The sequence below is a fragment of the Chenopodium album genome, chromosome 9 (genome assembly GCF_948465745.1).
Source record: "Chenopodium album chromosome 9, dcCheAlbu1.1, whole genome shotgun sequence".
NCBI classification, from domain to species: domain Eukaryota; kingdom Viridiplantae; phylum Streptophyta; class Magnoliopsida; order Caryophyllales; family Amaranthaceae; genus Chenopodium; species Chenopodium album.
In genome coordinates this window covers 25,301,139-25,373,227 of record NC_137842.1, presented here as the reverse complement: position 1 = coordinate 25,373,227, position 72,089 = coordinate 25,301,139, and the positions used below count along the sequence as shown (strand labels likewise).

Below are 72,089 nucleotides of genomic sequence, written 5' to 3'. Positions count from 1 at the left end.
AGACACCCATTTGTGTCTCTCCAAAACCAAACCTAGTGATATGTACTTTTCACGTCAAATCATAATCGAATGAAGTGAAAGTATGGAAAGTCTAGTATTGCGGTTAGTTTTTAATTCTTTTCTTTCTCTCTGTTTTTAAAAACCTATTTTATGGAAATAGCCAATCCAGTTTACTTTAGTCCATGCAAGGGGTCCAATAATAGTGTAGTTAGGTTGTGTTCGAAAGAGCTTTCCAACGATAAATTATAAGCCCAATTCCGATGAATAATGAGGAAGTTATGGCCAAATTATTAAATTGGGCCCGGTTTGATTTTTATATGCGGCCCAACGATCTAGAGGATGGCCTATTATGATTTATCATTCCTAATGCAATTAAGATTGATTAAAGTCTTCTAGAATCTTTTAGAAGGTTCTTTTTCATCCTAATGTGATTATCATTGATAATTGAGTTTTAATAGTTTTTAAAGAAGTGTTTTTAAGGAAATTACAGTTACCCCTCGTACGCTTAAATTTTAACAAAATATGAACACGCTTAGAAAAACTGATTGCAGCGCTGCACTACAGGCTGTCGCCTGGGGACAGTCCTGACGTCACGACAACACGTCTGTCACCTGGCGACAAAGGCGTGTTTGGCGACATCGTCGTGTTTTATTCTTTTCGAAACTCTGATTCTTTTTATATCATATCCGACTGATTTTCTTTATAAATAGCCTCCTAAAACCTCCGTTTTTAATCACCAACTGTCATCAAGAAATTCTTGATACTTTCTCTCTCTCTTTTCTAACTAGCCTTTTCTCAAATACAAAATTCCGCATTCACAAGATCTAGACACACCTAGCATAATTTGATGTTGCCTTCACCCTAGATGTGAAAGGTTTGAATTATAAGGGTTTGGTCCCAAATCTTTCTTTCAATTATTTAATTTGATTGCTTTGATTTTATATTATCCTTGAAGTTACTAACGTGTGAATTTTGTTATTAGAAAGAGGCATCCAAGTAAGTTCTTTAATTGATTTATTGATATTATGATATAGAAATCATGTCTAGGTTGTTATTTTGATTCCTAGTATCATGTTAGGAGGCTTTTCTTAATTTGATGTTTAGGGAGACAACAATAAGTTCCTAGTATAATGTTTAGGGTGATTTGCTAGTATCAATTATGATGATGCCTTTTATTGTCTTTCCTAATATTCATGTTAGTATCATGTTAGGGCTAAAGCTTTAAACTTTGATGTTTAGTGGCATGCTAGGATTTGTTAATAATCTTGTTAGTATCATGTCTAGAATCTTGCTATTATTATGCTTTATTTTTAACATGAATAATTAAATTATTATTATTTTTGAAATTATGATGATGATAATTATTTATTATGATGATGATGCTTATTATGTTGCTTGGTATTATATTTATTGTTATTGCGTGATCACACCTTTTATGCATGTTTAATCGGAATTTGTACTTGTAATCATGCTTAATAAGATAATTAATAATGTTGTTTAGGGTAATTTGATTATAATTCAAATGATCGCCAATAATAGGTTTGTTTGTGCATTAATATTCAACCAACATAGATTAAACAGGTTAAGGGTTAACCTAATGGTTGCATGTTAGTCAGAAATCGCACATGAATGCGAGAAGAATAAAGTAGAGGCCTATTATCAGGGCAGTTTCAATCTCTTTTAGATTGGATTTGTACCTTCATTCCCGAACTTCCAGTCATGGTTCCAAATCTATTGGAGTTAACGATATCCTGGATCGTTAAGGGGTGTAACCTTCACCCTAGGAAAGGTTTAGAAGTTCCTAAAACTTGTTGGCGACTCTTTTGCTCTAGCTTCCTTCCCCTTTGACGCCACCATACTTAAGTGTATGATCACAGTGGGGTTCAAGTTCAGGGTAATGCTTGAAATATTCCCTAAATTATTTGGCGACTTCACTGGGGAGGATTTCTATTTTAATTCCTAAAATTTATTTCGACAATGATTTAGAATGAGTGGATGAGACTCGAAAAGTTCTAATAATTTAATGTGCATAATTTTGAATAACATTATTGTCATATGCATAAAAAAGATCTCATTGGAAAGACCATCCGTAAAAAGTTAAAAACATAGGATTTTTTACACGTAGGAAATTTGAGGAATATCTTTCACAACTAGGATAGAAATAATGTTGCGAAATACTGGAAAATTTTATCGAACACAGAAAGCTGTTGAGGCATGTAGGAACTGGCGTCTAGCAAATAGAGCCTGTCGCCGATGATATAACTCTGTCGCCGAGCGACACTTCTTTCGCCAGGCGACAAGGCTATATTGCGGCGACGGTCTCTGTTGGCTGGCGTGGCGTTCTTCCAATACTGAGCCAGAAATATGAGTTCTAATTTCGACCAGTTGTAGCACTGTTGGCTCGATTCTACTTCCTGATTGAGTATTTCTCTATTTTCTGAACCCATATGTGTTCTACATATGGAAATAACCCTCTTGGAATTCATGCTCCATCTACTTGATTGAACGCTATGAGCAACAAAGGGTACATCCGAGAATGTTGAATTCACCAAACCATGGAAGCGAGTTTAACTCGCGGGGTCCCATCCACTCTCGCCTACCCTTCCAAACGTAACGCTTCCGCATCTCGAACTTTAGAGAACTAGAGCCATGGTTAGGTTGCAAACTCATTGCATCATGTTGTGACTACTTGACTACTTGGCATCTCTTACTTGTGTATACTTACATGTGATTAAACTAACTATTTGGTTTGACAAATAAGTCTTAATAAAATAACCAATGTCTAAAGGGATTTGCGTAATTATATGATTAAATAATTTTAGCTAAAAATATACCTTTGAGTCAATCCGTATTTTTATTCCCATTTACTACATAAGCGTCAACTTGTTTTGGTTATATCCGGAATTCTAGGAAGAGTTACGAGTCGTACAAACTATTGATCTGTAGCACTGAGGTTTAACTTTAATTTGGCGTTGGTTGCATCCCAATAAAAGTCACAGATGAAAAGTTATGATTAAAATACTACAGCTTGTCCAGTTTAATGCACATATATGAAGTCTTAACTTAGTCTTTGCTTGAGTCTAGTCACATAGTCTAGCCACATGGTCATGACACAAGTCTTAACATGTCACCCACACTCACTAGTCTTAGCACACACTTTGTGTATGTCACCAAGACCATGTCTTAGGTTTTTGCATGAGTCGGTTTTTTCCGTCATTTGAGTTGGGGGTAGATTCTATTCCTAATTTTTTTCATATCTCTCCGTCTACATCATCTTTCCATTCACTACATGCTTTCTCCATATTACAACCTTCATTCTTCCTACCTTCTTCCATCCATGTATGTTGAATCAAGTTTGAGTCATGTGATTAACAAAAAAAAATGAGGGTAATGATGAAAGAAATGCACAAGGAAAGCTTCTCACCAAGATTTCAAGCTTTATTATTCTTTTTATCAAACCCTTTCCCCAATAAGTCTAACATAGGCACCCTTCATCCTCCTTGAGTTTATTTCTTAGAGTTTGATTTTTACCCTTCACTTTTTAAATAAAATGAGCATTTATTTCATTTCATATGATCATGGCATTGCACAAAAAAAAAAAAAAAAAAAAAATCCATGTTGAACTAAGCACAAGGTATACCAATGATTTGAGGCACCCCTTGTATCAACATCATATTACCTTTCACCCTTCAAATATACAATCTTTTCTTGATAAACCACTTTGAGCCTCGTCTAACGATAGACTTTTCTTTCTTAAACCTACATCCACCTAACATTGGGATGTGATGGGATGGTGTGCAACTTATTCAATTTTCAATTTCATAAAAAGCTTGAGTGACTTCAAAAGATTAAAATAGGAAAAATTAATCAAATATAAAAATTAAATAAAAATGTACAAAACGGAAAGTGTTCCAATGTCTCTGATATGAAAATATCTTTGATAAGAACACGTCTCGGATTGTATTTCTTATCGAGTGCTCGGTACCGTGCCTGAGAAACATGAATGTCAAGTGAGTAATAGACCCTATCATCGGGATTACCCACACTTATACAAATAAAATAAATGCTAAAGCAAAAGAGAGATCTATAAAAAAAAAGAGTTAAAAGCCTTTAGCATAAAAATATAAAGATTCAAAAGCAAGTTTGCACACCTTAGGGGATTATCTAGGGTCTTGAGCCTATTATCCCCTTCTTCTTCAACCTTTAGCCTAACCATGTTACAACCCTTAAATAGACCTTTTTGAGGTATACACACACTTGTGCAAGGTTCGGCTAGAGCTACGTTCGACCTGATTCCTAACGGATACGTAGGCAACCTCACATCGAGGTGCGGCCGTAATAAAAATGCATTCATATTTACGTTCATAATTGATCATATCTAGGAATTTCCAATGCTTATCCCTTTTCATTTAGAGCTAAACTTGGAGGCTTGATCCTTACATCATTAGCTTACCTAGCCTAAGAGTCACCATCTTTTGGCTCTTCTCAAAATAATATTTTTCCAAACACTTAGCCCATGCGGCCTAACTTTAGTGTCACTATCACACACATCACAAATACATGACCACATATACTCCCCTTAGGAACCCTTTGTCATGAAATCTTAACACGACGTTGAAGCATGCCTTGTCATATCAAAATAACTCATCACTTGTAATCGTTATCGCATCACTAAGTATGAAGTGCTTAGCCTCCGTGCCTAAGTTACCAACATACTTTCATTATTGAGTCAACGAGGATAGCCTAGGATGAATTAACATTTGCACCTTGAGAGACGACATCAAACGCATATACTTGGATTAAGCTCATTTAAAATGTAATTAAAAAAACACTTCACTTCTTTCTTTTTTTGCGTCTTTCTTTTTCGGTTGAAAGTCGGTACCCTCCACAAAAATGACGGAAAATTTTGCTTTTTTGCATTTTCGAGTAGCACGATCACATTACATTGCACACTCGAGTCATGTACATATTGAGCCATGTCGTGTTATCACATTGAGTCAACACTATGCACACACGAGTCACACGTGAGTAAGTTTATACCTTGAGTCATGTTAAGAAAATGAGTCAAGCAACACTAAGCCTTAGGACAACCCAAAAGAAAGAGATTAGCAAAGTCCTATAGTCAAAAATATAAATGCAGGTGCATCCCAGCAGGCAAGGACATTCCCGAATTTTTTTGAAAAAACCGCGAATATGACACATGTAATTCTTCCAAGATAAGAGGAGTTTGAGCAAAATTACATGAATCAGTAAATTAGAGATGAAGAGCTTTAATTAACAAAAGATTTGAGCGTATTTAGTTAAAAGGAAATAACCAAGTTCAAATTTTGGAGCAAAACCGAGAAACGAACAGCACCAGCAAAGGAAATACAGGGAAGACCCGACCCCAGTGCCAAACAACAAGGATGTTGCCTGGTGACAAAATCTGTCCCCTGGCGACAGAAGCAAAGTGCAGCGACACATTTTCCAGCTAGTGCGGCGACACAATGTGTGTCCCCCATATTAGATTATGTTGACCTAGTGCAGAAATTTCTCGGTCCTTGGTACACCAGTTAGCCCCTCTAAGAAATTTGACGTGATTTAGTAATTGGCTCGATTACAATCACATAAAGTGATCGACCTGATAAAAGATCGTCTCACATAACTTAAAGCGCCTAAATATTGGCTCTTTGAAAAGGCACCGACATAATGGTTCACAACAAGTAAAAAGAATCGATGTAATGGTTCACAAACAGCAAAAATGCGTCGACGTATTGGCACAACAACAATTTCAGCAAGTATCTACAATAACAAAATTCAAGCAGCATTAAGGATCAACAATCGTTGGTCTTCGATAGTTTCCTTTGGACTATTACCGCAACAACTGAGGATGACTTCAAGTGATGTTATTTTCGACAATATTCACTAAGATTGTGGAGGTTGTCACCAAGATTTGCGAAGATAGCACGAGATGGGCGGTCTTCGACAACATTCACAAAGATTTTAGAGGTTGACACCAAGATTTGAGAAGATAGCACGAGATGGGCAGTCTTCGACAACATTCTCTAAGATTGTGGAGGTTTTCACTAACATTTGAGAAGAAAACACGAGATGGGAAGTCTTCGACAACATTCGCTAAGATTATGGACGTTGTCACCAAATATTTGAGAAGATAGCACGAGATGGGCGGTCTTCGATGACATCCTCTTAGATTTTGGAGATTGTCACCAAGATTTGAGAAGGGCAGTTCGTGATGAGGTGGTCTTCGACAACTTTTTCTATGAATGGGAAAGTTGTCACTATGATTCAAGGAAAAGGCTCGAGATGTAGCAGCATTGATCGACGGCGTTCCCTAGCTTGTGGAGGGTTGTCACAAACAATTGGAGGTGATTTCAAAAGAAGTTATCTTCGATAGAATTCCCTAGCTTGTGGAAGGTTGTCACAACAGCAAATGCAACAAATTGGTTACTATTAGAGACGTGCGCTCGACGATGCAAGATACGCATTTCTTAACTTTTTTTTATTTGTTTTAAACTAAAGTTAGTTTGCAGGTATCGGCGTTACAATAATGATTTAGGATCGCAGAACGTTATGAATCATTCTCCGTCCCTATCGATACTTTGACTTTTGTTTTCGAAACTTGCGTTTCTCCAAACTCAATCAAAGTGGGGGCTTCTGTAGACACCCATTTGTGTCTCTCCAAAACCAAACCCAGTGATGAGTACTTTTCACGTCGAATCATAATCGAATGATGTGAAAGTGTGGAAAGTCTAGTGTTGCGGTTAGATTTTGAATTCTTTTCTTTCTCTCTGTTTTTGAAAACCTATTTTATGGAAATAGCCAATCTAGTTTATCTAATTCCATTACAAGGGTCCAATAAAACTGTAGTTGGGCTGGGTTTGAAAATAATGAGGAAGTTATGGCCAAATTACTAAACTGGGCAAGGTTTGATTTTTATATGCGGCCCAATGATCTAGAGGAGGGTCTATTATGATTTATCATTCCTAATGCAATTAGGATTGATTATAGTCTTCTAGAATCTTCTAGTAGGTTCTTTTGAATCCCAATGTGATTAGCATTGATAATTGAGTATTAAGCGTTTTAAAGAAGTGTTATTAAGGAAATTACAGTTTTACCCCTCGTAAGCTTAAATTTTATCAAAATATGAAAACCAGTGGAAAAACTAATTGCAGCGCTGCACTACAGGCTATCGTCTGGCAACAGGCCAGGCGTCGCGGCGACACGTATATCGCCTAGCGACAACCCTGTCGTCTGGCGACAAGGGCGTGTTTGGCGACAATGTCGTGTTTTATTCTTTTCGAAACTCTGGTTCTTTTTTTATCATATTCGGTTGATTTTCTTTATAATTTGCCTCCTAAAACCTCTGTTTTTACTCACCAACTCTCATCAAGAAATTCTTGATACTCTCTCTCTCTCTCTCTCTCTTTTCTAAACTAGCCTTCTCTCAAATACAAAATTCCTCATTCACAAGATCTAGACACACCTAGCATAATTCGAAGTTGCCTTCGCCCTAGACTTGAAAGGATTGATTTCTAAGGGTTTGGTCCCAAATCTTTCTTTCAATTATTTAATTTTATTGCTTTGAATTTATATTTTCCTTGAAGTTACTAACATGTGTATTTTGTTATTAGAAAGAGGTACGAGGCATCCAAGTAAGTACTTTAATTGCTTTACTGATATTATCATGTCTAGGTTGTTATTTTGATTCCTTGTATCATGTTAGGATGCTTTTATTAATTTGATGTTTAGGGTGACAATAATAAGTTCCTAGTATCATGTTTAGGGTGATTTGCTCATATCAATTATGATGATGCCTTTTATTGTCTTTCCTAATATTCAAGTTAGTATCATGTTAGTGTTAAAGCTTTAATCTTTTATGTTTAGTGACATGCTAGGATTTGTTATTAATCTTGTTAGTATCATGCCTAGGTTCTTGCTATTATTATGCTTTATTTTTAACATGATTAATTTTATTATTATTATTTTGGCTATTATAATGATGATAATGATTTATTATTGTTATTATTATGATTATTATGTTGCTTGGTATTATATTTATTGTTATTGCTTCATCACACCTTTTAAGCATGTTTAAAAGGAATTTGTACTTGTAATTATGCTTAATAATATAATTAATAATCTTGTTTAGGTTAATTTGATTATAATTCAAGTAATCGCCAATAATAGGATTGTTTGTGCATTAATATTTAACCTAACGATTGCATGTTAGTCAGAAAGCGCACATGAATACGAGAAGAATAAAGTAGAGGCCTATTATTAAGGCAGGTTCAATCTCTTTTAGATATGATTTTTACCTTCATCTCCGAACTTCCAGTCATGGTTCCAGACCTATTGGAGTTAACGATCTCCTGGATCGTCAAGGGGTGTAACCTTCACCTTGTGAACGGTTTACAAGTTCCTAAACTTGTTTGCGACTCTTTTGCTCTATCTTCCTTTCCTTTTGGATGCCATAATTCTTAATTGTATGATCACTGTGGGGTTCAAGTTTGGGGTAATGCTTGAAATATTCCCTACAATACCCAATAAATATTTCAAATTATTTCATAGATCAGTGGGAGTTTGAGCACTTAGATAGACATTAAAATTTTGAATTAAATGCTAGCTTAAGCTGTAGCAAAGTACCTACATCCATCTTTTAGAATTTCAATCATTTTTAACCAATTCAATTTATTACCATTGACTAAAACCAATTTAATCCAAACACATTCGAATAAGAAGAAGAATCAAGGGGGCGTTAACTTTGCGTTGACTTTTCTCTCTTCTCTCTCTTCCATGGTTCTGTGATTTTGATGGTTTTCCTCCTTTAGATCTTTAACAATGGCAAAGAAGAAGAAACAAGCTACCCCTCTCCCCCAAGCTGCTGTAAAACAGACTCATATAGCTTAGATTGATAAGATTCTAGAAAGTTTAAAGAATTATGGGTCTACTTTCAACCTATATTCGATTGATGAAGTTGATTAACTTGTTACTCCATCTTCTGGATTAGTTCATCCATCTGCTGGAATGTTGCCCCGAAGTGATGTAAACACCATTGCTGCAGCTAAGGACCTAAATTTTGACTCGATTTCCAAGGATTTTAATAGAACATTACCTAGGGTTTCTCTAGTTACTGTTCCATTGGATTTTGTTCTTGATACTTCTTCTCTTCCCAATCTGAATGTTTCCATGCCAAATGCTGATCTACCTGAACATTCTGAGTGATTGGTCGCTCCTGATTCACAGAATGATAACTCATTCCGTGGATAACTTACTGCAAAGGGATCTTCTCTGTCCTATGTTGCTCCTGTTATTAAGAAGGGTAAGCCTGTTGCTAAATTGGTTTCAGCTGATTTGCTAGAGGGTAATAAGAAGTGGTGTAATGTTGTAATATTCTATGTTGTGGGGTAATACACTACTATTGATGTTGCGCATTGGTTTATAGCTCAGAACTGGAGTGATTTTGGAAAACCAGAAATCTTCTGGCATGATGATGGTTATTTTGTTATCAACTTACATTATGCAGCTAATATGAATGCTTTGTTGTGCTTTGGACCCCATATGTTTTATGGAAAACCTGCTATTGTTAAACCTTGGAGTGAAAAGTTTGATTTTCACTCTGAAGTGCTCAGAACAATCCCTTTATGGGTCAAGCTCCCAAACTTGCCCTTGAACTGTTAGGGAACTAATACCCTAAGAAACATTGGCAGTCTATTGGGTGTGCCTATTTGTGCCGATGAGTGTACTTCTAGGCAACTTAGGGTGTCTTTTGATAGGATTCAGGTTGAGGTGGATGTAACTAAGGCCCATCCTGATTCTGTTCTGGTGGAGGGTCCAACTGGTGAAACTGTTGAGCATAAGGTTCAGTTTGAATGGAAGCCCCCATTTTTCAAGAAATGTGACAAGGCTGGACATGACTGTTCTGCTCCTAAGGTTCCTCAAAAGAAGGTTGGCCTTGCTCCAGGTTAGAAAGAAACTGCTCAGAAACAAGTTTGGGTTCCTAAAACTCAAAATACTGTTCCTCAGGCAAAGGTCAATGCAGATATTGTACAACTTACTAATCCTCCTATGACTACTCCTACTCAAGATCATTTAGTTAATTCTAATGATGGATGGAGATTGGTGGGGAAAAGACCAAAGCTTAGACTGTCAGACAGACTCAACATGTTGTTACTAGGGTGAATGCTTACAATGCTGTAATGGCTGATAAGGAGGCTGCTAATCCTATCGGGGATGATGGTAATCCCCCTCTAGTACCATGATTATTTCAACTTGGAACATTAGGGGTCTGAATGATCCCAATAAAGTGACTGATGTTAAGTAGTTACTCAGAGATCTCTATTGATGTTGTAGCTATTTTAGAAACTAAAGTTAAACTACATAAATTTGATTATGTAAAAAAGATGTTTGGCAGGGCTTGGGAGTTGATTTGCAATTATTCTTTCTCTCCCAAGGGTAGAATCCGGGTTAGCTGGAAACCTGATGCTGTTTCTTTGGATGTTATAGCTGTTAATTAGCAGTTTGTTCATACTGTTATCTCTACTAAGGATTTGCAACATCAAATTGTCCGTACCTTTGATTATGGGCTGCAATCTATTCAACATAGAGCTCTTATATGGACTACTATCAAAGGTTTAGGTAATATTCAATTAACTTGGCTTTGTATTGGTGATTTCAATTCTGTCTTGTCTTCTCAGGATAGGCTTAATGGGAATCCAGTTACTGACTATGAGGTTAAGGATTTCCAGGATTTTGTTCATGACTTGGATCTTGTTGAAATTAAGAGTAAAGTTTTCTTTTACTCTTGGAATAATAAGGGTCATGGAATGGATATGATTGATACCAGAATTGATAGAGGTTTGGTAAATGAATGTTGGATGATGGCTTATAGTCAAACTAAGGCTGTCTTTCTCTCTCCTTCTTTGTCTGATCACTGCCCTGTTTTGGTGGATTTTGTTCACTCTGTTGCTGGGAAGAGCAAACCCTTTAGATTTCTAAATTTCCTTGCTTCTCATAAGGATTTTCAGGAAGTTGTGTCTTCTCACTGGAATGTCAATGTTACTGGTAACTCTATGTTGCAAATCTTGAAGAAACTGAAATCTGTCAAGTCTTAAAGATCTGAATACTAATCATTTTACCTAGATTAGTGACAGATTGGAAGCTGCTAAGTCTCATCTTACTGAGGTTCAATCTCAATTGGCTGAGGACTTTACTAATGTTTTCTTCAGAATCAGGAGGCTGATGGGAAAGAAAAAGTGAAGTATTGGATGGATACTTATGAGAGTATCTTAAAGCAAAAGTCAAGAGTTGAGTGGATCAAGATTGGGGATTCTAACACTCATTTTTTCTTTTCTGTTCTTAAACAAAGGCAGAATAGGAATAGAATTAATTCTATTTATAATAGTGATGATGTTCTGCTGAAGGATCCAGATTTATTTCAAGCTGAAATTATTAACTTCTATCAGAATTTTTTAGTTTCTGCTGCTAGTACTTTGCCAGCTGTTGATGTTGCTATTGTTAGGGCTGGGAAGCAGCTTTCCTCTGATGACATTGATATTCTTTCTGCTCCTGTTTCTCATGCTGAAATTTACCAAGCTTTGGCTAGTATTGGAGATGACAAAGCTCGTGGCATAGATTGATTCAATGTTGTGTTCTTTAAACAAGCTTGGAACCATGTGAAAGTTGATGTTTATAGGGCTATTTTTGATTACTTTGAAACTGGTGTTCTTGAGAAATCCTGGAGTTGTACTACTCTTACTCTGGTTCCAAAGGTTCAGAATCCTTCATATGTTAAGGAATATAGACCTATTGCTTGTTGCACCCTTGATTATAAGTTGATCTCTAAGGTCATAACTGCTAGATTGGCAAGGGTGGTGGGTTCTATTATTAATGATGCTCGGGGCAAGGTTCATCCCTGGGAAGCACATTGGGGATAACATTCTACTTGCTACAGAGTTGATCAAAGGCTATTCTCACAAATTTGTTACACCTAGGGGCATGTTAAATATTGATCTTAAGAAAGCCTATGATTCACTTGAATGGGGTTTCCTTGAGACTATGCTTGGTGAATTGGGATTTCCTAACAAGGTTATAACATGGATTATGAGTTGTATAACTTCTGTTTCTTACTAAGTTATGATCAATGGATATCCTTCTGCTCCTTTTCAAGCAAAGAAAGGTTTAAGACAAGGTGATCCTATGTCCCCTTTCCTTTTTGCTTTATGTATGGAGTATTTGTCTAGGTGTTTGCAGAATATGACTAAGGATCCAGATTTTAACTTTCATCCTAGGTGTGAGAGACTTGGGATTACTCATTTAATGTTTGTAGATGATTTACTGGTGTTCTCTAGGGCTGATTTGGGTTCTGTAAAGCTTCTTTTTAAGGCTTTTCAGAAATATTCTGTTGCTTTTGGCTTATATACAAACTTGGATAAAAGTGATGCCTTCTTTGGGGGTATTTTGGATCATGTTAGGTGTGAGCTTCAGCAGGTTTTGGGAATGGCTAATGGTACTCTCCCTTTTAATTACTTTGGTGTTCCCTTGTCCTCTAAGAAACTCACTATTTCTGAATGTAGGCCCTTAATTGAAAGGATTACAGGCAGAATTGATACTTGGGCTACTAAGAACTTGTCCTATGCTGGCAGGTTACAGTTAATTAAAAGTATTCTCTTTTGTGTTCAAGCTTACTGGGCTCAGATTTTCATTTTACGAAAGAAAATTATTATAGATAGAATCTAGGTTCAGGTGCTTCTTATGGACTGGGAAAGGTAACCCTACAAAGAAAGCTCTTGTTTCCTGGAAGTTTATGTGCCTTCCCAAGTCTTGTGGTGGTTGGAATTTGATTTCCTTGGAAGACTAGAACAAAGCAGCTATAACTAAAGTGCTTTGGGACCTTGCTAGCAAATTTGATACCCTTTGGGTCAAATGGGTTCACATTTACTATTTTGCAGGCAAGACTTTTTTACTGCTCCTATTCCATACAAGGCTTCCTTGATTTTGAAAAAGATCCTTGCTTGTAGAGAAATTTTAAGTGATATTGGTGGATGGGATAATGCTACTGTCAATGGCAAGATGCAGATCAAGAAACTATACAATATCATTAAACCTCAGGGCCCTAAAGTTCCCTTGAAGAGAATCACTTGCAACAATCAAGCTTCACCAAAGAGTATTTTTGTCAATTGGCTTGCTATTCTGGATAGATTGGTCACTAAGGACAGACAGTTAGTCTAAGTTTCCCTTGTGATCCTTGCCATTTTTTCTATGCTGGTGCTAATGAGAATGTGTACCATTTGTTCTTTGATTGCAGTTATTCAAATGTGATCTGGTCTTCATTGTTACAAATTTTGGGTTTCACTAGGCTAGTGTTAAGCTTTGCTGATGAAGTGATCTAGATTGCAAAATGCTGCAGGAAAACTGATGCTAGGAGCAGACTCATTGTGATGTGCTTTTGTGAAACAGTCTATAATGTGTGGCTTCAAAGAAATGCTTTTTTGTTTACAAGAAACTAAAAATTAGCTTCTGAGTTGATTAGGGAGATAATTTTTTGGGTTGCTTACAGATGAAATAGCATTGATAGATATTTACTGTATTCTGCTTAGGTTGTTGTTCTGGACCTGGTTCTTAGTACCCTTCCTAGAAGGTGTCTAAGTTCTTGAGTCCAGTACTTGGTTCCTTTTCTTCCTAGAACCCTACCTAGAAGGTGGCTAGGCTAGGACTGGAATTTGTTTTGGTGTTTGGTTGGCCAGTTTGGTCTTTGGTGTTTGGGGTGTTACTGCTTAGCTTTGATGTAAGTTGTAACCTTATTCTTTGGTAATAAAATTTCTATTTACCAAAAAAAAAAAAAAAACCAATTTAATCCCTTGCAAACTCTCTAGAATTATACCCTTTATCAAGCTCCAATACAATACAAAAAAATAAATAAAACTTTAATATCTAATTTCTAAAATACTTAACTTCAAGTCTTGAAAAAAAAAAAAAAAAAAAAAAGACTTCAACAATCAAAATTCGAATACCTGAATAAGATTTTAGATTAAGAATAGCTTAATTTAACAATCAAATATCTTAATTTGTAAAATTTTAAAAAACAATTGGAGCAAGAGAAAAAAAACAAATAACCCTAGATTGAACAACAAATCGACAATACAACAAAGAACTAACAAAACAGTAAAAGATTACCTGAAATATATAAAGACTCCGATCAACTCCGTGAGTAACGACGCCGTCGAGAGTGCAAGATTGAAAGATGACAGACAACGGACATGTGAATTGTTAATTTGTAACTCAACTAGGGTGCTCGAGGGGTAGCCGCATTTGTTGGTCATGGGTGGGGATCTGGGATGGCCGGCGAGGGGTGGCCGGTGGGGCGCTGAGTGACAAAAGGAGTTTTTAATAGTGGCATTATTGAGAACAGGGATTTGGGAAAAGACCAAAGAGAGAACAAGAATAGTAATATAAAAATGTTTTTGTTTTTGTTTTTGTATTTTATTTTTTATTTAATTTTTTTACATATGCCACTAAAATCAAAGTATTACGGAATATAGGTTTACAACCAAATCTTAACTAAGATCAAAGGTTCAAAGTGTTACAATTATAAGTGCTACCTAATGTTATAGTGTTACAACCAAGTGCTATCTAATATTAGAGTGTTACAACCAGTGCCACATAATACGAAAGTGTTACTACAGTGTGTTATTCAAAACCAAATTGTTACATAGCTGTTACTTATATATTAGAGAATTTTATAAATCTAAAAGTGTTGCCTTTTGGTGTTACTGAATGTCAGTTTTGTAGTAGTGATTCCAACAAAGCTTTTTGAATCAAATGAAAGTTAAACGTATTCAAACAAAGCTTTGGAATCGAATAAAAGTCAAATACATTCAAACAAAGCTTTTTTGAGTCAAATGAAAGTCAAACACACTCAAACAAAGATTTTTGAATCAAAGAAAGTAAAACACATTCAAACAAAGCTTTTTGAATCGAATAAAATTCAAACACATTCAAACAAATCTTTTTAAATCAAATGAAAGTCAAACACATTCAAACAAAGGTTTTCGAATCGAATGAAAGTCAAATGCATTCAACAAAGCTAATTAAATCAAATAAAAGTAAAACACATTCAAACAAACCTTTTTGGATTTAATTAAAGTTAAACACATTCAATCAAATCTTTTTGAATCAAATGAAAGTCAAATACATTCAAACAAACCTTTTTGAATCAAATGAAAGTCAAACACATTCGAACAAAGCTTTTTGAACCAAATAAAAGTCAAACACATTCAAACAAAGCTTTTTGAATCAAATGAAAGTAAAACACATTCAAACAAAGCTTTTTGAATCAATTGAAAGTCAAACACATTCAAACAAAGCTTTTTGGATCAAATGAAATTTAGACACAATCAAACAAAGCTTTTTGAATCAAATAAAAGACAAACACACTTCAAAAAATCTTTTTGAATAAAATGAAAGTAAAACACATTCAACAAAGGTTTTTGAATCGAATAAAAGTGAAACACATTCAAACAAAGTTTTTTGAATCAAATGAAGGACAAACACATTCAAACAAAGCTTTTTGAATCGAATGAAAGTCAAGCATATTTCAACAAAGTTTTTTGAATCAAATGAAAGTCAAACACATTCAAAAAAAGGATTTTTAATCAAAAGAAGGACAAACACATTCAAAAAAAGCATTTTGAATCAAATGAAAGTCAAACACATTCAACAAAGCTTTCTAAATTGAATGAAAGTCAAACACATTCAAACAAAACTTTTTGAATCAAATGAAGGACAAACACATTCGAACAATGCTTTTTTAACGAATGAAAGTCAAATGCATTCAACGAAGCTAATTAAATCAAATAAAAGTTAAATACATTCAAACAAAGATTTTGAAATCAAATGAACGTAAAACACATTCAAACAAAACTTTTTTAATCAAATGGAAGTCAAACACATTAAAACAAAGCTTTTTGAACTAAATGAAAGTCAACCACATTCAAATGAAGCTTTTTGAATTAAATGAAAGTCAACCACATTCAAACGAAGCTTTTTGAATCGAATGACAGTCAAACACATTCAAACGAAGCTTTTTGAATCCAATGAAAGTAAAACACATACAAACAAAGCTTTTGGAATCAAATGCTCGTAAAACACATTCAAACAAAGCCTTTTGAATCAAATGAAAGTTAAACACATTAAAACAATGCTTTTTGAATTTAATGAAAGTAAAACACATTCAACAAAGCTTTTTGAATCGAATGAAAATCAAACACATTCAAACATAGCTTTTTGAATCAAATGAAGGACAAACACATTCAAACAAAGCTTTTTGAATCGAATTAAAGTAAAACACATTCAAACAAAGCTTTTTAAATCAAATGAATTTTAAACACATTCAAACAAAGGTTTTTGAATCAAATCAAAGTCAAACACAATTTAAAAAAACTTTTTGAATCAAATGAAAGTCAAACTCATTCAACAAAGCTTTTTTAATCGAATGAAAGTCAAACACATTCAAACAAAGCTTTTAGAATCAAACGAAGGACAAACACTTTCAAAGAATGCTTTTTAAATCGAATTAAAGTCAAATGCATTCAACGAAGTTAATTAAATCAAATAAAATTCAAACACATTCAAACAAAACTTTTGAAATCAAATCAACGTAAAATACAATCTAATAAAACTTTTTAAATCAAATGAAAGTCAAACACATTCAAACAAAGGTTTTTGAATCAAATGAAAGTCAAACACATTTAAAAAAAGTTTTTTGAATCAAATGAAAGACAAATACATTCAACAAAGCTTTTTTAATTGAATAAAAGTCAAACACATTCAAACAAAACTTTTGGAATCAAATAAAGGACAAACACATTCAAACAAAGCTTTTGAATCAAATGAAAGTGAAATGCATTCAACGAAGTTAATTAAACCAAATAAAAGTCAAACACATTCAAACAAAGCTTTTGAAATCAAATGAACGTAAAACACATTTAATCAAAACTTTTATAATCAAATGAAAGTCAAACACATTCAAATAAAGATTTTTTAATCAAATAAAAGTCAAACACAGTCAAACAAAGCTTTTTTAATGGAATGAAAGTCAAACACATTCAAACAAAGCAATTTTTTATCGAATGAAAGTAAAACACTTTCAAACAAAACTTTTGGAATCAAATGATCGTAAAACACATTCAAACAAAACTTTTTTAATCGAATGAAAGTCAAACACATTCAAACAAAGCTTTTTGAATCAACTAAAAGTCAAACACATTCAAACAAAGCATTTTAAATCGAATGGAAGTCAAACACATTCAAACAAAGATTTTTGAGTAAAATGAAAGTCAAATGTATTCAAACAAAGCTTTTTGAATCAAATGAAAATCAAACACATTAAAACAAAGCTTTTTGAATCAAATGAATGTAAAACACGTTTAAATCAAGCTTTTTTAATCGAATGAAATTCAAACACATTTAAAAAAATCTTTTGAATCAAATAAAAGTTAAACACGTTCTAGCAAAGCTTTTTGAATTAAATGAACGTCAAATGCATTCAACCAAGCTAAATGAATCAAATGAAAGTAAAACACATTTAAACAAAGCTTTTTGAATCAAATTAAAGTCAAACACATTCAAACAAATCTTTTTGAATTAAATGAAAGTCAAACACATTCAAATAAATCTTTTTCAATCAAATGAAAGTCAAACACATTCAAACAAAGCTTTTGAACTAAATGAAAGTCAAACACATTCATACACATTACATTCATTGGGGCATTGACTTTGCGGTGACTTTTCTATCTTCTCTCACCCCTTTCATGGTGATTTTCTAAGCTGGTTTCTTTGCTTTGTTTGATCATCAATAGCAAGGAAGAAGAAGCAATCTACTCCTAGTCCTCAAAATACACTACAAACTTCTAATCTGAATGTGTTGAATGATGGATTATTAGGATTCTCAAGTTCTTTTAGTTCGATCCTAGAAGGAGGTGGTGATGAACTGGTTATGCCGCCGGCTCATATGGTTCATCCATCTACTGGAATGATATCAACAGATGATCTTCTTCTTTTAGTGAAACATCATCAATCATTTTTTGCAGGTTAATCGAAGAAATCTAATGAAACAGTAACTAGGGTTTCACCGATTACTATTCCATTGAATCCTGCTCAATTTTCAAACCTGATTACTATTCTTGTGGATCCTGGGCGACCTTTGAGCCCGATTCCAGCTAAGGAGCATTGTAATCAGTCTTCTAATTTTCCTAAGGCTGAAACTAAGGAAGTTGAAGGGAAATGGGATAGGAAGCTCACTACTAAAGGAGTTGCCCTGTCTTTTATTGCCCCGAAGGTTCAAGATGTAAAAGGAATAGCTTAGCTGCATGAATCTGTATTGAATGCAGGTAATTTGAAATGGAAGAATGCTATTGTATTTTATGTTGTTGGCTATTACCCTACTATTGCTGTTGTTCATAGATTTATTGTTGAGAACTAGGGTAGTATAGGAAAACAAGATATATATTGGCATGATGATGGGTATTTCATGATCAATTTGAAATCTGAGGCTAATAAGAATATGATTCTATGCTCTGGTCCTCATATGTCTTTTGGCAAGCCAGCTATAATCAAAGCTTTGAGTTCTAAGTTTGATTTTCACGCAGAAGTTCTGAGGATTGTTCTTTTGTGGGTTAAGTTCCCTAACCTTCCTTTAATGAGGGTTTCTTTTGCTATGGTATTAATTGAGATTGATATAACTAAGGAATTTCCTAGTTCTGTTCTGATTGAAAGTCTTAGTGGTGACATAATTGAGTCGAAGGTAGTGTTTGAGTGGAAGTCACCCTTCTATAAGAAGTGTAATAAGGCAGGTCATGATTGTGCTGCTATCAAAAGCAGTGAACATCCTCAAGCTTTGAACCATAAACAAGCATACAAGCAACAAGCTCAAAAAAAGGTGTGGGTTCCTAAGCAGAAACAATCTGTTCCTGCTGAAGCACCACCTGTATCTGGGCCTGTTCAAGCTATTTCAGCTGTAGCTCCTAGTGATTGAAATTCTAATGATTGCTGGAGAGTTGTGGGAAGGAAGAACAGAAGTAGCCATAGTGTCAGAAATTCTCAGCCAATTGCACAATCTAGTTCTTTCTCGGCTCTCAATGAAGAATATGGTGGGTTTTTCATTATTACTGGCGGGGGTCAGTCAATTCCCTCTCCCATACATATGATTATCTGTTCTTGGAGTGTAAGGGGTTTGAATGACCCTGGCAGGGTAGCCAATGTTAAAAGGCTGCTTAGAAATCATTCAATTGAGGTCATTGGTTTACTTGAGACTAAGGTGAAAAATGGTAAATGCAAGACTTTGCAGAAGAAGTTTGGATTGCCTTGATCTTGGGTTGATAATTATTGTTGCTCTCAAAAAGGAAGAATCTGGGTTGGGTGGAATCTTGATGTGCTCAATCTTGATGTTCTAACAGTGCGTGAGAAATTTATTCATTGTGCTGTCAGTCATAAAGATTTTACAGATCCAATCCTATGTTATTTTGTTTATGGTCTTCACTCTATTCATGATAGGAAAGCTTTATGGACTGGGATTAAGGGTCTTGGTATGTAGTAAAATCCTTGGATTTGTGTTGGGGATTTTAATTGTATCCTTTGTTCTGATGACATAATCAATGGTAATCCTGTCTCTGATTATGAGGTGAGGGACTTTCAAGTCTTTGTTGATACTATAGAATTTTGTGAGATTAAGAACAAAGGTCCTTTTTATTCATGGTTTGATAAGTCTCATGATGGGCCTAGGACTTGCACTAGAATTGACAGAGGTTTGATCAACTAGGGCTGGTTGGATGTCTATGGGCATGTTGAGGCTCTTTACTTTAATCTTGCTCTTTTTTATCATCGTCCTATCTTGATTGAGCTTTCTTCTGCCCCTTCTTCTAGAGGAAGACCTTTCAAGTTTTAAAATTGTATAGCAAAGCATCACCAGTTCCAGGATATTGTAAGGGATGCTTGGAGTGATCTTGTGCCTGGAAATGCTATGATGAGAGTCTGGAATAAACTTAAAATTGTTAAAAGCAAAGTTAAGGCTTTGCACTTGAAGCACTTTAGAAGAACTGCTGAAAGGCTTGAAGCTGCTCTTATTAATTTGGATAGCATTCAAAATGATATTTCTGAGAATGTTGATAGTCCTGAGCTTCAAATTAAGGAATCTGAGGCCATTGCTCGGGTTAAGTATTGGACTGGGATTAAGGAGAGCATTTATAAATAGAAATCTAGAGTGGAATGGGTGAAATAGGGTGATGCTAATAATCATTATTTCATTTCTATGATGAAGCAAAGGCACTCTAGAAACATAATTGATTCTATAAATAATGAGCAGGATGTTTTGCTTAGAGAATATAATCTGGTAGCTGCTGAAATCTGAAAGTTTTATAAGAAGCTGCTGGGTGAAAAAGTTGCTTGGTTGCCTGCTATTGATTTGATAACTATGAGAAAAGGGAAACAGTTAAGTTCTGCTTCTCAGCAACTTTTGATTGCTCCTATTACTCATGCTGAGATTGACAAGGCTTTAAAGGACATTAATGACTTCAAAGCTCTAGGGATATATGGCTTTAATGCTTATTTCTTTAAGCAAGTGTGGAATAATGTTAAATCTGATGTCTATGCTAGGGTTCAGGAGTTCATTACTACTGGTGTTATACAGAACAATGGAACTGTATTACCATTACTCTGGTTCCTAAGGTTCCTATTCCTTCATATGTGAAAGAGTTTAGACCTATAGCTTGATGTACTGTGATTTATAAGCTGATTTATAAAGTGATAACAGCTAGGCTGGCTCAAGTTATTGGAGAGGTTGTTGATGAAGCTCAAGCAGGGTTTATTCCAGGGAAGCATATTGGGGATAATATCTTGCTCGCAACTGAGTTGATTAAAGGATATTCTCATAGACTCATTACCCCAAGTTGCATTCTTAAAATGGATTTGAAAAAAGCTTATGATTCCCCTGAATGGAACCTTTTAGGGGCTGTTATGGAAGAGATGAGTTTTCCTAAGCAGTTTATTGATTGGGTTAAGGGGTGTATTACTTCTGTTTCTTTTTCAATTCTGTTGAATGGGTTTCCTAGTGTTCCTTTTGATGCAAGTAAGGGGTTAAGGCAAGGAGATCCTATGTCTCCCTTTTTGTTTTCTATTGGGATGGAGTACCTTTCAAGGTGCTTGCATGATTTACAGGCTAATCCTGACTTTAATTACCATCTAAGGTGTGAGAAAATGGGTACCACTCATCTAATGTTTGCAGATGAGCTTTTGATGTTTGCTAGAGTTGATATAGTTTCTATTCAGTTGCTTTATCAAGCTTTACACAAGTTTTCTATGGCTTCTGGCCTCTTCGCAAACTTAGATAAGAGTGAGGTGGTCTTAGGGGGTGTTAATGAAGAAGATTAGAAATTATTAAGCGGTGCTATTGGGGTTTCTCAAGGCATTCTCCCTTTTAGGTACCTTAGGGTGCCTTTGTCTTTAAATAAATTAACTATCAACTAGTGCAGACCCTTGGTTGAAAGAGTTAATGCTAGAATCACAAGCTGGGCTTCTAGACACCTTTCTTATGCAGGTAGGATCCAGTTACTGAAAGGGGTTCTTTTTGGGATTCAAATTTATTGGGCTCAAATCTTTATCCTTCCAAAGAAGATTCTTAAAGAAATTGAAGCAAGATTCAAAGCTTTTCTTTGGACTGGAACAGCTAGTTTTTCAAGACTAGCCCTTGTTTCTTGGGATACAGTTTATTTGCCTAAAGTGAGTGGAGGGTGGAATGTCCTTTCTCTCCCAATTTGGAATAAAGCTGCTGTGACTAAGTTACTTTGGGATTTATCTCATAAAGCTGACAACCTTTGGGTTAAGTGGGTACACATCTATTACTTCAAAGACAGAAACTGTTGGGATTGCCCTGTTCCTAAGAAATGCTCTTGGGTACTTAGGAAAATTCTGCAATGCAGGGAAGTTGTAGACAGTGTTGTGGGTGGGGTAACTTTGTTCAAGGCCATGTGATGAAGATTAAAAAGCTTTATGCAATAATAGAGCTACTCCTAAGAGTATTTTCATTTTGTGGCTTGCTCTTTGGAACATAATGGTTACAAAGGATAGGTTATTGGCATAGAATATCCCCTTTGATCCAGTTTGCCTGCTTTGTTTAAAGAAAGCTGAAACAGTTCAACATTTTTTCTTTGAATGTTCTTATGCTTAGAAAGTGTGGGAAGCTGTTTTGAAAGTGTTGCATTATAATAGACAAGTTTTGCAGTTTACTGATGAAATCAAGTGGATAATGAATAATTGCAGAGCCAAAAAGGGACTACTGCTTATGGCCTTTCCTGAGACAGTTTACAGCATCTGAAGTCAGAGGAACTCAGTTGTTTTTAATGGTGTCTGCAAACCTGGTGAGATTCCAATTAAAGACATTTTTTTTAATATGGCCTGTAGATGCAATGAGACAGATAGTGCTTTGTTAATTAGCTACTTTCTTATCTGTTTGTTGTTTTTGTTGTATGGCCTATTTGTCCAGTCCTGTTGTGTGTTGTAGCTGAGTTTGGGAAAGTCTTGGATGTTTTTGTTTGTTGTCCTCACTACTATAAAAAAGGCCAAAGAGACCCATTGAAAAAGGCCAAAGAGAATGCTTTAGAGGCGGTCTCTAGCTCTGCGGTCTCTTTGGCAAAGAGACTGCTTTATTAGAAACGGTCTCTACAATGAAAAAAATGAGACCGCCTATCTAAGATAAGTGGTCTCATTTTTTTGAAAATTGGGACCGCCTATCTAACATAGGCAGTCTCTTTTTTTAGAAATCTGAGACCACCTATTTAAGGTAGGCAATCTCTTTTTTTCAAAAACTAAGACTGTTTATTTAACTCAACCGATCTCTTTGGTCTCATTTAAAATAAAAAAAAAATTAAGCATTTAATTATTGTTATAGATACGGAGTACTATGTTGAAATTACTGGAATATTGCAAGTTACACCTTCCCATTAAAAGAATCAAAATTGCATAATTAAATGTTTCATATTTAGATACAAACTATTTTATCAAACTTGAAATCCATTACAAAATTATATTGAAATTATATGTATAGTTATATACAAAGTGGAAGAGATGGAAACGAATTCTTCAACTGCAAAATCTCGAACTCTCAATTGTCCAATACCTTCAATGTTCTTACAAAATCCCATAAACCTGATTCAGAAAAAATCATTTTCCAAAATAATCAAAATAACTTATAAATTACATAGTTTTTATTAAATAAATCGTTAAAAGAACTAAAAATAAACAGTTACCTCACATTTCATCTAGTATACCAATGAGTTAACAGTAGATGAAGGCAGAAGAAAAGTAACTAAATAACCACCAACTTTAACTTTATATTTTGCATATTATAAGACGTTTCCCTTTCTTTTCGTATAATTCATGCAATTGGGCTTTAATTTCCCCCAGATTGCAACCATTTTACTCTGTTCAAATTCAAACCCAAATCTGGTCGACTAAGATTGTAAGAGATCAATACTCATAAAGAAAAGAAAGTACAAAAAAATTAGGATAAATTGACGAGTAATTTTGACAGATTATAGTTTGTAATCTTAAAATTTTGATTTTCCTCTTATTCTACCTCATACAAACTATTCATAAAATCATGCCGACAATTGATAAACAATAGATTAAAAAAAACAATGATTAAAATTATAATTAAAAAAAACAAACATTGGAATTAGAAGAAATACGAGACATCATAAAATGGCAATAATTTCTTTCACTGCTTCCTAGCTGCACCGATTTGCACCTGTCGACATTTTAACGACAAAATCAAAAAATTAAAATAGATTTGACAAATTGCAATTGTAGCCCACTTGGATTTGACAAATTTCAAAAGTTATTAGGGATATAGGGTTTTCGTTCATGCTTACCATCGGATCGACGAAGTTTCCCATGGATTGAGAAACTGTTCGTTGACACCGTAGTTTCCCATGATAGGAAGATTTCAAGAAAAAGATAGGGACTAAATAGAGAGAGAAGAGAGAGAGAGCTAAGAGAAGAGGTAGAAGATGGAGGCGGGTTGAAGATAGGAGAAGTTCTAGGGTTTAATTAGAGCTAGTGTATGAGAGACCATTTTAGTGATGTAACAGGTTTCTCCAAATATTTTTTTTTTTTGGGAAAAATAAGGTGAGACCGGTTATCTTAACACAGGTCTTTCTGTTTTAAAGTTTCATAAAAAAAATATCGAGAGAGACCTGTTACCTTTTAAAAAAGGGTCTCCTTTTTTAAAATTAAAAATTTAAAAACTAAGAGAGACCCGTGATTTGTAAAACTCGAACTCTTGAAACAAAGAGACCGGTTATCTAATTAAAGGGTCTCTTATTTACAGTCTCTTTGACCAATTTTGTAGTAGTGCCTGTTCCCTTTCTTTTTTCAGCCTTCCTAGAAGGTGGTGAGAAGATTAGGGGGCAGGCTCAGGTTCAATCTCTAGGGTGAACCCTTCATAGAAGGTGGCAACTTAGTCATAAGATCTGATTTTGGTTTGGTGCCTGGCTCAGGCTGTGTAGTTTGGGGTTTACAACATAGCTTGCTGTAAGTTGTATTTTCTTCTGCTCTTTTGGTAATAAAATGCTATTTACCAAAAAATAAAAAAAAAGTTAAACACATTCAAACAAAGCTTTTTCAATTAAAGGAAAGTCAAATATATTCAAACAAAGCTTTTTTAATCAAATAAAAGTCAATTATAGGGAATATTTCAAGCATTATCCCTAGTTTGAACTACACTGTGATCATACCTTAAAGTACGGTGGCGTCCAAAGGCAAGGAAATAGAGCAAAAGAGTCGCCAACAAGTTTTAGGAACTTGTAAATCGTTAACAGGGTGAAGGTTACACCCCTTAACGATTCAGGAGATCGTCAACTCCAATAGGCCTGGAACCATGACTGGTAGTTCGGGGATGAAGGTAAAAATCCAACCTAAAAGAGATTGAACTTGCCGTAATAATAAGCCTCTACTTTATTCTGATCGTATTCATGTGCGCTTTCTGACTAACATGCAATCAATAGGTTTACCCTAAACCTGTTTAATCTATGTTGGTTGAATATTAATGCACAAAAAAAACTATTATTGGTGATCACTTGAATTATAATCAAATTAACCCTAAAAAAGATTATTAATTATCTTATTAAGCGTGATTACATGTACCAAATTCCCTTTAAACATGCATAAAAGGTGTGATCAAGCAATAACAATAAATATAAATCAAGCAACATAATAATAATAATAATAATAATAATAATAATAATAATAATAATAATAATAATAATAATAATAATAATAATAATAATAATAATAATAATAATAATAATAATAATAATAATAATAATAATAATAATAATAATAATAATAATAATAATAATAATAATAATAATAATAATAATAATAATCATGTTAAAGCATAATAATAATAGCAAGATCCTAGGCATGATACTAACAAGATTAATAACAAACCCTAGCATGTCACTAAACATCAAAGATCAAAGCTTTAGCCCTAACATGATACTAACATGAATATTAGAAAAGAAAATAGGAAGCATCATAATTATCATAATTGTCATATTTGATTTTAGAAATTATAGTTATTACCCTAAACATGATACTAGGAATCATTGTTGTCATTCAAAACATCAAACATCCTAACATGATACTAGGAATCATAATAACAACCTAGACATGATTTCTATATCATAATATCAATAAATCAATTAAAGCACTTACTTGGATGCCTCGTATCTCTTTCTAGCAAAAAAATACACACATTAGTAACTTCAAGGAAAATATAAAATTAAACAATTAAATTAAATAATTGAAAGAGAGATTTGGGACCAAACCCTCAGAAATTAAAACCTTTCACGTCTAGGGAAAAGGAAACTTCGAATTTCGCTAGATGTTTCTAAATCTTGTGAATGCGGAATTTTGTATGCAAAAACCTAGAGGGAGAGAGGGAGCGAGAGAGAGAGAGAGAGAGAGTAATCAAGAATTTCTTAATGAGAGTTGATTATGGAAAACAGAGGTTTTAGGAGGCTATTTATAGAGAAAATCAGTCGGATGTGATAAAAAACGAATCAGAGTTTCGAAGAGAGTAAAACACTATTGGCGCCAAACGTTGGACATTAGCGCCAGACGCTAAGGCTAGCACCAGACGCCAAGCCTTAGCACCAGGCGCTAATGCTGTCGTCAGGCGCTAGAAACCAACTTCACACGTTTTCTTAATTTTGATAAAATTTAGCCGTATAGAAGGGCAACATCATATTTTCCATAAAAACACTTCTTTTATTGTGATTAAAACTCTAAAAAGTCAACTAATGTCAATTTATCAATGCTAATTAAATTAGGAATGAAAAGAACCTTCTAGAAGAATCTAGAAGACTAAAATAAATTCTAATTGCATTAGTAATGATAAATCAATATTAGGCCCTCCTGTAGGTCATTGGGCCGCACATAAATATCAAACCGGGCCCAGTTTAGTAATTTGGCCAAAACATCCTCATTATTCATCGGAATTTGGCTTATAATATATCATTAGAAAGCTATTTTCAAACCCCATCCAACTACACTATTATTGGACCCTTGCTACGGACCAAACAAAACTAGATTGGCTATTTTCATAAAATAGGTTTTCAAAAACAGAGAGAAAGAAAAGAAATAAAAACTATCCACAACACTAGACTTTCCACACTTTCACTTCATTCGATTATGATTTGACGTGAAAGGTACTCATCATCGGATTTGGTTTTGAGGGAGACACAACGCAAGTTTCGAAAACAAAAGTCAAAGTATCGATAAGGACGGAGAATGATTCAGAACGTTCTGTGATCCTAAATCACTCATGTAACGCTGATACCTGCAAACTAGCATTAGTTAAAACATATAAGAGAGTCAAGAAACGCGTATCTTGCACCGCCAAGCACACGTCTCTGTAGTAACCAATTTGTTGCTGTATTTCCGTTGTGATAACTTTCCACAAGCTAAGGAACGTCATCTTGCTTTTTTGATGTTCACTCGTCTCTGAACAATGGAGCTTCTTTAATAGGATGCCCACGCGTTTCTGATCAGGAGAGCTTTGATGATATGTCCACTTGCTCTGAACAAAAGAGCTTTGATGATATGTCCACGCGTCTCTAAACAATAGAGCTTTGATTATATGTCCTCGCTTCTCTGAATAATAGAGCTTTGATGACATGCCTACGCGTCTTTGAGCAAAAGAGCTTTGATGATATGCCCACGCGTCTCTGAGCAAAAGAACTTTGATGATATGAATGATTGTTGCGATAATATTCCGAAGACCAACGCTTGTCGATCTTTAAAGATCGCTTGAACTTTGCTTCCGCTATGCTAGTACGTTGATGCTTTTACTGCTTGTGAACCATTATGTCAGTGCCTCTACTTTTTATGAACCAGTATGTCGGTGTCTTGCGATGAGCTAATGTTTAGGGTCTTTAAACTAAGTGAGACGATCTTTCATCAGGTCGATCACTTATTGCGATTGTAATCAAGCCGACTACTTAATCATGTCAAATTGCTTATAGGGGCTAACTAGCGTACCAAGGAACCAAAAATTGCTAAAAGAAGTTGAAATAACTGCTCTGAGTGGTTAAGTGTTCTGTCGCCGCTACAATGCCTCTGGTGCCGCGATTTGGCTCTGTCGCCGGACGGAGGGATCTAGTGCCAGGCGTTGAAATCTGTTGCCAAACGCTAAATGTTTTCGTCTGGCGCCAGAATCGGGTCTTCCGTATTCTGCTCTTGCTGCCGCTGGGATGCACCTGTATTTATCTTTGACTAAAGGAGATTTCTAATCTCTTTAGTTATTTTAGGGTTGACCTAAGGTTTAATGTCACTTGACACGACTCAAGGTATAAACTTGACTCGCTGTGATTAACTCGAGGTTGACACGATTCGAAGTGAAATGACCCGTGTGACTCATGACCCGTGTGTGCATTGTATTGTGATCGTGCGACTCGAAAATGCAAAAAAAGAAAAAAATTTCCGTCATTCTTGTGGAGGGTACCGACTTTCTCCCGAAAAGGAAAGACGCGAAAAAAGAAAGAAGCGAAGTTTTTGAAGGTGCATGTTGAATGAGCTTAATTTGTTATCGTTATCTCTCATAGTACAAGGGTTGTAACATCTTTTACTATCCTAGTTGAATCGATAATGAAAGTATTTAGGTAACTTAGGCGGGGAGGTTGAGTAATTCATACTTTGTGATTTAATGATGATTGATCTTGATAAGACAAGGCATGCTTCAGCGTTATGTTAAGATTTCATGACATAAGGTTTCTAAGGGTAGTGTATTTGGTCATGTATCTGTGATGTGTGTGAAAGTGACACTAAAGTTAGGCCGCAAAGGCTAAGTATGTGGAAAATATATTGAAAAGAGTCAAATGATGGTGACTCTTAGGCTGGGTAGGCTAATAATGTAAGGATTAAGCCCCAATGTCTAGATCTATGTAGATAGGGATGAGCATAGGGGATCCCTTGATATGATCATGGTGTGTGAATATGAATATGAATGCATTTTTATTACGGCTGCACCTCGATGTGAGGTTGGCTACGTATCCGTTAAGAATCAAGCCGAACGTAGCTCTAGCCGAACCTCGCACAAGTGTGTATACCTCAAAAAGGTCTTTTGAAAGGTTGTAACGTGGTTAGGCTAAAGGTTGAAGAAGAAAGGGATAAAAGGCTCAAGACCCTAGATAAGCCCCCAAGGTGCGCAACTTTGCTTTTGAATATTTGTATTGTCATGCTTGAGGTTTAGCTCTGTTTTTTTGCTTTTGCACATATTATAAGTGTGGGCAATCCCAATCATGCTATCTATCACTCACTTGGCATTCATGTTTCTCCGGCACGGTACCGAGCACTCGATAAGAGACGCAATCTGAGACGTGTTCATATCGAAGACATGTTCATGTGAAAGACATTGGAACACTTGCCCTTTTTGTACACTATTATTATTATTATTATTATTATTATTATTATTATTATTATTATTATTATTATTATTATTATTATTATTATTATTATTATTATTATTATTATTATTATTATTATTATTATTATTATTATTATTATTTATTTATTTATTTATTTATTTATTTATTTATTGCTATTTTAATCTTTTGAAGTCGTTCAAGCGTTTTATGAAGTTACATAAGTTACACACTATCCTATCCCAAGGTTAGGTAGATATAGGTTGAAAAATGAAGGGTCTATCGTTAGAGGAGGCTCAAAGTGGTTTACTAAAAAGGATTGCATATTTGAAGGATGAAAGGTGATATGATGTGGCTACAAGGGGTGCCTCAAATCATTGGTATACCTTGTGCTTAATTTGTATGGATTTTTTTAACGCAATGCAATGTAATGATCATATCCAAGGAAATAAATGCTCATTTTATTAAAGGAAAAGAAAGATGATCCTACAAAATAAATCTAAGGAGAAAAAAAAAGGTGCCTATGCTAGACTTATTGGGGAAAGGGTAAATAAAAAATAGAAACAAGATCATGAAATCTTGTTGTTGAATCTTGCCTCTTGTCCCTTGGCTTATCATCACTTGGTGTTCTTGCTGACTGGAGGTATTGGAAGCCCGTTATTGTCGATCAGATATTGGATTGCTTCCTTTAGCTTCCAACAGCTCTCAGTATTATGACCCCTACCTTGATGGTACTTGCAGCGTACATTTGGGTTCCAACTAGACAATCTCTTCTCAAGTGGGGGATCTTGAATGGGTCCAATAGGAGTAATGAGTCCCTTTGCATGGAGTCGATCGAAAGCATCATCGCAACTAATTCTAATAGGGCTGAAATCCTTTCTTAGTTGCTTTCTAAATCCTCGATTATCCATGGCTAAGATTTCATTAAGGTCAAAAGTACTAACAGTGTAACTAGAGTAGGTGTTTTCGGAAGAAGAAGGTTAGTCGTTCTTCTTTTCTAACAGCCATTGTTGTTATTGTTACTAATCCTGGCCTTTTTTTTTTCTTGGAGGAACATGGAGGAGACTTGAATCAATGAGGTCTTGAACACGATCTTTGAGAGCGAGGGTGGTGTGACCACTAACTCCATGTTATCGGCAATAAGATTTTTGGGTCCCAATTAGGATACCGTTTTTCAGGCGGAGGGTCTTGACTAGGATTAATGGGGTGAATGAGACCTTGATCGTGAAGACAGTCAAAAGCTTCATTGTAAGTCATTCCTATTGGTGTGTATTCTTCAATGGTCCGTTTCTCCCCTAGCTTAGGAGCATTGAGTTATTCATTAAATCCTTGGTGAGAATTTTGTTCGATAACCATCATCCAATTTGCTAGCCTTTCTACCATATTCAAGAGCATGGCAATGACATCTTGCATTTTTCGAACGTCCTCTTTTAGACTTGACAAGTTTTCCCTGGTATTATCTAGGAAAGTACTTTCATCCTCCTCAGCCATGGCCACTTCATCAAGAGAGGTTATAAGTTGTCTCGATCATGGGCTCACCTACAGGTGTGTTAAGGGGTGAATAATCAAAGGATGTTTGATCTTCTGCGATGGCTAGAATCTCAGAAATTTTATTGTCATCAATAAGATCTTGAATAGCTTCTTTGAGTTTCCAACACTCCTTAGTGTCGTGACCCTTTTGCTGGTAATATTTGCAATGTTTATTAGGATCCCACATGGGTGGCCTGGCTTCTGAAACTGGATCCTTGATAGGTCTTATGGGCATGACTACTCCTTTGTAGTGTAGTTTTTCGAAAGCTGTTTCATAACTCATACCAAGTGGAGTGAACACTCTTTTCGACCTTTTGATGAGTGTCATTTATGGCACTCATAGGGTAGTCTTTTAGGGTTATTTCTTTCCCTTTTTCATGCTTTCTTCTCATATTTTGGGTCTTTTTTCCTTTAGTTTCTCTTTCTCCTCTTTTCTTTAGGGTTCTCGTGTTTTTCTCGTGTTTTCCTTTTATTTGGCTCTTTTTCCCTTTTATTTCCTTTCTTTGTTTGCTTGTGTAGGTACTTGGAGAATCACCTTTGCAAAGGAATACTCGGAGAGGCCTCGGAGAGGTCTCCAAGGTATTGCCAGCAGGCCGCGGGCGCGGGCTCAAGAAACACAAATTGCCAGATTTTGGCAGGAACTACCCGCGGTTGCCCCGCAGGCTCTCCGCGGGCGCGGGAAACTTAGAGAGGGCTCTCCGTCTCAGAGAGACCGCGGCCCTCTGATTGAGCTTTGGGAGCAGGGGATTAGCCGTGGGCGCGGGTTTATACTGCCGCGTGCGCGGGTGTTGCCCAGATAGCCCGCGGAGGGTTCCGTACCCATTTCTCCGCGGCCGCGGGTTCATTGGGAGAGGGCGCGGGATTTGTCGGTTTCTTCTTTACTTATAAATAGAATTGTAATTCCTTTTTGAAACCAACTTTTTTATAATATTTCATTAGCTTAGTTTTAAGAGAGAGAATTTAGAGAGAAGTTAGAGAGAAGTTCTTGGTTTTTGATTTGTAACTCAACATTTGATTAATCAAGTTTGGATTTCTTCATTTTCAATCATCAATATTAGTGAGAATCTCTTCCTTCTTTCATCTCTTACTTACTTGCTATTTGATTTATGCTTGTTGCTTGTTTTTCTTTGGATTTGAGTTTGATATTGTTTAATATTTTGATTTCTCTTAGATTTTGATATAGAATGATGATCAATGCAATTTCTAGTTATTTGTTCTTGAATTTAACCATGATTAGTGAGTAGATTAGTTGCTAGGGAAAGGGGGAAGCATGTTTGATTAATGAAATTGCTAGTTCATGCTCTTTGATTGATTGATTTGTTGCAATTAAATTGGTTGACATAGTTTTGCATGTGATTGATTAGACTAGGAGTGATCAACCTATAAGATTAATCTAGATTGCATTGCAACTCTTAATGACATGAACAATTGATTTGAAAGTTGCTCTAATTGATTGGGTTTGCTTGTGATTCTTCTTGATTTGCCTTTCATAGTGAATCCTAGATTGGCCTATAGGAGATAGCATTTGAACTCTCTTGATTGCTACTATTGTTTGTCCATTGCAATACTTGAATTAATTGATTGAGCTCTAAACTAGCATTATCATTGAACTTGCATGTGGAACCCATATCCCTAATGTTTAGACCTTTGATTTACTTGATTAGACTTGTTTTAGTTTACCATAGTGCCAACCGTAATCTCAACTCCATCTTCGAGGTAGCTTGACTTAGACTCTAGTTTTCATCATTGCATTCCCTTGGGATCGACCCTTAACTTGCCCTATATTCATATAAGGTTTGTTAGGTGTTTACAAATTTAGTTTGACTTGGGGGAAGGGTAGATAACGACATACATTTTCCTCTTGTCAAAATGGCGCCGTTGCCGGGGATTTTCATGATGATGCTCAAAGAAGAAGAAGAGAAAGAAGACAACAAAGACAACAACAACAACAAGATTTCCAAGGAGATGCTTATCTCCGAGAGATGGAGGCCATGAGTGCCAACATGGAGCGCATGCAATTGAGCATGCAAGGTATGTACTCAGACCACCAAACTTTGTCTTATCAAACTAGCGCCTTGTATGACGCTAGTGTGCGTAGGGGGGAGGTCACACCTCTGGTCAACTACCCTAATGTGCCACCCCAACAAGGACCGGTACCTTCCCGGGGTGATGACAACCTCCCTACGTACCCATATTAGCCCGGGGTTGAGGACCCCGATGTGCCAAGGCGCAACTTCCCGCCTTATGATTATAGGGTCTCAGGGGGGAGTGATTATCGGGGTGATCCCGCATACTACTATGTTCACCACAGTCACCCCGAGCTCCTTGTTCAGCGTGACCCTACGACCAATTGACTTTCCTATCAATCCCCTTAATGTTCATTATAGTTGCAAAGGCTCTTAGATGAAACTAAGGGTTATCTGTTGCCTTGAATTTTAGGATGTCGTTGGCATTGAACTATTGCGGAAGAAGCTCCTTATCCAACGAGACCCCTTGTGAACTAATGCCTTGGAACTCGTAGTCACTAGATAGCTTGCTCAAGCTTTCTTGCATGAACTCCATTTGTTGTTGCTTCACAGGGTCATCGATTTTGAGGTTTAAGGCCTTCAATGTCTCAGTTACATTAGTCAACTGATTCCTAAGTTCATTGACTTCTTCTTGACTTTCCGTTTTCTTCTTAGCTTTCCTCTTTTGACGAATTGGTTTATCAAAAAGTAAGACTTGAACAAAGATGTTGTCCTTGTAAGAAAATGTGGGATGTGACTTCTGATTGTATGAAGGGGTAGCAGAGGATGTGGGTTCCTAAGTAGAAGTAAGAACAACAGGGACCTAAGACTAATTTCAGTGCTATAGCTGTGATAGGTCAGGAGAAGGAAACTCAAGATGAGGATGGGTTTCAGACTGTGACTAAACCAACAAGGAAAAGTTCTGGTTCAGGTGTAAATGTGCCTGCGCAGAATACTTTTGCTGTGCTTGAGCAGGAAAATACAATGGAGGTTCATACTGTTGAACACAATGAACTTGGATTCCATACTATTGAGGGGGGGGGGGAGCCCTCTAACAGTTATGTATAGAATCCTTACATGGAATGTGAGAGGGGCCAATCTAGCCAATAAATAGCTGAAAATAAAGCAATTTATTCAGGCTAATAATTGTGGTCTGGTTAGTCTCTTGGAGACTAAGGTAAAAAGTTCCAATATGGGAAAGTTTTACCTTAGACTTTTTAATAGGTGGTGCTTCACTAGTAATAATAATAATCATCCTAATGGAAGAATTGTTTTAGCATGGAAGGCTCAGTCCTTTGATGTTAGAGTTTTGTTGATCACTGATCAGATTATTCACTGCATTGTTAAAGCAAAAAATAGAAGTGTACCTTTTCATTGCACTTTTATCTATGCTTTTAAAAGCAAAAAATAGAAGTTTACCTTTTCATTGCACTTTTATCTATGCTTTTAATAATGCAAGGGATCGAGGTCCTCTTTGGGATAGTTTGAGAAGTCTGCATAGCTCAATTGATGATCCTTGGTTGATCTTAAAAGATTTCAATTGTGTTCTTAATGTTGAAGAGAGAATTGGGGCTCCTGTTTCTTGGAATGACATGGCAGACTTCAGGCAATGTGTAGCTGACTATGATTTTGCTGATATTAGATATAGTGGGAATTTTTACACCTGGAACAACAATCAAGAGGGCACAACTAGGGTGTTCTCTAAGATTGATGGGGGAATGGTGAATAGAAAGTGGGAAGATATCTTTGAGTATTCTGAGATGTGCTTTCTAAATGAAGGAGATTTTGATCATTGTCCTGGTACTGTGTCTGTTTATCCTGAGCAGATTACTAGGAAAAAACCTTTCAAGTACTTTAATATGTAGAGTAAGGCTCCAGATTTTAAAGACATTGTTTCTGTAGCCTGGAAGGTGAAGGTGCAGGGTACTTGGATGTATAAAGTTACTAGGAAATTTAAGGAAGTTATAAAAGCTTTAATTGGCTTAAATAAGAAGGGTTTTCATGATGTTGAAATAGCTTACAAAATAGCTACTGATAAACTGTAGGATTGTCAAAATGCTATGCATCAGAATCCTAATGATATTGATAAGAGAAGCTTGGAAAGTGAGGCAAGGAAGGAATACTTTCTTTCTCGGCAGAATTATGTTTCTTTTTTGAGTCAAAAGTCTAAAGTGACTTGGCTTCTTAAAGGGGATCAGAAAAATGCTATTTTTCATGTAGCTTTGAAGAAGAGACATTTGCAGATTAAAATTTATACTATTCATGATATGTCTTGCAATTGGATTGATGATTCCGGTGAGGTGCCAAATGCTTTCCTTCAATATTATGATGTTTTGCTCGGAAGCTCAAATGACTGTAGAGTTCAGGTGAATAGAGCTATTGTTCAGTCTGGTCCTTTAGTCTCTTCTGAGTTAAAAACAAAGCTGGATGCATCTTTTACTATACAAGAGATTAAAAATGCAATGTTTGCTATTGATGGTAACAAAGCCCCAGGCCTCTGATGGTTTTGGGAGCAATTTCTATAAAGAGACCTGGGATGTAGTATGGCAGGATATTAGTGAAGCTGTTCTTGATTTTTTGAAGCATGGCAAGATGCTTAGAGAAAAAAATGCAATTTCACTGACCTTAGTTCCAAAAACTAAATGCCTTGCAAATGTCACTGAGTATAGGCTAATAGCCTGCTGCAATGTGATTTATAAGTGCATCTCTAAGGTGCTCTATGACAGATTGAAGGAGGTTTTGCCATACATCATTACTGATAATCAGAGTGCCTTTGTGCAAAGCAGATTTATAGTGCATAACATCATGGTGTGTCAAAATTTAGTTAGACAGTATAGGAGAGCAAATGTGGCTGCTAGTTGTTTGATTAAATTAGACTTGAAGAAAGCCTATGATACTGTTGAATGGGACTTTATTTAAGAAATGTTGATAGCTTTGGAGTTCCCTTCCCATTTCATTCATCTAATTATGATTTGTGTTAGGAATCTAAAGTTTTCCTTGATGATTAATGGTTCTGTGCATGGTTTCTTTTCTTCAAAAAGAGGTTTGAGACAAGGGATCCCCTTTATCCTCTCCTTTTTGTGCTATGCATTGAGTATCTTTCAAGAATTTTGATAGTTGTGAGTAAGCATAAAGACTTTAGTTTTAACCCTAGATGCAAGGATGTGGGGTTGACTCATCTTTGTTTTGTGGATGATCTAATTCTTTGCTGCAAAGGGCATCTGAAATATGTCAAGATGGTTATGAAGGGTTTTGATGCTTTTTCTAAAGCAACTGGTCTGGAAGCTAGTCCTGAGAAAACTTCTATTTTCTATACTGGAATGAATGCTGAGACTGTTCAAGAGGTCCTTTTTATCTTATTGGGTTTTCTAAAGGGAAGCTTCCTTTTAAATACTTGGGTGTTCTTATCTGTTCTAAAAGAATTTCAACTGTTGAATGTGAGCATCTAATTGACAAAATGTGTGCAAGAATCAGAGTTTGGAGTTCCAGACATTTGCCCTTTGCTGCAAGATTGACATTAATAAACTCAGTGTTATTAAGCATCCAAGTGTATAGGGCTCAGATTATGGTTCTTCTCAAGTCTGTTTTTTCATCAGATCAATGCTATCTGCAGGAATTATCTTTTGGGAGGAGATATGGAGAATAGATCAGGTTACATTGCTTGGGACACAGTTTGTATAAGGAAGAAGGAAGGTGGTTTGGGTGTGAGAAGCATAAAGGATTGGAATACTACATGTAGACACCTAAAAATTTCACCGCCACTATTAGTCGGGTTAAGTATTTAATCCCGAGAGTGCTTAAAAATTCGTATTTGATTAAATTCGTATTTTTGAATATTTCATGAATTAGTCTTGATGTTTGGTAAAAGCATAGTTTTAATTTCAGCCCCAACTTATTATTTAATTTTAGCCCAAACCTTTTTTATTTTATTATTTTATTATTTAATTTTAGCCCAAACCTTTTTTAATTTTATTGTTTTATTATTTATTTTTAGCCCAAACCTTTTTTATTTTATTGTCTTATTATTTATTTTTGGCGCAAACCTTTTAATTATTTTTTTTGCTTATTTTCTTATTTTAGCTTAAATAATAATAAATCAGAAAAATGCCCGAAATTATCAATTGGCACTTAAAATGCTGAACGAAATTAGGGTTAAAAATGTATTTAGACGGAAAAGCAGACTGAAAATTCCCGCGCTACGGCAGGAGTCTACCGTGTCACGGGAATCTATCCCGTCTGACGGTGGAATTTCCCGTGATACGGGAAACCTGCTGTGACACGGGAATTTCCGTGTCCTTTCCGCGTAAACCCTTAACGTGTTTTCTTCCCCGTTTACTAAATATTTCCCGCGTCACTAAAAAATTGCACCGTGTCACGGGAATGTTTCCCGTCTGACGGTGGGACTTCCCGTGTCATGGTACAGTTTGCCGTGTCACGGGATACTTTTTTAGGGTTTTTATCATTTTAGGGTTCCGTGTGTTCCTTCAGCACATTTTCTCTATAAATACCCCCTCATTTTTTATGTACGGGGCATCAATTAATTCTCTACTTTTCCTCTCTTCTATGCTCTAGCCTAAACACTAGCCTACCCTTCTTATTACAAAATTCCTTCTTCAAGTACTCCAAGGAGTCCATACTTAACTCGTGGTTCTGTCCTTAAGCCAAGGCGTGAAAGGTAGAACTGTTTGAGGGTTTGGCCCCAAATCAACCCTACTTAATTTAATTTAATTTAATTATTATTTTATTATTATTTCCTTGAAGTTACTAACTCGTTTTTTATTTTGTAGTTGCAAACAAACATAATCAAAGTAAGAATTATGTTCCTTTTATTTCTATTATATTTCTAACGATTTTATATTGTTGGAATTATGGTTAAATTGTTTCCAATATTAATGTTTATTCTATTATTTTTATGATCACTATATTGCATGTTTAAAGAGAATATATAATTGAAAATCACGCCTAATAAGATAATTTGGACAACTGATTTAGGTTTCTTTTTAATCTTGTTGTTAATTCAAGTGATCACAAATATTTTAGAATTATGTGTTGCATTAATATTTAACCAATTTAGCCTAATAATAGTTTGGAGCAAATTGAATATTTTGTTTGTATGCTTTTGAGATCGTAGGAATCACTTTTCACAAAAAAATCAAGTAGAGGCCAATACGGGCGAATGTGACTCCATGACTCACTTCGTAACATCATCCCCGATCCTCCTTTCGTGGTTCCGAACCATATGGAGTTAGTAATCTCATGGATTATGAATGGGGTGTAACCTTCACGGGTCAATCGTTGTTGGCTATCGTTGTCCCTTATCGTGGTTGCCTTTTTATGATCCGTGAACGGTTTACAAGTTCCTTAAAAACTTGTTGGCGGCTCCCTACTTTCCTTGTCCCTAATCGTACACGTCAATTCCCACTTCCTATGATTGCCAAGAATATTTACACATCCTTTAACGTAGGCGCACTTAGAGTGACGCCTACAATTTGGCGACTCCACTAGGGAGGATTCTTGGTTATTTATCGATTTGAGTGATCGATATTTAATTAAGATGAGTGTATGAGAATTGAAAGATTCTTGAAAAATATTCCTGTGATTAATTTGGAATTTTTGCATATGCATAGACATTTTAACGTCGAATTTAGGTCTGTCCCGTAGGAAAAATTGAATAACTTGATTGCGTACGAAGGAAAACAGGGCACCAGTCAAATTTTTTGACTGCCGTGCCACGATAAAATTTGTCGTGTCACAGTACAGTGCACCGTCTAACGGTGTGCCGTACCATGGCACGGGAATCTTTGTCGTGTCACGGCAGTCCTAAAATCAGTTCGGTGGCTTATTTTCTCTTCTCACAGTCAACTTCCTTCGATTTTTCTGAAAAAACGTGTGTTTTCTACGTGCGTCTTAGCCTCGGGGGATTTAAGCTCTATCAACCCAAAAATGATCATGGCAATAAGGGTTCATCCGAGTTATTAAATCCACCCAAACCATGGAGTCGAGTTCGATTTCATCACGAACTCGGGGAGCCGCCCGTTGGCATACACCCTCAAGGGAGGCTTCCTTGCTAACGCGTCCAAATTCTTAACCATGGTACACTTTTGACACCCAAAGCTTGACCAATAGTTGAACATAAATCTTGACTCTAGGTTGCGAACTTTTTTTACATCATTGTGACTAAACGCTATATGGCTGTTTGGTGCTAACCTTCATGTGTTTACTCTTTTTTTTTTAACCCATGACCGAGGGTTTTTTTTTCCACATACTAATTAGTACGGACCTAAAATCGATTAAAATTTGGAAAAATCGCAAAACAGACCTGGAACTGCGCACCGTGTCACGGCATGTTTTGTCGCGCCACGGTGAACAGTGTCGTGACACGGGGCTTTCTAGCGTTTGACGGTAGACTGCACCGTGTCACGACAGTCATCACCGTGACACGGTGCCCAGCAAATGTGTCCCGTTAGTCCTTTTTCGGTTTTTGTGCATACGTATGTATTTTATAAGTCCAATTTGGTGTCATGTCTAGCTGTACGGTCAAAACATGCGTCCATAACCTCACTTAATCACTCACATATCGTGTTCACACACTTTTTTCTTTAGTCGTGCACCACTTTTTGACCGTATTTTAGGGTAGTCTTTTTTTGTGTCATTTTTTTTTTCGGAGTAAGTCGAATAGTATCCTCCCATATTTAAAAAAAAAATTATAATAATAATAAACAGATAGAATTTAAAAATTATAGATTTTTAAAATTCAATTTTTTTTAATTTTTATTTTTTATCCGGATGGGTTAAGGTTAAGTTTGGTCATTAAAGGGTGTTTGTTTTGGTGTCACAGCACTTGGTCAAGAAGCAGGGGTAGATTGTTATGGTTCGAGTCAATACCTTAACAACCTCTTATACGAAAGAGGCTTACAAGGAAACCACCACAATCATCTCCACAAGATCCATCTCCAGTCTACTTTCAACCAATGGCTACTAAGGAAGACATCGAGAACATCAACAAGATAATTGAAATGTTGTCTAACATGATGCAAACACTCACCACTAGGGTCAACACGGTAGAGCAAGACAATCAAAACAATGTCACTACCGCTGCGATGGACAAGATTAAGGAACAGATGAGTAAGATTTCTGAAGAGTTCACTTATGTGGAACAACCTGTCACCTCTTCGTCAATAAGGGACAAGCTTCCTGAGAAGTTTCCACTGTTGACATTCCCAAGTTCAAGCCTACTAATAATCCGCTTTTCCATTTGAAGGCTTTTTCTGCAACCATGGCTCTTAAGGGAGTAGACGTGACACTCTTCCCTACAATGTTCCCTCTTTCCTTGGTGAATGCCTGTCAACAATGGTTCTACTCTTTGGAATCCAAACATGTCGCGACCTGGGAGGATGTGGCTGAAAGCTTTATGAATCGCTACAAGTGTAACATTCAGGCCAAGACTTCTGAACGTGAACTCTCCATTCTCAAATAGAAAGAGAATGAAGGCTTCACCACTTACTTAAGCAAGTGGAGGGAAACAGCCGCGCTCTTGGTGGATCCCCCCAAGGAAAAAGAGATGGTTCGCTTGTTCAATGCCAATCTGACTCATAAGTAAAAGCAACACTTGAAGTTTCTGCCTCTGAGTACCTTTGAAGCTGTATACGATAGTGGAATCAATATCGAGGACGAACTAATGAAGACTGTTGGTAACAACAATAATAACAGCACTTGGAAAAACAAGAAGAACGACACTCCTTCTTCTTCGTCTTCCAAGCCCAATAATGCTACCAACAATATCAATATCAATGATGTGCTGCCTCTTAATGCTCCTCCTCAAAGATTCCAAAGGCAAAGGAGGGTTTACACGCCTTTGGGAATGACTTATGATGCTGCTTTTGACTGTTTTCATGGTCAAGGACTGATTATGCCAATTGGACCATTTCCAGAGCCTCGACAAGAGAATAGGACTGCTAGCTATAACCCTAATGCTTATTGCAAATTTCATCAAGGCAAGGGTCATAATACTGAGAAGTGTCGGAGGTTGAAGGATGCAATCCAGGACCGAATTGATGCTAATCAACTTCCTGTCCCTCCAGGGGGCAAGAAGCCTGACATTCAAACAGGTCCTCTTTCCGATGCTTTAGCTATCATGGGAGATGAAGTGTCCTTTGATCTGTCAATACTCATTCAACTTGTGAATGAACCTCTGCCGGAAGTTGTATTTGTCTCAAACTATGAAGCAGTTAATGGAATTTGGGATAGTGACGATAAAGATTTCTATCTCAAAGATATAGCATGTTCGTCTCTTGGTACATGTGAAGATGTTTGGGGAGACCTTGAGGTGAAGGTTCTCACAAGAAGTGAACGGTTACAACACCCTAATCCACCTCCACCTCCACCGCAATCACAACCAATAGTTGATCCCATTGACCCTGTGAACAATGATGTGGTCAAACAATTACAAAAGACCAAGGTGGACATGAATGTATAGAAGCTTTTGGCCACCTCTCACGAGCATCGAAAGGCTGTGATAAATGCTCTGGTGAAAATAGGAGTTGATGATGATATGATTCCTCAAGGACTGATCAACTTTCTCACTACAGAATTGCAAAGTACTAGCAATCAGATTTCGTTTTCTGACAAGGATCTGCCCCCGAAAGGGGATCAACATAATAAGGCCTTACACCTCACTGTGGTGTGTAGGCAGATGAATGTTCCTATGAGCCTGGTTGATAACGGCTCTGCAATCAATGTATGCCCACTCCGCACTGCAAAGAAGTTGGGCATAAAGAATGAAGAAATGACTCCCTCGACCCAAGGGATTCATGCTTATGATAATACTCGCCGTCAAGTCGTGGGTACTATCACACTAAACATAACTACTGGGGCCATTGAACGTCGCACCAAGTTTCAGGTGGTAGATATTGAGGCCTCTTTCAATATGTTGTTAGGACGCCCTTGGCTTCATGAGCTAAATGCGATTCCATCATCGCTGCACCACAAAGTGAAAGCTATAGTGGAGGGGTTCCAATTACCATTGATGCCTCTCCTATGCGCATTCAAGTTATCGACACTCCTATCGTCCATGTCAAACATGACAAAGAAGACGAAGATCTTTGGGGGTTTTCACTAGATGATGTTCTCGTGATCGAAGAAGAGGAGAAGTGTCATCTTGACTTTGATCCCTATTCAAACACCAACATTAATGCGATTATGAAGAAGCAAGGTCATTTTCCTGGAATGACCCTTGGGCTCAAAAAGAAAATGGCTAAACTTTGGGGCCATCCTGATGCACTCAAGAAGGATACTTTTGGCTTGGGATTCAAGTCAAAAAAAGAAGATGTGAAACAAGCCCTCTTAAAAATGAGGGCTCGCAATAACGCTCGAATCATGAAGACGGAAATGGTCATGGATCCATATCCATTTACCCTTAATGGACAGTACATCAAAGAAGGGGAAGATTTCCCATGCTATGAATTCCCTGAGCCATTCGTCCAAGATGGAAAGCGTGAACCAGGATTCGAGATGTTCCTTGATTGTTCCTTTGTTGATGAAGACGAAGAGCTCTTCAAAACTGAGAAACCAGCTAGCCCAAACTCTGATGATCTACGCATCAACCTGCTTTTTGGAATGGAGAAGAATGAGTTTAAGCCCATCTGCAATGACAATTCCAAGCTCGTTCAAGCTGTTATAGCAAACAAGGTTTTTGACCCCTCCGAGTTAATCGTCCAAGTTAACAATATTTCAAAGGAGTGGCACAAGACATTGAGGATCACTACGCCAAGCGGAGAGAAGTTGGAAATAACCGCTGGCAAAGGTCCTATGTTTGATGAGCCTGAGTTGTCTGGGTCCGAGTCCGAGTCTGAGTCTAAGTCGGTAGACGAGTCCTTAGAGTCTAAGGCCGACCCTCTTTCTGCTATAGAGTCCAATCTTGAGTCTCTTGTTGAGTCTTCTCTTTCCGGTGAGGTCGCAGCTGACCTTGCCCTTCTTGTTGTATTAACCGATGAATTCAATAAAATTAGTACCTTTGCTTACGATGCGTGTCATTCCCCTAGCCCTGATCAATATTGCTTTGCTAATGATAAAAATGACAAAGAAACAATAAAAGCAATGGAAGAACACGAAAATAAAACGACAGTTATCGAAGATACAGAAACAGTTAACATTTCCAATGATACGAATGTTAAAGAAGTAAAAATTGGATTAACACTAAGTCAAGTTGAACGCAAAGAGCTAATTAACTTGCTTAGTGAATTTGTTGATGTATTTGCTTGGTCATACCAAGATATGCCAGGAATTGACAGGGATATAGCTCAGCATACGATACCACTCATTCTAAGTATGAAGCTTGTCAAACAAAAGCTGCGCCGTATGAAACCAGATGTGGCTCTCAAAATCAAAGAAGAAATCAGAAAGCAGTTGGCCGCAGGTTTCATCAAAGTATCCAAGTATCCAAAATGGATAGCAATGTGGTTCCAGTTCCAAAGAAGGATGGAAGGGTCATAATGTGTGTTGATTACAGGGACCTCAATAAAGCAAGCCTGAAAGACGGGTTCCCTCTACCTCACATTGACATTCTGGTCGATAACACATCAAACCATGCACTCCTATCATTCATGGACTACTACGCCGGATATAATCAAGTACTGATGGCTGAAGAAGATATGGAGAAAACCACATTCATCACACAATGGGGTACATATTGCTATACGGTAATGCCATTCGGGTTTAAAAATGCGGGTGCCACCTACCAAAGATCAGCTACAACATTGTTACATGATATGATGCACAAAGAGGTGGAGGTCTATGTCGATGATATGATCATTAAGTCTAAAGATCGCCCAGGCCACATCATTGCACTTCGCAAGTTCTTTGAAAGACTCCGCAAGTACAACATGAGATTAAATCCAGCAAAGTGTGCATTCGGAGTCACGTCAGGCAAATTACTTGGATATGTGATCAGTTCTCGAGGGATTTAAATAGATCCCACAAAAGTAAAAGCGATCATGGCCATGCCACCGCCCAAGAATGAGAAGGAGATTCGAGGTTTCATTGGAAGGTTGTAGTATATAAGTAGGTTCATATCAAAACTCACAGCGATATGTGAACCTATATTCAAGAAGATTAAGAAAAATGTCCCAGTCACATGGAATGACGATTGCCAAAAAGCTTTCGACAAAATCAAAGAGTACCTGGCAAACCCACCCGTGCTAGCGCCAACAATACCTGACTTTCCTCTCCAACTCTACCTTACGGTCACAAGAAAAACGATGGGGGCAATGCTAGCACAAGAGGTTGAAAGCAAGGATAATGCAATCTACTACTTGAGTAAGAAGCTTCAAGGATATGAGACACGATACACACCACTTGAAAAGTTGTGTCTCGCACTTGTGTGGGCCGCACAGAAACTAAGATATACATGCTCACTCATACAGTGCATGTCGTGTCCAAAATGGATCCTCTCAAATACTTGTTTGAAAAAGCAACAGTCAATGGTAGATTATCAAGGTTGATAGATAATCTTGCTCTGTTCGACTTGAAATTTGTACCACAAAAAGCCATCAAGGGTTCTGCAGTTTCTGACTTCTTAGCAGACTTTCCGCTAGAAGAAGTTGAGAAAGAAGAAGATGAGTACGATTTCCCTGACGAAGATTTACTCATGATCGAAGATGATAGCTTGATGCTCTATTTCGATAGAGCTTTAAACCAAAAAGGTTGTTGTGTAGGAGTCTTGCTCGTATCACCCAATGAAGAGCACATCCCAATTTCCATGAAGCTCGACTTTGATGTCACCAACAATGCCGCGGAATATGAAGCATGTATTTTGGGGTTCGAAACAGCTGTCGCCTTGGGAATTAAGAAGCTCAGAATCTACGGTGATTCTTCACTAATCATTAACCAAATCTCCAAGAGATGGAAGGTGAGAAGTGAAAGTCTCGCTACGTATCAAGCACATTTAGAAACTCTCACGGATACAATCAGAATGTCGTTGACCATAGAAAGAAGATATGAACCGGGTTATGTTCACGCACTCGACAATGAACAAGAATCACAAGAAGAAGATGAAGAGCCATGGTATACAGATATCCTTAATTATGTGACAAGAGGAGAATACCCTCCTAATATTGATAAAAGAGCACGCCGTGCTTTGAGGCTCCTTGCCTCACAGTATGTGCTCATTAGGGGAGAACTCCACAAGAAAACTGCAATGGGGAGAAATCTCTTATGCATAGCCAAGAAAGAAGCACACAGAACCATGGAAAATCTTCATGCCGGTATATATGGAACGCACATGAATGCGAAGATGTTAGTCCAAAAGATTCAACGACAAGGTTATTATTAGACTACTATGGAGAGATATTATCACGAATACGTCAAGAAATGTATGAAGTGTCAAGTCTACGCAAATTTACAACATGTTCCACCTTCGCTTCTCTACACATATACTTCTCCATGGCCTTTCTCCACTTGGGGCATCGACATCATTGGAAAAATAACGCCACCAGGACAAGGGGGGCATGAATTCATCCTCGTAGCGATCGACTATTTCACCAAATGGGTCGAAGCTGCCTCATATGCTAAGCTAACTGCCAAACACGTAGCCCAATTCATTGAGAAAAATATCATATGCCGCTATGGGGTACCTCATGAGTTGATCAGTGATAATGGAACGCATTTCCAAGCCGAATGCGCGGAATTATTACAAAAATATCATATCAAACATCATAGATCATCACCTTACAGACCACAAACAAATGGTGCGGTCGAATCGGCCAACAAAAATGTGAAAACTATCACTGAAAAGATGACCGAAAATTACAAAGATTGGCCAAGTAAGCTACATTTCGCCCTTTGGGGTTATCGAACCTCTATTCGTACATCAACGGGGGTACCCCTTTCTCTTTGGTCTATGGAGTTGAAGTTGTACAACCAATAAAACTCGAAATCCCTTCTCTCCGAATCGCGCTGGAAAGCCAACTAGATGAAGTCGACTGGATTAGAGCAAGATATGATGAACTAGTCTTACTTGATGAAAAACTCTTGGCAGCTTTGCATCATGTCCAACCCTACCAACAGCTTATGGTGCGACATTTTAATAAAAAGGTCAAGACTAGGAACATCAAAGAAGGTGACCTGGTGCTTAAGGCACTCCGCAAAAATGTGTTGGAATCCAAGAGGAAAATTCAGACCAAATTGGTCAGGTCCGTACATTGTTAAAGCCATCTTGTCTGGCGGAGCGGTACAATTGGTCGACATGGACGGTAACGGTTTCCACAATTTAACCAACTTGGATCAACTCAAGATATTCTATGCTTAGTTGCATGGGTTCATGACCCAATAGAGCTATGTTTGGCCTGATTCCTTTTTAAGGATATGTAGGCAACCCATCAAGGGGGCCCGGCCACTTTAAAAATTAAAATCCTCCCTCCGGCCAGTTCAGCATTGCGTCACAACAACAAAAGAAAAGGAGTTTTTGCTGCGACACGGGACTTTCCACCGTGTCACGGCACAGTTCACTGTGGCACGGTGGACCTAAGCAAAAAAAATAAAAAAATTGTCGTGACGCGGGAATTTCAAACGTGGCATGGTGGAATTTCATATTTTCCGATTTTTTTTAGTGACGCAGTCTTTGCGAATTCATTATTTGTTCGATGTTTTTTTATTTTCATTCTTCCATTGCGTCCGACTCCTTGACTCAGATATTAAAATAATAATAATAATAATAATTCATTGTAATTTTTTATTTAAGGCTAAAATAAATATGTTATTGAAATAAATGTGACTACAATTATTAGCATCATACGCCTTATTTTAAAATATTATAAATCATAAAAGCAAAGCAATACTTATCTAATCCCTCTTCACTTTAGGAACCTCATTCTCTTTTTCAACTAGGTCGCCCTTTACCATTAATGTGTCTTTTGTAGCCCGAACTTTCACACCCCTGGTCGAACTTTCACCCATTTCACCTTTCTTAAAATTCTTCGGTTGTTTCTATCTATAGATCATCTTCTCTTTACCCTTCCCTTTCACATAATTCTTCCTTTTCGGCATTGTAGGACTCTTATACTCAATCCCTTGTGTTCTTGGACCTAGACGATCTTTAGGAGGTGCTTTCTTATTTCCAAGACGGCTCTTCACATCAGATTTGCGTGATCCAACTCGTTCCCTCCTAATTCTAGGATTCAACCATGCCTTGTATGCACTAGATAAGGGAGGAGGAGCTTGGTTACTTGCAGAAACGATCCACAAAGGTCTTCCAATCCAATAATTCTCGTACTTGTGAATGTTACTTTCATGCAACGATACTTCACAAGGACTATCGTTATAGCATGGAACTACTTGTTCAAGTCCATACTGCCGCATCAGTCGAGAAGGACAATAAAAAGTCAGTCTTGAGATACTAGGAACACGACAATACGGAGTATCATTCGTACCAACCATTCTAGTAAGCCTCAACCAAGGCACTACCCAACGAATGGAAAATTCTCTCTTTGCAAAGAAATTTTTCCAGTCTTCATACGACATGTTCACAGAGTAATTCTTCTTCCTGCGGACTAGATCGTTAGGGCCATATTTTTCAATATCGTCGGGGGCTTCAAGTAGTTCTCAACACTCTATCAACCAAATCTGCGAAAAAAAAAATCACTCGGGAAAAAAAAATTGCAGATTCCACCGTGACACGGCAGAGTTCACCGTGTCACGGCAGAGAGCCACCGTGACACGATGCCTGTTTTGTGTCACGGGGGCTACTCGGAGCGTATTTTTACTGCAGCAGTACTAGAGAGTCCTTCCTGATGGCTTTCCTGTCAGCTTTTTCTTCGTCAAGGCCACGAAATATTTCTCCAAGGCACGTAGGCATAGGAGACCTCCCAGATTCAACATGTTCAAGCACAGATGCAAGACAAGCATGTCCTACCCTACCGTTTGCAAATAAAAGCTAGCTAAACATGCAAAAAATATATGCCCTTCTAAGGTATACATGATAAGACTCAGAGCTAGAGCGATTGAAATATAAATTTGCAAGTTTTTCTTAGTCTACCTCATTACCACACACAATTCTATTTAAATCTGGATCTGTTAGATTCAGATGGCGTTCAAAATCTTAGTAATAATACTCCCGTAGGGTAGGCATGGCAATAAGATTTCTGGCAGGAAATCCAACGATGGCACTTAATTCCTCCGACAGGGGACAGATTTCATCGTAATCACATTTAAAACAATGTGTTTCTTGACTTCAATAGTCTAATGCTTCCCTAAGAAAATCATGTTCAATCGCCACATGCCTCAGGGCTAGTAAACCCCTGACATGAAACAATTCTAACTCTCTTTTGTCATCATTGGTCAAAGACTAAGACCAGTCGCGTAATGTATTATCAAAATTCTGAGACATTATTATTGAAATATGAAATTCTAATTATTTTGTGTTTCGTAATTATGCATATCACGAATATACTGGTCCTATTTTGTAGCAAAAGTGCTCGGAACTACTCAGAAATTATATTTCGGTACGCGTAAACCACACCGTTATAGAATACGCGCACTGTGACACGGGAAGTGCCACCGTGTCACGGGAATTTGTGCCGCGACACGACAGATTTTGCCGTGACACGGTGTACAGTGCCGTGTCGCAGCACCCACGCGTTTTTTTTTTTTTTTTTTTATCTTTTCCTATATCTTTCCAGATTTTTTTTAGTATTTTATCTTCACCATTTATTTTTCTGTTTTTTCGAGAGTTTCATCCCTAATAAAATTCTCAACTTCTTTTTAATATTTTTATTTTTTATTTTTATCATCTTATTTTTATCTATTTATTTATTTACTTATTTATTTATTTTTATTTTTATTCATCGTTATTATTAATTATTTTCTTTCTATTATTATTTTATTTTTCTTTGGGGAAGTTATAAACCTCGTCCCATTTCAAAACATATTTATTTTAAAGTAGTTGTAAAACTTATTCAGTTTTTTCTTTTCTTTTTATTTCTTTTTCTTTTGGGGAAGGTCGGTACCCTCCACTTACTCCACCTTTGTTTTTTTTGTCGCGTCATTAATAAATACACAACCACACACAATGAGTCTCAAGCACACACTAACACACACTAATAAATACATAAACTGTGAATAATGTACAAAATGAGTCATAATAAATAAGCAGCGTCAAGCGTCATCACAGTATGTACAAATAAAGACCCTCGGTCAAAAATCTGCAGAACTAGAAGAGTTAGGATTAGTATCCTCTCCAGCCTGTGAATATGGGAACGGTGACCCAAAGAGTCCCGCCATCATCCGAGTACGAGGAGTAGTATCCCTACTAGTCCTTGTAACTCCAGCAGCAGTCAAACTCAAAGCAGGACCCGTCCAACTGGCAAACGGTGTAGACTGACTCAAAGACATGGGAATCGTTGGTGGAGGAATCGTCCCATACACGGGAACTGAAATACAAGCCCGACACCGGAGGAGGAATCCCAGACGATGGAGCTAAAAATAAACCAGGATCCACGGGAATCAAAACAGGCCTAAACTAAGGCTATGAAAGCTGTGAACACGATTGTCGTTGCCTCTGACCCTGACCCTGAAAGCGCTGGGAGGACTAAGAATGCTTCCACTTAGCCTCCTGAAATGGTTGAGGATCCCGCGGAGACGGAGAATGCCGATGAACCTCAGGAGATCGTCTACCACAACTAGGCTCCCCCTCGTCTGAGCCTCTATGCCTCGAGCGCGAGCGGGCCCTCTGTTGCTCCTGAAAGATACAAAATCAAAAGACATCAACAATACAAAATAAAATAAATGGTAGAAATGGGAAAAAGTGAACATACCTCAAGAACATCGCCAAAACTGCTCCGAAAACTCGCACCACGCCGAAGCTTGATGATGTAGTACTTCAGAGCGTCAACCAGCTTCATGAATCCCGTCATCTCCGGGCGGTTAGGCTGAGAACAAAACAAAAGAAAAATCAATAACAAGCGGTGTTAAAAGGGATGAATAATGCAGGTGTTAAAAGGGATAAATAATGCATAAAAAGCTTACCAGCTCAAAAACTTCAGGCAGAGACTCCTGCGCCTGTCTGAAACCCTCTGGCGCGTCAGCAATATGGTCGTCAGTAATACCAATCGGCCATGGGTAGCGAACAGATTGAGGCGGAATCTCAATCCTCCCCACGGGGCGAAAAGTCGTCTGTAAATACGATCGAATAATCAAGTTATTCGACTATTTAAACAGATACTAGCGATAAAACTCCTAAAAAGAAATCATACCTCAGGAAGGCGGGGTGGAGGAGCCAAAAAGGGGAGCAAGTCCTGTGCATAATCACCCTTCATGCGCACAAGCTCCTGCTAAGAAAAAGTGTAACGCTCTCCCCTGTTTATCAACTCCCTAAGCAAGCGCGAGTCCAGTATCGACTCCGGTGGAGATAAGGGCACCAGAAAGCGATCACCACTGTGCTGACGAATGACACGCTGCCCCAGATTCCAGACAAAGCATCCGGTACCAACCAAAACAGTGCAGTACGCTGAAAGCTGGAAGGCCTCGGGAAGATTAGTCATCCTAGACAAGGACGATACTGGACATCAATGGCAACCTGAGAACCATAAAAAGTTAGCATGAAACACCGGAAATAACGTCAAAGAGAAAATAACAGGCTATAAAACTAATTCTTACGCCAACATAAGAGGTTCCTCGGCGTAGCAGCCCGCGCAGCGCAGAGACAGACTCCACCCGTGACTCTCCTCGGTCACGCTAGTTGGCCCCGACAGGGAAGTCATGAACCGCTCCACGACTCCGTCGAGGAGCCAACCCTAGGAAGTACTTGTAGAACCATAGCTGCAATGAAAAGTAATCTTTGAGCACATGATTCAAACAAATTATAATAAAACAAGAAGAGGAAAGGATCGTCACCTCTACGACTCTCCATAGACCGTAGACAGTAATAGGAGACTCGTCGCTCAGCTGCCTACAACCATGACGTAACGACAAGAGAAAGTCGGCATATCCAAGGCTGGCCCAGCTAAAGGATCCTATCTCACTGATCCTGACTAAAGAAGGGAGGTAGCAAAGGAGTGCACGTGAGCTCCTATCAGGAGAAAGAGTCATGGAAATGAGAATCAGAATGAAGATCCGCACTCGCTGCTCAGTTGATGTCTCCTCCATGTCAAAACCACGGGCTAGAACCGAAGCCAGCTCTGATCGCCCGCTCCTAGGACCACCTCGAGACACTGGCTGGGTCCTGATATGCTGAACGATCGGACCTAACAAATCGGCTGCCTCAGCCGCTCCCCAAGAAAGATCTAACATATGTGCTACGGGCCGGTTAGTGAAGCGGAGACCGGTAATCATGCTAAAGTCCTGAGGGGTCACTGTCATCTCCCCCCAAGCAAAGTGAAAGGTGTTGGTAGTATCCCAAAAATACTCCAACAGCGTGCGAACGACTGTCGCACCACAACCCCGGGGGCTGCGAAACCCTACGACTGCCGAATAACAGTCCACTAAACCAGCTGATTCCCATAAGGCGTTCGTAGCAGGATCCCTCGTGATGATCCGGTGAAGTCGAGGAATCAAATCTCCGGCTACAGAACCGTGGTGGCGGAGCGTGCCGTCAACTATGCCAGCAAGTGGGCGATGAGAAACGTGGTTCTCACGACAGAAAACCAACTCGTCTGAGGTCCACGGGGGTGGAACCCACCTACCTCTACCCGTAGAGGCCCGAGGCTCAGACTCTAAGGCGTCGTCATCCATACCCTCGGGAATCGTGGGAGTGTCCTCCCTAAAAGCCTGACGCCGGCCATGGGTAGAAAGATGGCGATCCCGTCGTCTAGGCATGCTATTATAAAAATAAAAATCTAAATTCTTAGCATCATTCCTAAGACATTTAGTTATTTATATCGAGTTGCATTTTAATAAAAAAAATCTAAATGATTAGCATCACTTCCTAAGTTATTGAGTTATTTATAGTATTTAGTATCTCCATGACGAACTAATACTATGTTCTCCTAATTGTATGATATTATGTTCTCCATGACAATGTAGTACATACACAACACAAAACATGTTTCAAAATTGCACAAAAACAATAGACCAACGCATCATAGCATATGTCATCATTTCTAGTGCAAAAGAACAACAAGGAACACCATTTAACCACAAGTAGCACCAAAAATGGTGATTTGCTCAATTCTTCACCAAATCATGCAATTTTTGTCTCAAATCTCTCACAATCACACATACACACATATGCAAGTAAATTCATGGCAAGAATTTTAACATAAACCTCAAAATCAAAAAAATCCCCAAATTGATTTTTAAGGGTTTTTACATGAAATTATTCGTTCGAAGCAAATTCGAGACAAAAATCAAAGGAAACTTACATGGATCCTTGTAGAGAATAAAAAATGAGGAAAGTAGCAAAAAATTAGAGCAGAATTGATGAAAATTTGAGCTCCAAAAGCTCGAACAACCGTGAAGACCGCAGCACGAACGCCGTGACACGGTCAGCTGCTGCCGTGACACGGTAAGAACGGCCTGTGTCACGGTGAGCTTGGGTTGTAGCGGAACTTCGGCAGTAGCAGCGGCAACCTCAGGCGACGGCGACATCAACCGCAGAAACGAGCAGCAGCAAAATTTCAGCGAAGAAAAAAAGAAACGGAAATACGAACCAGCAGAACCGCCGCGCCGCGGAAGAGAACTCCGTCTGACGGGCACAAACTCCGAGCGCTAGTGACCGTTGCCGTGGCTCGGTAATTTGAGCAGAAGAAAAAAAAAAGAAAATGGAGAAGAGGAAGTGCAAAAATTGCAAGAAAATGGCATAGAACAGCTTGAATTTAAAGTAAAAAAAGTATCCCGTTACATCCCGTTTCCCGTGCGACGGTTTCCGTTACCATGTAAAGGTAACATATTGACATGGCGCAAGTGGTTTGGACTGGTCAAAGATGCCATTTGACTAATTAGCAGCCAACGCATTTCCCGCATCATGGGAATTTGCTCCGCGTGACGGGTTTCCCTGCCGTGTCACGGGAACTCTTTTTCGTGACACGGTGGTCCTGCGCCTGCCCTACATATCCCTTGAAGCTATTAGCGAATATTCCTGGCATTTTGACCAAAATTGCACGATTTTTCGCGAAAATGGACAGTAATTTTTCAGTAAAATTACGAAGAAAATTCTGACTGACGGTCGGAGGGTACCAAAATTACTATTTTGCCCCAAGAAGCATTAAAGTCAATTTTTGTCGATATTTTAAGCACATTCGGGGATAATCGAACCATCATGCACTTGCAAATTTCAGCGATTACATTAGTTGTCGGCTTTCCTCAAGGTTGGAAAGCGTTATCGGTGGATTTTTCTTCAAGTATAGAAAACCTCCAAGTCGGCTTTCCTCAAGCTTGGAAAGCGTTATTGGTGGATTTTTCTTCAAGTATAGAAATCCGCCAAGTCGGCTTACCTCAAGCTTGGAAAGCGTTATCGGTGGATTTTTCTTCAAGTATAGAAAACCGCCAAGTCGGCTTTCCTCAAGCATAAAAAGCATCATCGGTGGATTTCTTCAAGCATAGAATGACACCAAATTCATACGTCGACTTTCCTACGGCATGGAAAGTATCATCCGGTAGGTTTCTTCAAGCATAGAAAACTACCAAACTCCTCAGTCGGCTTACCTCAGGCATGGAAAGCATTTCAACAAACGTCATCCGGTGGATTCCTTCAAGCATAGGAAGCTGCCAAACTCATTTGTCACTGATACACTGGTGCCGGATGCGTATTCTAGCCTTTTACTCTTTTATCTGAGGAATTAACATTTTTCTGCAGGTATCGGCGTATACAGAGTGATTTAGGATCGCAGAACATCTTAAATCATTCTCCGTCCCTATCGAATACATTGACTATCGTTTTCAAAAATGATGTTTCTACAAACACAGTCAAAGTGGGAGCTTCTGTAGACACCTAAAATGTCTCCCCAAAACCAAACCCGATGATGAACAACCTTTCACCACCACTATTGGTCGGGTTCAGTATTTAATCCCGATAGTGCTTAAAAAATCGTATTTGATTAAATTCGTATTTTTGAATAGTTCATAGATTAGTCTTGATGTTTGGTAAAAGCATAGTTTTAATTTCAGCACAAACTTATTATTTAATTTTAACCCAAACCTATTTTATTTTATTGTTTTATTATTTATTTTTAGCCCAAACCTTTTTTATTTTATTGTTTTATTATTTATTTTTGGCCCAACCCTTTTATTTATTTTATTTGCTTATTTTCTTATTTTAGCCCAAATAATAAATCAGAAAAAGGCCGAAAATTATCAATCGGCACTTAAAATGCTTAACGAAATTAGGGTTAAAAATGTATTTAGACGGAAAAGCGGACTGAAAATTACCGCGCCACGGCAGGAGTCTACCGTGTCACGGGAATATGTTCCGTCTGACGGTGGGATTTCCCGTGACACGGGAAACTTGCTGTGACACGGGAATTTCCGTGTCCTTTCCGCGTAAACCCTTAACGTGTTTTCTTCCCCGTTTACTAAATATTTCCCGCGTCACTCAAAAAATTGCACCGTGTTTTGGGATTGTTTCCCGTCTGACGGTGGGACTTCCCGTGTCACGGGATACTTTTTTAGGGTTTTTATCATTTTAGGGTTCCGTGTGTTCCCTCAGCACATTTTCTCTATAAATACCCTCTCATTTCTGATGTACGGGGTATCAATTAATTCTCTACTTTTCCTCTCTTCTATGCTCTACCTAAACACTAGCCTTCCCTTCTTATTAAAAAATTCCTTCTTCAAGTACTCCAAGGAGTCCATACTTTACTCGTGGTTCTGTCCTTAAGCCAAGGCGTGAAAGGTAGAAATGTTTGAGGGTTTGGCCCCAAATCAACTCTAATTAATTTAATTTAATTTAATTATTGTTTTATTATTATTTCCTTGATGTTACTAACTCTTTTATTATTTTGTAGTTGCAAAAAAACATAATCAAAGTAAGAATTATGTTCCTTTTATTTCTATTATTTTTCTAACGATTTTATATTGTTGGAATTATGGTTAAATTGCTTCCAATATTAATGTTTATTCTATTATTTTTATGATCACTATATTGCATGTTTAAAGGGAATATGTAATTGAAAATCACGCCTAATAAGATAATTTGGACAACCGGTTTAGGTTCCTTTTTAATCTTGTTGTTAATTCAAGTGATCACAAATATTTTAGAATTATGTGTTGCATTAATATTTAACCAATTAAGCCTAATAATAGTTTGAAGCAAATTGAATATTTTGTTTGTATGCCTTTGAGATCGCAGGAATCACTTTTCACTATAAGAATCGAGTAGAGGCCTATACGAGCGAATGTGACTCCATGACTCACTTCGTACCATCATCCCTGATCCTCCTTTCGTGGTTCCGAACCATATGGAGTTAGTAGTCTCATGGATTATGAATGGGGTGTAACCTTCACGGGTTAATCATTGTTGCCTATCGTTGTCCCTTATCGTGGTTGCCTTTTTATAATCTGTGAACGGTTTACAAGTTCCTTAAAAACTTGTTTGCGGCTCCCTACTTTCCTTGTCCCTAATCGTATACGTCAATTCCCACTTCCTATGATTGTCAAGCATATTCACACATGCTTTAACGTAGTCGCACTTCGAGCGACGCCTACACTACAGCTCTGGGGAAACATGTCTGGGCTATTTCTCTAAAGCAAGAAAATTTGTGGGTAAGATGGATTAATGCAGTTTATCTTAAGAATTAGAACTGGCTTGATTATCAGCCTAAAGCTGATTCGAGTTGGTTTGGAAGCAAATTTGCAGAGTAAAGGATTGGATGAAGAGTGTGTTGGATCCTTCTCGCATAGGGCAGGGTGTGTATAGTATTAGCAGGAAGTATAAGGTCCTGAGACCTGATTTGATAGGCTACAATTGGGACAAGGTTGTCGGGGAAAAATGGGTTGTCCTTAAACACAAGTTCGTTCGCTGGGTTGCTTGGCATAACAGGTTAATGACTAGGGACAAACTGATGAGATTTGAAACTTTTACATATGCTTCTTGTTTACTTTGTGGTTATATGTAGGAAGATCATGAGCATCTTTTCTTTAGATGTAAGTATAGGCAGATGATTTGGAAGGAAATCATCCAATGGCTAGGTATTGGGATCAACCTAGTAAATCTGACCAGTGCTAGACGTGCCATTAGAAGAGTTAAAAAGGATTTTTGTAGAAGGGTTTTGCATTTGTGTATACTAGCCTGTATATATCAGATTTGGAAGTCAAGGAACACTACTTTGTGGGAGTAGAAGATTTTGTGTATACATACTGTTGTTCAGAGTATTAAATTTGATATTGTAACTAGACTTAGGAATATAGTTACAAAAAAGATAGCTAAGGAAAGTAGAGATTGGATAGATAAGCTAGTTTAGCTTTGTTATTACTAGGTTTTCCTATTCTAGTTCTGTTCCTCTCTGGAACTTGGTTGTAAATTGTTCAATATTTTTTGGCAATAAAATATCTTAATTACCAAAAAAAAAAAAAAAAAAAAAAGATGTTGTCCTTGATTAATCGCCCTTGTCCCCTTGACTAAGTACTGTGGAAAGAGAAATTAGGGATATCGACTGTTAATTATTTGACTCAACTCTATTCAACATGCAATGGATAGGAGAAAGTAGAAATAATGAAGGTTGTGATGTAAAGAAAGATGATGTAGATGGAGAGATATGAAAAAAATTAGGAATAGACTGTAACCCCAACTTAAACAACGGACAGAACCAACTCATGCATGAACTTAAGACATGGTCATAGTGACATATACTCAAAGTGTGTGCTAAGACTAATGAGTGTAGGTGACATATTAAGGCTCTTGTGTAAGACCATGTGGCTAAACTATGTGACAAGACTTAATTAAGGACTTAACAAAGGTATTGTTATCAACAAAATAATCGAACTGATTAGCAAACTGTTTAATTAGACACAAAGTGATGACTCGAGCAATATACCGAACTGTCGTAGAAACGACAGGACTGGCACTGCACTGTGCAGTGCAGCGCCAGACGACAGAGCTTTCGCCAGGCGCTGCACTCCACAGAGTGGCGTTGCAGTCCAAATCGTTGCGCCATTGCTGGAACGTTGATCTGGAACTGCTTTCGGTATTATTACTCTACAGGGTATGCTTAAAGTCGTACTAGGTCAATTCTGATTTAATTATTAGACTTAAATTACTAAAAATTAATTAATGAATTAAGGAATTAAGCAAAGTCCTTTTAGTCATTAAGTAGGTTATTTAATTTTAAACATAAGTCAAACAAACGGTTAGGAAAAAACACTTAGAGCATGCACAACAAATAATGCACAATTAGTCAAGTAGGCACAATATGATGCAATGAGTTTGCAACCTAACCATGGCTCTAGTTCTCTAAAGTTCGGGATATGGGTTAGTCAAAGAGGGTCCATGGTTAAATGTCCGGATGCACCGCGCTGAAGCATAACCTTGAAGGGTTGGCGCCAGTGGATGGGACTCCGCGAGTTAAAAACTCGCTTCCATGGTTTGGTGAATTCAACATTCTCGGATGTACCCTTTGTTGCACAAAGCGTTCAATCAGGTAGATGGAGCATGAATTCCCTGAGGGTTATGTTCATATGTAGAACACATATGGATTTCAGAAAAGTGAGAAAAACTCAACTAGGAAGTAGGATCGAACAAACAGTGCTAAAAACTGGTCAAAATTAGAACGCATATTTCTGGATCGGTATTGGAAGAACTTGGCGCCAGCGAACAGAGGCCGGTGCCGCGATCTGGCTTTGGCGCCTGGCGACAAAAGATGTCGCTTGGTGCCAGAGTCAAATCATCAGTGCTAGACTCTGTTTTCTGACGCTAGTTCCTACATGCCTCAGCTGCTTTCTGTGTTCGATAAAATTTTCCAGTTTCGCACGACAAATATTTCGATCCTAGTTGTGAAAGATATTCCTCAAATTTCCTACGTGTAAAAATCCAATGTTTTAACTCATTACGGATGGTCTTTCCAATGAGATCTTATTTATGCATATGACGATAATGTTAATCAAAATTACGCACATGAAATACTTAGAACTTTTCGAGTCTCATCCACTCATTCTAAATCATTGCCAAAATAAATTTCAGGAATTAAAATAGAAATCCCCCCCAGCGGAGTCGCCAAATATTGTAGGGAATATTTCAAGCATTATCCCTAGCTTGAACCCCATTGTGATCATACATTAAAGTACGGTGACATCCAAAGGGAAGGAAGATAGAGCAAAAGAGTCGCCAACAAGTTTTAGGAACTTGTAAACCGTTTACGAGGTGAAGGTTACACTTAACGATCCAGGAGATTGTTAACTCCAATAGGTCTGGAACCATGACTGGTAGTTCGGGGATGAAGGTACAAATCCAACCTAAAAGATATTGAACCTGCCCTAAAAATAGGCCTCTACTTTATTTTGATCGTATTCATGTGCGCTTTCTGACTAACATGCAATCAATAGGTTTAATCTATGTTGGTTTAATAATAATGCACAAACAAAACTATTATTGGTGATCACTTGAATTATAATCTAATTAACCCTAAACAAGATTATTAATTATCTTATTAAGCGTAATTACAAGTACCAAATTCCTTTTAAACATGCATAAAAGGTGTGATCAAGCAATAACAATAAATACAAATATAACAAGGGAAATTCTCAACTGTAACCCCCAACTTTTGCTACGCACCAATGGTAATCTCCCCCCTTTTTTATTTATTATTATACAAAATGACCTTAGTTAAAAATTTCATCTCACTTGTGACATTTATGAGAGTTAAATAATTAAAAGAAACTAACTATGGTTAACATTGAAAAAAAAAACTAAAAAAAAAACCTCCAACCCAGCCAGCCCCACCACTAGTTCACCACCTCCTGCCAACATCTAGGGTTCCCCGTTCCCCCCGCCGGCGATGCTACCCCCAGCCCCACCATTACCTAGAACCCATACCCCGTCGACGACCCTTCCTCTCTCTCCTCTTTCCACTACAACCACCGTTTTCGCTCAAATTAAGTTCGCAATTGAGCAATCAGAGCATTAATTCGTTCGATTGTCCTCTATTTTCAATCACAATGTGTTTTTCAAACCTTAAATCAAGCAATTGTCAATTCTTAGATTTTTCCCAATTTCTAGGGTTGTTCCAATTCCATTCTACATTGTTGGAATATGAACAATTAGCCATAAATTGTAAGATGGTGTGTAAGGTGGTTGTTGAGGGCTGCACTAGGGGCAAGGTGGCTGATTGGTGGGTTGGGAGATGAATGTGGTTGCGTATGGTAGATGTAGCGTGGCTAGGATGGTGGTGATAATGGTTGTTGCAGGGCAGTTGGCGGTAAGTGTGTGGGCTTATGAGGGAGGTGCGGTGTTTTGTGTGGTGGTGTGCGGCTGATTGGTGGTTTTGAGTTCGGCAGTCTAGTGGTGGTGACGGTGAGAAGGAGAGAGAGAGTGGGTCGTGGGCGGGAGTTTAGGAATCTGACTTGAAGGTGGTCGAGGTGGGGCTGGCGTTGCATCACCGGCAGTCGGGGAACCTAGGTAGCATCATCGGCGGTCGGAAGAATCTGGGGTAGTCGCCGGAAAGGGAGATGGTGGCTGAGCAGGTGGTGGGTGGTTTTTGGTGGTTGAGTTAATTTTTTAAGTTTTTTTTTTTAAATTATAAATCTAACCATATGTAATATTTAATGACGTAACGTTATGAGTGAGATGAAATTTTTAACTAAGGTCATTTTGTATAATAAAAAAAAGGGGAGGTCACCATTGGTGCGTAGCAAAAATTACGGGTTACCGTTGAGAGTTTCCTATCAAGCAACATAATAATAATAAAAATAATAATAATCAAAATAGTAATTATAATAATAATAATCATAATTAAAATAATCATGTTAAAGCATAATAATAATAGCAAGATCCTAGGCATGATACTAACAAGATTAATAACAAACCCTAGCATGCCACTAAACATCAAAGATCAAAGCTTTAGCCTTAACATGATACTAACTTGAATATTAGAAAAGAAAATAGGAAGCATCATAATAATCATAATTGTCATATTTGATATTAGAAATTATAGTTATTACCCTAAACATGATACTAGGAATCATTGTTGTCATTCAAAACATCAAGTATCCTAACATGATACTATAGGAAATATTTCAAGCATTACCCCAAGCTTGAACCCCATTGTGATTGTAGGGAGTATTTCAAGCATTATCCCCATCTTGAACCCCACTGTGGTCATACACTAAAGAACGGTGGCGTCCAAAGGGAAAGAAGATAAAGCAAAAGAGTCGCCAATAAGTTTTAGGAACTTGTAAACCGTTCACGAGGTGAAGGTTACACCCCTTAACGATCCAGGAGATCATCAACTCCAATAGGTCTGGAACCATGACTGGTAGCTCGGGGATGAAGGTACAAATCCAACCTAAAAGAGATTGAACCTGCCCTAATAATAGGCCTCTACTTTATTCTGATCGTATTCATGTGCGCTTTCTGACTAACATGCAATCAATACATTTAACCTAAAACTGTTTATCTATGTTTGTTGAATATTAATGCACAAATAAACTATTATTGGCGATCACTTGAATTATAATCAAATTAACCCTAACAAGATTATTAATTATCTTATTAAGCGTCATTACAAGTACAAATTCCCTTTAAACATGCATAAAAGGTGTGATCAAGCAATAAATAAATATCAAGCAACATAATTATAATAATAAAAATTAAAATAATCATAACAATAATCATGATCATATTAAAGCAAAACAATAATAGCAAGATCCTAGGCATGATATTAACAAAAATTAATAACAAACCCTAGCATGTCACTAAGCATAAAAATAAAAGCTTTAACCCTAACATGATACTAACAATGATAAATATTAGGAAAGAATATAGGAAGCATCACAGGAATCATAATAAGCATATTTGATATTATAACCTTTTCCATAAACATAATACTAGGAATCATTGTTAACATTCAAAACATCAAGTATCCTAACATGATACTAGGAATCATAATAATAACCTAGACATGATTTCTATATCATAATATCAATGCAAACAATTAAAGCACTTACTTGGATGCGTCGTACCTCTTTCTAATAACAAAATACACGTGTTAGTAACTTCAAGGAAAATAATAATTTTAACAATTAAATTAAATAATAAAAAGAGAGATTTAGGACCAAACCCTCAGAAATTAAAACCATTCACGTCTAGAGTGAAGGCAATTTTGAACTTGGCTAGGTGTGTATAAGTCTTGCGAATGCAGAATTTTGTATTTTGAGAAAAGGCTAGTTTATAAAAGAGAGGGAGAGAAAGTAATCAAGAATTTCTTGATGAGAGTTGGTGAAAGAAGAGAATTAGAAAGAATAAGAATTGATGAGAATTAGATGAGAAGGATAGGTGAGAATAGATGATTTAAAACGGAGTTTTTAGGATGCTATTTATAGAGAAAATCAGCCAAAAAGATAGAAAATCAAACTAAACTTCAGACGCGCAAAACGAGGTTAGCGCCAAATGCTGACATTAGCGCCAGGCGCCAAGCTTAGCGTCAAGCGCTAATGCTGGCGTTTGGCGCGAACTTAATTATTGACGCGTTTTCTAAAATCAAATAGAAATTGCCGTACAGGAGGATAAAATCGTATTTTCTTCAAAAACATTCTTTTGTTCTGATTAAAACTCTAAAAAGTCAACAAAAGTCAATTTATCAATGTTAATTGAATTAGGAATGAAAAGAACCTTCTAGAAGAATCTAGAAAACTAAAACCATTCCTAATTGCATTAGGAATGATAAATCCATATCAGGCCCTCCTCTAGATCATTGGGCCGCATATAAGGCTCAAACCAGGCCCAGTTCAGTAATTTGGCCATAACTTCCTCAATATTCATCGGAATTGGGCTTATAATATATCGTCGGAAAGGTCTTTTCAAGCCCGATACAACTACACTACTATTGGACCCATATCATCGACCAACCAAAGTGGATTGGCTATTTTCTTAAAATAGGTTTTCAAAAACAGAGAGAAGAGAAAAGAAATCAAAAACTATCCGCAACACTAGACTTTCCACACTTTCACTTCATTCGATTATGATTCGACGTGAAAGGTACTCATCACCGGGTTTGGTTTTCATGAAACACAAATGGGTGTCTACATAAGCCCCCACTTTGACTGAGTTTGGAGAAACACAAGTTTCGAAAAAAAAGTCAAAGTATCGATAGGGACGTAGAATGATTCAGAACGTTCTGCGATCCAAAATCATTCTTGTAACGCCAATACCTGCAAACTAGCGTTAGTTAAACAGATAAAAGAGTTATGAAACGCGTATCTTGCACCGTCGAGCACACGTCTCTAGAGGTAACCGCCTGAAGACTGCTACGCCTGTAACTGCCTCCAATTTCCGCTGTGATAGTCTTCGAAAAGATCACTGCTTATTGATCCTTAATGCTGCTATGCCAGTACATCAACGCTTTGCTACTTGTGAACCAGTATGTCGGTGCTTTTGCTGTGATGACAGTCCTCTTTTCTTTGGGAATAGTTGCCAACACAACTCATGTATGATGTATGACAATCCGATTTAGGGAAAGTTGTCAATGTTTCGTAACAATCCATCCTTGGAAATGTTGCTACGATCAAGAGACAATCCGTATCTCGGAAAATTTGCCAAAAATCCATTTTCGGGAAAAGTTGCCAATGCTTCGTAACAATCTGTCATAAGAATTTTGCTACGATCGACAATCCACATCTTGGAATATAACTCTTGAAAGCAATCCACCATGGAAATTTGTCAATGCTATGCGACAATCCTTTTAGGAAAATATTTCCACAATTGACAATCCGTGTCTTGGAACATTTGCAAAAAAGAGTCGATCGACAATCCACTTCGGGAAAATTTGCCACTTACTGAAATGAATGACAATCCATGTTGAGGAACCTTTGCCGGAATTTTTGATGAGTTGAGACCTACGACAATCCTTTGGGAAATTTTTCCATAGGGAACTCAGTGTATGACAATCCAATCTCGGAAAACTTGCCAAAGATCCATGAATGTATGACAATCCGAACTTGGAAAAACTTGCCAAACAAAGAAGGAGTACGACAATCCACGCTTGGAAACTTTGCCACGGATGAAAATCCAATGTTGGAAAAATTGTCGTTTTGGAGAAAATGCGTGACAATCCATATTTTGGAAATATTGTCAGTTGGAGATGACAATCCAATCTTGGAAAAATTGTCGTATAAGTGATGTGCTTGCTTTTGAACCGATGTCTTGGTGCTTGTAATGAGCCAATGTTTTAGGCGCTTAAGCTAAGTGAGACGCTTTTTTGTCAGGTCAATCACTTACTTCGATTGTAATCGAGCCGACTACTAATCATGCCAATTTGCTTATAGGGGCTAACTGGGATACCAAGGAACCCGAAATTGCTTTATAAAGTCGAAATAACCGTTCTGAGAGGCTTCGAGCTATGTCGCTGTTGAAATATCGCTGGCGCCAAGAATTGGCTCTGTCGCAAGACGCTGAGATCTAGTGCCAGGCGCTGAAATCTGTTGCTAAACGACAAATGTTTTTGTCTGGCGCTGGAGTCGGGTCTCCCCTATTCTGCTCTTGCTGCCACTATTGCTCGGTTTTGCTTTGAACTTTGAACTTGGTCGTTTCCTTTCAACCAAATCCACTTAAATATTTTGTAAATTAAAGCTCTTCATCTCTAATTTACTGATCTATGTAATTTTGCTCAAACTCCTCTCATCTTGGAAGAACCTCATGTATCATATTCGCTGCTTTTTTTGAAAAAATCCGGGAATGTTCTTGCTTGCTGGGATGCACCTGCATTTAATCTTTAACTATAGGACTTTGCTTATCTTTCTTTAGGGTTGACCTAAGACTTAGTTTTGCTTGACTCATTGACTTGTCGTGACTCAAGGTATGAACTTGACTCGCTGTAGTTGACTCGAGGTTGACTCGACTCGAAGTGAAATGACACGTGTGACTCATGACCCGTGTGTGCATTATATTATGATTGTGCGACTAAAAAATGCAAAAAAAAAAAAGCAAAAATTTTCCGTCATTTTCGTGGAGGGTACCGACTTTCTCCTGAAAAAGAATGACACGAAAAAGAATCGAAGTGAAGTTTTTGAAGGTGCATGTTGAATGAGCTTAATCAAATGTTGTTTCTCAGAGTACAAGGATTGTAACATCTTAGACTATCCTAGTTGACTCGATAATGAAAGTATTTAGGTAACTTAGGCGCGGAGGCTAAGCACTTCATACTTCGATGCAATGATGATTATGATTGATGAGTGATTTTGATATGACAATACATGCTTCAACGTTGTGTTACGATTTCATGACAAAGGGTTCCTAAGGGAAAGTATATTTGGTCATGTATCTGTGCAGTGTGTGAAACTGAAACTAAAGTTAGGCCGCAAGGGCTAAGTGTGTGGAAAGATATTATTTTTTAAGAGAGTTAAATGATGGTGACTCTTTAGGCTAGGTAAGCTATTGATGTACGGATCAAGCCCCCATGTCTAGCTCTAAATGAAAAGGGATGAGCATTGGAAATTCCTACATATGATCGTGGTGTGAGTGTGTGAATGTGAATATGAATGCATGTGTATTACGGCCGCACCTCGATGTAAGGTTGCCTACGTATCCGCTAGGAATTAGGCCGAACGTAGCTCTAGCCGAACCTTGCACAAGTGTGTGTATACCTCTAAAAGGTCTTTTTAAGGGTTGTTATGTGGTTAGGCTAAAGGTTATACAAGAAAGGGATAAAGGCTCAAGACCCTAGATAAGCCCCCAAGGTGTGCAACCTTGCTTTTGAATCTTTGTATTTTTATGCTTGAGGCTTTCTACTCTTTTTTAGCGCTTTCTTTTGCTTTAGCATTTATTTCATTTTTATAAGTGCGGGCAATCCCTATCATGCGGTCTATCACTCACTTGGAATTCATGTTTCTCAGGCCCGGTACCAAGCACTCGATAAGAGACGCAATCTGAGACATGCTCATATTAAAGACATGTTCATGTCAAAGACATTGGAACACTTGCCCTTTTGTACACTTTATTTATTTATTTTTACTTATGTTTTGCTATTTTAATCTTTTGAAGTCACCCATGATTTTTATGAAATTGAAAATTGCATAAGTTGCACATCATCCCATCCCAAAGTTAGGTAGATGTGGGTTGAAGAAAGACAGGTCTATCGTTAGACGAGGATCAAAGTGGTGTATCAAAAAAGGATTGTATATTTGAAGGGTGAAAGGTAATATGATGTGGCTACAAGGGGTTCCTCAAATCATTGGTATATTTTAATGCAATTTAATGAAATGATAATATGCAAGAAAATAAATGCTCATTTTATTAAAAGGAAGAAAGAATCTATAAAATTAATCTAAGGGGAATATGAAGGTGTCTATGCTAGACTTATTTGGGAAAGGGTAAATAAAAAAAAAAGAAATAAAAAAAAAGAAATAGAAAAAAGAAGTCATGAAATCTTGTCGTTGAAGCTCGCCTCTGTCTTGTGTCGTATGCTTCATCATCACCCAGTCTTCTCGTTAGCTAGAGGCAATGGGATCTTATTTGCTTCTATGAGATCTTGAATGAGATTTTGAAATCTGTATCATTCATCAGTAGTATGACCACGTCCTCGATGGTACTTGCATTAAGAGTTGGGATTCCATCTCGAAGATCGATTTTCTAGCGTTGGATCCTCGGTAGGGCCAGTAGGTTTTATTAATCCTTGATCATAGAGACGATCAAATGCAGCATCGTAGGTCATTCCAATGGGTGTGAATTCTCTCCTGGGTTTCTTTTTGTATCCTTGATTATCCATAGCTAAGACACCGTTATGGTCAAAGGTACTAAAATTGTTACTAGAGTGGGCATTTTCGGAAGAAGAAGGATTGTCGTTCATCTTTTTTTTCCAGCCACTATGGTTGCTATTGTTAGTAGCTTTTTGTTTTTCGAGGTTGTCTTCGATCTCGATACCTATGTCATAGACGGCTCTGAAAGTATTCAAGTTGTGTTGATATTTTAAGTGCTTTGAATACTTTTCTTGGAGATTCTTGATAAACATCCTCACGCACTACTACAAAAATTGCATAAGAGACCCGTTAAAGTATGCCTAAGAGACCGCCTCACAACGGGTCTCTAGCTCAGGGGTCTGTTTGATAAAGAGACCCGTTCGTTAGGGGGGTCTGTTTGCAAAGACAAATAGACCCGTTGTATGTGATAACGGGTCTGTTATGTCTGTTATAAAATCAATAATTTATATGAAAAATAGACCTGTTATTTGAGATAGGGGGTCTGTTTAGTGGGTATCAAATAGAACTACCATGTCAAATAACGGGTCTCTTTGTTTTTATTTATATGAAAAATAGACCTGTTATTTTTTTTTTGTTTTTATTTGATATTTTTTTTAATACGCTATATAAAAATTGGCAGATAATTCATAAATTGCAAGTTACAATTTAACACCACAGAAAATAGGAATGTATTAAATTTAATTGATGTTATACAAAAAATCTCATCCAACATAAAATTGCAACAAAAAATAAATAATTGAATTTGATGAAATATACAATTATAGTGAAAGCAACAACGCTTAATACTCCATTTCATTTCTCCTTTGTTTGAGAACATAGTGCAATGAAATCATGGAAACCTGAAAAAACAAAAAAATAATAATACAAATTACATACTCTTCATTAAGAAAACAATGTACTCATACTACAACCAACACTCTAATAAACAACATAATTATCCACTTGACAAGGGAGAGAAAACTCCAGTAACTACAAATTGTAAAAGTGAATAACTCCAAGGATATACGACAACCATCTCGGCCAATGCAGAGCAATTACCCCAAAGGCGAGACCCGAAAATACGACTACAACCAAAAACAAAGATGAAAGCAATTGTAATTAAGAATTTACAAGAAAACTAATATGAAACCTTGACAGAAATCACAACTTCATAAGCAACTAGACCGCAACAAATACAATTCATAAAAGCATACATAAAAAATTGCAGTACTTTTCATAAAGTTCAACTCATAAATTTGTTCAATATGAGAAAAATATAGAGGCGAATGGTAGGAAATTACATATTAAATAAATTTCAAAAGTTAAATAATAATCAAATCTTAAATATCGAGAGAAAATTTTAAATTGAAAAATCAAATTATAGATCGATTACCTCAATTTTGATCATAAGTTAGGTCATCAATTAGACAATATATCTTCATAATTTCTAGATCTATTAGCACAAGAGGTTGAACTTCTTTCTGCCTTGGAAAAATTGAAGTAGACCTTGAATTAGGGTTCGATCTTTGGAAAACTTAAATGCAATTATTGATTTTTGTAGATATGTTGAATCGATTGTTGGTTGATGTTGTTTATTTTTCCACAAGAGAAAAATGAGAGGATAATTAGAGAAAGAGCCCATTTTTACCAATATTAGTGTGAATGTAGTGTTTTGATTCAATGGAGAAGGGATTCAAGGGAAGAAGATGACGGCGGAAAGACGAGGGTTTTAATTTTGGCTTGGGCAGAGGGTTTGATGAGACAGAATGAAAGAATTTGAAGGGATAGATTTAATAAATAAAAAAAGTGGAGTATGTTGGGGAACTTAAAGCTGCTGTCAAGAAGAGAAAATAATGTAAGAGACCCGTCATAATATAGAACAGATCTATTATTTCTCTTCTCTTCTCAAAGATGTGGGACCTATTATAATGAAGAAATCTGTTAGGTTTGATAACGGGTCTCTTATTTATTAAAAGTTTTTTTTAATACACATAAGAGACCCGTCATAATTAATGTTAGATCTTTTACATCAAACAGACCCGTTAGTTAAATAACGGATCTTTAATTAGGGGTCTTTTTTCCAAGTTTTTTAGTAGTGACGGACTCCTTTTCAGTAGGGACCTCAATAATCTTAGCGGAAGTTTCCTTCCATTAATTAAAGAAAGAAGTAAAGGCTTCATTCTCTTTTTGTCTTAGCATCTCAAGTTGTCTATAATCGGTTTCAAATTGAATATTGCACTTGTACCTATCAATGAAAGAATTTATTATCGATTCCCAGGTAGAGGTTTTCTCTTTGTCAAGGGAAAAGAACCACTGTTGGCAAACGGTTTCAAGAGATAAAGAAAATATAGAGCGAAACACTTTCTTATCAATACCCTTAACACTCATTATTGTTTCAAAAGCTCTTAAATGAAAATAAGGGTTGTCAGTTGCCTTGAATTTCGGGATGTTGTTGGCATTGGAATTATGCGAAAGAAGTTCTTTATCCACCAAGACCCCTTGTGAACTAATGCCCTGAAATTTATGGTCACTAGATAGCTTGCTCAAGCTTTCTTGCATGAGGTTCATTTGTTGTTGCTTCACAGGGTCATCAATTTTGAGGCTTAAAGCCTTTAACACCTCAGTCACGTCAGTCAATTGACTCCTAAGTTCATTAACTTCCTCATTAGTTGCCATTATCTTTTTAGCCTTCCTCTTTTGACGAATCGTTTTATCAAAAAGTAAGACTTGAATAAAGAGGTTATACTTAATTAATCGCCCTTCTCTCCTCGACCAAGTACTGTGGAAAAGGAATTTGGGGATATTCATTGTTAATTGTTTGACTCAAAATTTATTCAACATGCAATGGATAGAAGAAGGTAGAAAAATGAGGGTGGTGATATGGAGAAAGCATGTAGATGGAGATATGTGGAAGATTAGGAATAGAATATACCCCAAACTCAAATGAACCTAAGACGTGGTCATAGTGATATATACTCAAAGTGTGTGCTAAGACTAGTGAGTGTAGGTGACATGTTAAGACTCATGTCACGACCATGTGGCTGGACTATGTGACTAGACTCAATTAATGACTGAACAAGGTATAATTAACAGAATTAATTAGCAAATTGTTTAATCAGACACAAAGTGATGACTCGAGCAATAAACCGAACTATCGACAAAACGTTAGGACTGGCGCCGCACTGTATAGTGGTGGTGTGCGACTGATTGGTGGTTTTGAGTTCGGCAGTCTAGTGGTGGTGACGGTGAGAAGGAGAGAGAGGCTGGGTCGTGGGCGGGGGTTTGGGAATCTGACTTGAAGGTGGTCGAGGTGGGGCTGGCGTTGCGTCACCGGCGGTCTGGGAGCCTAGGTAGCGTCACTGGAGGTCGCAAGAATCTAGGGAAGTCGGCGGAAAGGGAGATGGTGGCTGAGCAGGTGGTGGCTAGTTTTTAGTGGTTGAGTTAATTTTTTAAGTTTTTTTTTTTAAATTATAAATCTAACCATAGTTAATATTTAATGACGTAAGGTTATGAGTGAGATGAAATTTTTAACTAAGGTCATTTTGTATAATAAAAAAAAAGGGGAGGTCACCATTGGTGCGTAGCAAAAGTTAGGGGTTGCCGTTGAGAATTTCCCATCAAGCAACATAATAATAATCAAAATAATAATAATCATAATAATAATTAAATAAATAATAATCATAATTAAAATAATCATGTTAAAGCATAATAATAATAGCAAGATCCTAGGCATGATACTAACAAGATTAATAACAAACCCTAGCATGTCACTAAACATCAAAGATCAAAGCTTTAGCCCTAACATGATACTAACATGAATATTAGAAAAGAAAATAGGAAGCATCATAATAATCATAATTGTCATATTTGATATTAGAAATTATAGTTATTACGCTAAACATGATACTAGGAATCATTGTTGTCATTCAAAACATCAAGCATCCTAACATAATACTATAGGGAATATTCAAGCATTACCCCAAGCTTGAACCCCACTGTTATTGTAGGGAATATTTCAAGCATTATCCCTAGCTTGAACCCCACTGTGATCATAAACTAAAGTACGGTGGCGTCCAAAGGGTAAGAAGATAGAGCAAAAGAGTCGCCAACAAGTTTTAGGAACTTGTAAACCGTTCACGAGGTGATGGTTACAACCCTTAATGATCCAGGAGATCGTCAACTCCAATAGGTCTGAAATCATGACTGGTAGCTCGGGGATGAAGGTACAAATCCAACCTAACAGAGATTGAACCTGACCTAATAATAGGCCTCTACTTTATTCAGATCGTATTCATGTGCGCTTTCTGACTAACATGCAATCAATACATTTAACCTAAAACTGTTTATCTATATTGGTTGAATATTAATGCACAAATAAACTATTATTGGCGATCACTTGAATTATAATCAAATTAAACCTAACAAGATTATTAATTATCTTATTCAGCGTGATTACAAGTACAAATTCCCTTTAAACATGCATAAAAGGTGTGATCAAGCAATAAATAAATATCAAGCAACATAATAATAATAAAAATTAAAATAATCATAACAATAATCATGATATTATTAAAGCATAATAATAATAGCAAGATCCTAGGAATGATACTAACAAGATTAATAACAAACCCTAGCATGTCACTAAGCATAAAAATCAAAGCTTTAACCCTAACATGATACTAACAATCATAAATATTAGGAAAGAATATAGGAAGCATCGCAGGAATCAACATATTTGATATTATAACCTTTTCCCTAAACATAATACTAGGAATCATTGTTATCATTCAAAACATCATGCATCCTAACATGATACTAGGAATCATAATAACAACCTAGACATGATTTCTATATCATAATATCAATGCAAACAATTAAAGCACTTACTTGGATGCCTCGTACCTCTTTCTAATAACAAAATACACGCGTTAGTAACTTCAAGGAAAATAATAATTTTAACAATTAAATTAAATAATAAAAAGAGAGATTTGGGACCAAACCCTTAGAAATTAAAACCTTTCACGTCTAGAGCGAAGGCAACTTCGAACTTGGCTAGGTGTGTCTAAGTCTTGCGAATGCGGAATTTTGTATTTTGAAAAAAGGCTTGTTTAGAAAAGAGAGAGAGAGAAAGTAATCAAGAATTTCTTGATGAGAGTTGGTGAATGAAGAGAATTAGAAAGAATAAGAATTAGTTTAGAAGGATTGATGAGAATTGATGATTTAAAACGGAGATTTTAAGAGGCTATTTATAGAGAAAATCAGCCAAAAAGTCAGAAGATTGAACCAGAGTTCTGACGCGCAAAACGAGGATAGCGCCAAATGCTGACATTAGCGCCAGGCGCTAACGCTAGCACCAAGCGCCAAGCTTAGCGTCAGGCGCTTATGCTGGAGTTTGGCGCTAACTTAATTATTGACGCATTTTCTAAAATCAGATAGAAATTGCCGTACAGGAGGATAAAATCGTATTTTCCTCAAAAACATTCTTTTGTTCTGATTAAAACTCTAAAAAGTCAACAAAAGTCAATTTATCAATGCTAATTGAATTAGGAATGAAAAGAACCTTATAGAAGAATCTAGAAGAATAAAATAATTCCTAATTGCAATAGGAATGATAGATCCATATCAGGCTCTCCTCTAGATCATTGGGCCGCATATAATGCTCAAACCAGGCCCAGTTCAATAATTTGGCCATAACTTCCTCAATATTCATCGGAATTAGGCTTATAATATATCTTCGGAAAGGTCTTTTCAAGCCCTATCCAACTACACTACTATTGGACCCGTATCATGGACCAAACAAACTGGATTGGCTTATTTCTTAAAATAGGTTTTCAAAAGCAAAGAGAAGAGAAAAGAAATTAAAAACTATCTGCAACACTAAACTTTCCACACTTTCACTTCATTCGATTATGATTCGACGTGAAAGGTACTCATAACCGGATTTTGTTTTGGGGAGACACAAATGGGTGTCTACAGTGATCATACATTAAAGTACGGTGGCGTCTAAAGGGAAAGAAGATAGAGCAAAAGAATCGACAACAAGTTTTAGGAACTTGTAAACCGTTCACGAGGTGAAGGTTACACCCCTTAACGATCCAGGAGATCGTCAACTCCAATAGGTCTGGAACCATGACTGGTAGTTCGGGGATGAAGGTACAAATCCAACATAAAAGAGATTGAACCTGCCCTAATAATAGGCCTCTACTTTATTCTTCTCATATTATGTGCGCTTTCTGACTAACATACAATCAATAGGTTTAACCCTAAACTTGTTTATCTATGTTGGTTGAATATTAATGCACAAAAAAAACTATTATTGGCGATCACTTTAATTATAATCAAATTAACCCTAAACAAGATTATTAATAATCTTGTTAAGCGTGATTACAAGTACCAATTCCCTTTAAACATGCATAAAAGGTGTGATCAAGAAAAAACGATAAATATAAAGCAACATAATAAATAATCATCATCATAATAATAATAATTATGACAATTATTAAAATAATCATGTTGATAATAAAGCATAATAATAGCAAGACCTAGGCATGATACTAACAAGATTAATAACAAACCTTAGCATGTCACTAAACAATAAAAATCAAATCTTTAGCCCAAACATGATACTAACATGAATATCAAGAAAGAAAATAGAAAGCATCGCAGGAATCATAATAAGCATATTTGATGTTATAACCTTTTCCCTAAACATGATACTAGGAAGATCAAAACACCCTAACATGACACTAGGAAACATAATAGCAACCTAGACATG

At 37.1% G+C, this 72,089-nt stretch overlaps 1 protein-coding gene and 2 long non-coding RNA genes across 3 annotated transcripts; 1 reads left to right on the top strand and 2 right to left on the bottom strand.

Annotated features, from left to right (window-relative positions):
• Positions 1 to 22,988: 22,988 nt before the first annotated feature.
• Positions 22,989 to 24,193, bottom strand: LOC145559676 (uncharacterized). The gene is made up of 3 exons (XR_014092861.1): positions 23,919 to 24,193; positions 23,295 to 23,794; positions 22,989 to 23,193 (listed from the first exon to the last, which is right to left on the bottom strand). It is a non-coding gene; the product is annotated as an uncharacterized LOC145559676 (long non-coding RNA).
• Positions 24,194 to 33,253: 9,060 nt separating this feature from the next.
• Positions 33,254 to 55,548, top strand: LOC145557548 (uncharacterized). Its single transcript, XM_081618723.1, has 10 exons — positions 33,254 to 33,275; positions 33,366 to 33,499; positions 33,859 to 34,358; positions 34,412 to 34,442; positions 34,555 to 34,987; positions 35,052 to 35,317; positions 35,551 to 35,946; positions 36,106 to 36,244; positions 40,738 to 40,861; positions 55,290 to 55,548. Exons 1-10 carry the CDS (start codon positions 33,254 to 33,256, stop codon positions 55,546 to 55,548), a joined length of 2,304 nt encoding a protein of 767 aa, XP_081474849.1.
• Positions 55,549 to 65,979: 10,431 nt separating this feature from the next.
• LOC145559675 (uncharacterized) lies at positions 65,980 to 66,913 on the bottom strand. The gene is made up of 2 exons (XR_014092860.1): positions 66,708 to 66,913; positions 65,980 to 66,399 (listed from the first exon to the last, which is right to left on the bottom strand). It is a non-coding gene; the product is annotated as an uncharacterized LOC145559675 (long non-coding RNA).
• Positions 66,914 to 72,089: the final 5,176 nt, after the last annotated feature.

What these genes read in the sequence shown, in the direction of transcription:
- LOC145557548 (XM_081618723.1), top strand. Translation starts at nt 33,254, where the DNA reads ATGTGGGATGTGACTTCTGATT. An exon ending in TGCAATGTTTGCTATTGATG is followed by an intron (nt 34,988 to 35,051) that starts GTAACAAAGCCC and finishes CCTGGGATGTAG; the next exon opens with TATGGCAGGATATTAGTGAA. An exon ending in AAGAATTTCAACTGTTGAAT is followed by an intron (nt 35,947 to 36,105) that starts GTGAGCATCTAA and finishes TTTTTTCATCAG; the next exon opens with ATCAATGCTATCTGCAGGAA.